This window comes from Sciurus vulgaris, assembly GCF_902686455.1.
Source record: "Sciurus vulgaris genome assembly, chromosome: 7".
In the NCBI taxonomy this organism is placed as follows: Eukaryota; Metazoa; Chordata; class Mammalia; order Rodentia; family Sciuridae; genus Sciurus; species Sciurus vulgaris.
The window spans coordinates 129,966,562-130,038,650 of record NC_136467.1 but is presented as its reverse complement, the minus strand read 5'-3'; the positions used below and the strand labels follow the sequence as shown (position 1 = coordinate 130,038,650).

General features: G+C 39.3%; 3 protein-coding genes and 2 pseudogenes across 7 annotated transcripts; 3 read left to right on the top strand and 2 right to left on the bottom strand.

Annotated features, from left to right (window-relative positions):
• Positions 1 to 13,294: 13,294 nt before the first annotated feature.
• On the top strand, positions 13,295 to 15,593 carry LOC306666834 (recombining binding protein suppressor of hairless-like; annotated as a pseudogene). The gene has a single exon. The product of its transcript is annotated as a recombining binding protein suppressor of hairless-like (transcript).
• A 27,194-nt stretch (positions 15,594 to 42,787) lies between these two features.
• On the bottom strand, positions 42,788 to 44,493 carry LOC306665684 (MAP/microtubule affinity-regulating kinase 3-like; annotated as a pseudogene). Its single transcript has one exon. The product of its transcript is annotated as an MAP/microtubule affinity-regulating kinase 3-like (transcript).
• A 3,594-nt stretch (positions 44,494 to 48,087) lies between these two features.
• Positions 48,088 to 49,651, top strand: LOC306665627 (transcription initiation factor IIE subunit beta). The gene is made up of 2 exons (XM_079147308.1): positions 48,088 to 48,529; positions 48,633 to 49,651. The coding sequence occupies exons 1-2, from the start codon at positions 48,272 to 48,274 to the stop codon at positions 49,248 to 49,250; spliced, it is 876 nt and encodes a 291-aa protein (XP_079003434.1). The 5' UTR covers positions 48,088 to 48,271; the 3' UTR covers positions 49,251 to 49,651.
• A 1,874-nt stretch (positions 49,652 to 51,525) lies between these two features.
• On the top strand, positions 51,526 to 59,425 carry ZSCAN9 (zinc finger and SCAN domain containing 9). Of its 3 annotated transcripts, none has more exons than XM_079148459.1 (6): positions 51,531 to 51,667; positions 52,987 to 53,066; positions 53,489 to 53,979; positions 54,152 to 54,296; positions 56,881 to 56,967; positions 58,268 to 59,425. In XM_079148459.1, the coding sequence occupies exons 3-6, from the start codon at positions 53,560 to 53,562 to the stop codon at positions 58,882 to 58,884; spliced, it is 1,269 nt and encodes a 422-aa protein (XP_079004585.1). In that variant the 5' UTR covers positions 51,531 to 51,667; positions 52,987 to 53,066; positions 53,489 to 53,559; the 3' UTR covers positions 58,885 to 59,425. The 3 variants fall into 3 exon arrangements, with proteins under 3 accessions (XP_079004583.1, XP_079004585.1, XP_079004584.1); XM_079148458.1 differs by having other exon boundaries at positions 53,486 to 53,979; XM_079148457.1 differs by lacking the exon at positions 52,987 to 53,066 and having other exon boundaries at positions 51,526 to 51,663; positions 53,486 to 53,979.
• Positions 59,426 to 62,040: 2,615 nt separating this feature from the next.
• On the bottom strand, positions 62,041 to 68,997 carry LOC306665785 (zinc finger protein with KRAB and SCAN domains 4-like; the record flags this gene model as incomplete). Its single annotated transcript, XM_079147399.1, has 5 exons — positions 68,126 to 68,997; positions 66,849 to 66,996; positions 65,064 to 65,146; positions 63,923 to 64,046; positions 62,041 to 62,924 (listed from the first exon to the last, which is right to left on the bottom strand). The coding sequence occupies exons 1-5, from the start codon at positions 68,543 to 68,545 to the stop codon at positions 62,041 to 62,043; spliced, it is 1,659 nt and encodes a 552-aa protein (XP_079003525.1). The 5' UTR covers positions 68,546 to 68,997.
• Positions 68,998 to 72,089: the final 3,092 nt, after the last annotated feature.

The window sequence follows — 72,089 nt, the reverse complement described above, 5'->3', positions numbered from 1 at the left end:
CAAAACTGAAATACAGAAGATAATTAGAAATTATTTTGAAAACTTATACTTAAAAAAATTAGAAAACTTTGAAGACATTGACAAATTTCTAAACACATATGACTTACACAAACTGAATCAGGAGGATATACATGATGTAAACAGATCAATCACAAGTAATGAAATAGAAAATGCCATCAAAATCTTACTGTTCTCTAGAGGAATAGAATCAACAGAAAATATGATTATAAAAGAGGATTTATTAGATTGTTTTACACAACCAGAAGCTGGATAGTCCAAAATGACTGACTGCAGCTGTGCAGTCCAAGATGCAGAATCCCCAGAACAAGAAAAATCAAAAACAGTACTACCCTAGTTCAACACCAAGTCTTGTGGAAACTACCTGGAGAATCACTGGCAGAGTCTGCTTTGGAAGAGTGAAGAAGCAAGAATCTGATATTCCCAGATGATCAAAGTAGTGATCAAAAACCTGTTAAAGAAGAGCCAAATTTGCATCTGCATCTGCTTTTTGGTTCTTCCAGCTTTTATTCCATCCTAGTGGGCAATGCCATCCATGCTTGGAGAGGGACTCCACTTCAGTTCCTATCCCACATTCCAATCATTCCTAGAGCCCTCATGGACCCAAAGGCCTCTTAATCATCAGCATCTCTTAATCCAATTAAGTTGACAATTCGATTAACCATTACACCTACCAGAAAAGTCCAGGACCAGATGGATTTTTCAGATGAGTTCTATGAGACCTTCAAATAAGAATGAACACCAATACTCCTCAAAGTATTCCATGAAATAGAAAAGGAGGGAACCCTTCCAAACTCATTCTATAAAGCTAGTATCACGTCAAGGAAAGAAAAAGCAGACATATCAAGGAAAGAAAACTTCAGACCAATATCCCTGATGAACATAGATGCAAAAATTCTCAATAAAATTCTGGAAAATTGCATTAAAAAACATTAAAAACATAGTATACCATTATCAAGTGGGGTTTATCCAGGGATGCAAGGTTGGTTCAATGTACAGAAATCAATAAACATAATTCATCATATCAATAGACTTAAAGACCAGAATCGCATGATCATCTCAATAGATGCGTAAAAGCATTTGACAGAATACAGCATGTTTTCATGTTCAAAACACTAGAAAAACTAGGGATAGTAAGAATATACCTCAACATTGTAAAAGCTATATATACTAAAGTCCAAGGCCAACATTATTCTAATTGGAGAAAAATTGAAAGTACTCCCTCTAAAAACTGGAACAAGACAGGATGCCCTCTTTCACCACTTCTATTCAACATAGTTCTCAAAACCCTAGCCAGAGCAATAAGACAGGAGAAAGAAAGGGATATGAATAGGAAAAGAAGAACTCAAACCATCACTATTTGCCAATGACATGATTCTATATTTAGAAGAGCCAAAAAATTCCACCAGAAAACTTCTAAAACTCATAAATGAATTCAGTAAAGTAGGAGGTTATAAAATCAACACACATGAATCAAACGTGTTCCTATGTATCAGTGAATCTACTGAAAGGGAAATTAGAAAAACTATCCCATTCATGATAGCTTCAAATAAAATAAAATACTTGGGAATCAGTCTAACAAGAAAGGTAAAACATCTCTACAATGAAAATTACAGAACACTAAAGAAAGCAATTGAAGAAGACCTAAGAAAATGGAAAGACCTCTCATGCTCCTGGATAGGCAGAATTAATATTGTCCAAATGGCCATACCACCAAAAGCATTATACAGATTTAATGAAATTCCTATTACAAACCCAATGATGTTCTTCACAGAACTAGAAAAAGCAATCATGAAATTCATTTGGAAAAATGAGAGACTCAGAATAGCCAAAGCAAACCTTAGCAAGAAGAGTGAAACAGGAGGCACAACAATCCCAGACCTTAAACTATACTATAGACCCTCATTAACGAAAATGTTATTGGCACCAAAACAGACACATAAACCAATGGTACAGAATAGAAGACACAAAGACAAATCCACATAAATACGGTTATCTCATACTAGACAAAGGTGCCAAAAACATACAATGGAAAAAAGATAACCTCTTCAACAAATGGTGCAGAAAAAACTGGAAATCCATATGTAAAAATAAAATTAAACCCCTAACTCTCACCATACACAAAATTCAACTCAATGTAGATCAAGGATTCAGGCACTAAACAGAGAGCCTGCACCTAAAAGAAGAAAAAGTATGTTCAAATCTCCACCATATTGGCTTAGGATCTATCTTCCTTAACAAGACTCCTAAAGTGCAAGAAGTAAAAACAAGAATCAATAAGTGGGATGGATTCAAACTAAAAGCTTCTTCACAGCAAAAAATAATAATAATAACATGAAGAGAGAGCCTACAGAGTGGGAGAAAATCTTTACCACATGCACATCAGATAGAACATTAATTTCCAGGATATATAAAGAACTCAAAAAACTTAACACCAAAAAGCAACCTAATAAATAAATGGGCAAGAGGACTGAGCAGACTCTTCACAGAAGAAGAAATAAAATCAATCAACAAATATATGAAAAAATGTTCAACATCTCTAGCGATTAGAGAAATGCAAACCAAAACTACACTGAGATTCCATCTCATTCCTGTCAGAATGGCAATTATCATGAATATGAACACTAAATGTTGCTGAGGATGTGGGGGGAAAGGCACACATATGTTGCTGGTAGGACTACAAATTGGTGCAACCACTCTGCCAAACAATATGGAGATTTCTCAGAAAACTTGGAATGAAACCACCATTTGACCCAGTTTCCCTATTCCTCTGTTATACCCCAATGATTTAAAATCGGCATCCTACTGTGAGGCAGCCACATTAATGTTTATAGCAGCTCAATTCACAACAGCTAGAATATGGAATAAATAAAATAAAATAGGTAAAATAGGTGCTCTTTAACAGATGAATGGATAAATAGAAATGTGATATATATTCCATCTTGTATTTTCTTTGGTAAAATAGATTATAAAATGTTTATTTCTAAATTGAGGTACCTTAATGAGTTATAAATTGATCATATTACTGCATCAGATATATGATTTACATATATTTTCTGCCATGCTGTGGTTTGTCTTTCAGTGTCTTTTGAAGACCATGTTTTTAATTTTTTTTTAATTTATTTGTTCTAATTAGTTATACATGTCAGTTGATTTTTTGTGCAGGGAGAGAGATATAAGTTTACTTTAATTTTGCTGCATAGTTTTTCCAGCACCATTTGTTGAAAGCCTATCTTTTCTCCAATGTATGTTTTGACACCTTTGTCTAATATGAGATAACTGTGTTGATATGAGTTTGTCTCTGTGTCCTCTATTCTGTACCATTGGTCTACTTATCTGTTTTGGTGTGTGTGTGTGTGTGTGTGTGTGTGTACAGTGGAATATTACTTAGCTTTAAAGAAGAATGAAATGATGGCATTTTTTGGTAAATGGATGGAACTGGAGAATATCATGCTAAGCAAAATAAGCCAATCCCAAAGAACCGAAGACTGAAAAAATATTTTCTCTCATATGTGGATGCTAATTCACAACAAGTCCAGGTGTGGGGTTAGGGAAGAATAGAGATATTTTGGGTTAGACAGAGGGGAGTGAAGGAGGGGAGAGGGTATGAGGGTAGGAATGATAATAGAATGAACTGGATATTATTATCCTATGCGTATATATATGATTATATGACCAGTCTAACTCTACATCATGTACAACCAGAAGAATGAGAAATTATATTCCATTTACGTATGATGTGTCAAAACGCATTCTACTGTCATGTATAACTAATTGCAATAAATTTTTTAAAGAGTTAATATTAGCTGCTTGAGAGACTGAGGCAGGAGAATGAGAAGTTTAGAGGCCATCCAGGGCAGATTAGTAAGACCAGATCTCACAATAAAAAATTAAAAGTTTCAGGAATATAGCTCAATGGCAGAGTGCCACTGAGTTCAATCTTAAGTACCAGCTTAAAACAAAAAAAAAGAAAAGAGTGAAACTTAGGCACCCATCCCTGTATGAGTGGTGCATACAAAAATAAAAATAAAACCTTCCTGGAAGAAGTAGTTTCCTGAGTGGCAGTGTGCCATGGCTGTCTGCACTATTTGTAAGGATAATCAGGACAGTTTGAATAGGGATTTGGCAGAAAGATAATAGCATATGTTTTAAATGATAACATAAGTAACAATATTTAAATGTAAATGATGTTTTGTCATTACTTACACAGAATCAAGAACTTGTCTTTAAAGGAAATTTTACAGTTTCCTTCTTGAAAGAGGCTTGAACTTTGATAATCGAGCTCTTTACATGGTTTACTTGCCTCACTTTTATTATTTTATTTCTTGAATGACCTTTCTACCATCTTTTAGTTTGAGGCCAAAGGAACAAAGATGCAAGAGCAGTGGTTTCCATTTAACCTCCTATTTTCTATTAACTACTGCAAAATTCTACTTTCGGGGTTAATGAGAAAAGGTATGCTACTTTTACAAAGACATAAATCAGAGAACATAGACCTGAAACATGAGGTAGGCAGGTAGGTTTGTGTGTGTGTGTGTGTGTGTGTGTGTGTGTGTGACGTGTGTGTATGTGTGTGTGTAGCATGAAACAACAATATGAAAGATACAGACATTTCCCTCAGATTAACAAATGGCATTCAAGCTGAAAGGCGCTGGTTTCCCTTGTAACAAATGTACTCTATGGAACTCTTAGTTTGCTATTCACATTTTCTTGCTTGAAGAGACCTAATATCCAGTTTTCTCTGAGGAGCTAAGCGACGTCTTTAAAATAGGTATCAGCAGCATTCCTATTGAGATAGGTGGGAATCTCCATGAAAACCAAAACCTCTAAGACTTAAAGGAGTGAAATCTCTTGAGGCTGGGGATATACAGCCAAGCTAGTTCTCAGTCTTACAGTGTTAACAGACATATCAGAAAATTAGGAATTAAAAAGTGAACCAGTTTTCAAGACTATACATTTTTAAATATGTTATAAATTAATAGCTGATGAAAGTTGTAAAGACAACTCAGTTTCCTGTGACCGTGTGTGGAGAGTGGTGACAGAGGATAAGAGAGCAGTGACTGAGGTTGGGGGTCTCTGATGACCTCATGGCTGTGACAGGCCTGGTGCCTGGGAATGTTTCTGTGCAAGGGCACAGGATGCTTATTTGTTGTGGCAATGCCCTGCATGAGGAGGCTCCGTGCAAGAGTCCTATCAGCTCTGACCTTGATCTCAGGCACATAGCTCCTGGGAATAGAGGAATTTTTATGCTAGACAATAACAATGTTTCACCAGTTCTGCTGCTCCAGAGCCCGCCCCCACTTAACAGTAACTTTAAACAACGGATTTTCTTGAGAGCTACACAAAGCTCCTAACATTGCACTTTGCAACTGTGGATTACAACTGCAGAAAACTTACACAAATGTATTCATTTCTGTAACTTTCCTGAATGCAAAGAATAATGCTTGCATAGTCTTTAACCTGATAATGAGACATATATAAATAAAGATTGCTGGTGTAACTCTTTAGATCTGTACCTCCATCAGAGAGCAGCACTCCACCTAATCCCAGCTGTTTACTCTTCAAAGCCTGTGTGAGTCTTTATTTTTATAATCCCCCATTGCCCCTCACCAGAACCCACAAGTTTGACTGCATTGGACACAGCATATGTGAACTGTAGAAATACCAAGAAACCAGACAAGAAAAGGTCACTAAAACAAACCCATTGAGACAGGACAGTAATCTCCCCATTCTAAAAATAATATTAAGGATTCTCCCAGATGATAAGGAGCAAATTTCAGCCAATGTGGGGTAAAATTATATGTAGAACAGACACAAAAGTAACTTACAGTTATATTTATTTTATTAGCATAGTAAAACACGTGGCAAGGTGGAGATTTAAGATGGCAATGAGACATGCATCTCATGGAGAGGTAAAATGAAAAGCACACATACAGCTAAAACTTAACAGGTATATGTGATGACATTAAGAGACTTGGATCCCTGCCTAGCCCATAGATGCCATAAAAACTGTCCATGGTTTAAGTAAGCCTGTGATATTTGTCCCCTACATGCTGCCTCCTTTATGCTTGAACATAATAGTCTTGCTACCCATCACTTGTGCTTGTTTGTATCTTATTCTATTGATAGAAAGCACAAGAACCCATGGATTTTATGATACTATGACAGAAACCAGGTTTATACTTAACCTTATTCCCATAAACATTATTTCTAATCAAAATACTATAAAAATTTACAAAACATTTGAGGACAACTAGAGTTTTCTTCCTTGGTATATTAAATTCCAATTAAAATATAAACATGATCATATACCCTAATATTAACCTCAGCATATAAAGCACTCCACTATTTTGTCTAGATCCTATACCAGTATTTATATTTAAGTCATATAAAATATGTTCTAAGTCAAAAAGCAAGATAAACTCAATCTTCTTTAGGCTGTTCCTCCACAAGGAAAATTGGAAAACTACATGCTTGAAATATAAAATGATTCACAACACTACTTGTTTGTGGTTAGGAAAGCAGCTGAGTTTGAGGGACTTTCAGCTGTAGTGTAGAAAAGCAGGAATTAGGATCATCGAAGTCTCTGTACCATATGTTTTCAACTCATACACAGGGTCTAGAATAATCCAGCTAAAGAAATGATACTTGTAATAGGAAAGATGGTGGAATGAATCTGACTTAACTTAAATATACCACAGTGAATCTCCGGATCATATGTGGAATAGTGAGAAGATAAATTGAAGAAATTAATAATTTAACATGTTTTAATCTAATACAATATTAAAGAAAAGCAATAAAGCAGTCTGTAAAAATAAACCTGATGTTTATGTCTTTATGGGTCCTCCCTATCCACAGAACCAAAAAGACTTCATAAAGTAAATTACAGCCACCCATTAGCATTAACCCCAGCACCTGCTTTTAAAAATATTAAGCATTCTGAATATTTATTAAGCATATCCTGTACATGATTACCTAAACCAATGATATATTCAAGGATAAATAGAAGATAAATTTGCAGTAAAGAACTTACAATCTAATAAAGAAGAAAAAGTTGTATAAGTAAGTAATTATAAGGTCCACACAAATAATGTTAAAGTGTATTAATTCTAACTGGAGGAGTCAGCAAAAGGAAATGTTACTAGAATTTAAGAGGCCAATTACTTTTGATACATACAAGTTTGAAAAAAAGGGAGGGAAGAAATTGCTGACACCTTGTATGTATTCAAATAACTCTTACTTAGTAACCTAATGATATGTTACAATGACCACTTCATTCACCTCATTATAAAAGCATTATGTCATCATAGGAATAAAGTTGAGTACAGTACATAGAGAAATCACATTTGCATAAATTTTATTACAGTATAACCTCATAATTGTTTTACTTTCTTATTGCTATTAATCTTTTATTGTGCCCAATTTATAAATTAAACTTTATTGTGGGTATGCATAGGAAAAAACATAGGACTCAGTATTACCCTTGATTTCAAGTATCCAGTGGGGGGTCTTGGGTATTCCCTGAACATAAGGAGTTCTATTGTATGTGCATAAATGCATGCATATATTACATATGTAATATATAAGTTTTATTTCTTCATCTTTTTTATTACTTAGTGAAATACAGTCTTTCAAAAATACTTGTTGGACCAACCAGAGTTTCTTCTCCTTCATTATTTGATATGTTTTTAGGGAATCCAAATAAAATATAATTAGGAAGGCATGTTAAGCCAATAAAAGGTATGAATGCTGTCATTTTTATTGAGATGTACTTCTAGTTATATCTGAAATGACATTCAGAAATAATCAAATATGTGAGGCAAAAATGGCTACCTTCCAGGAACATCCTGTGCAGGGAAAGAAAAGTGTTTGGGTTATTGAAGTTGAATTCTTTTGTCTAGTGAAAACAAATTATCTTTGTTTATTATTTGCTAAAAAAATATATATATAAATAAAATAAAATAAATATATAAATAAAATAAATAACCACAACAAAAAAACTGACTATATACGTGGATAGATCCCCTAATTCAAAATATATCCTTCAGATGTAGACAGTGGGCACTTAATCAAAAAGGCCACACTACACCCACAATAATGCACTGCTTAGGCCCCAAAGAAATGGAGCCTACCAGCCACAGACTACAATTACTTCTATTCCCAAATAACAGCAGAGGCTATACTAATTTATTTACTAAGTATTAGAAATGTGATTTTGTTGGTGGAATTTGTGATAGCCAAGCTATATAGTAATGAAAATACTTCCTTCCACTTTTACATGAACATCTAGAGTACGTAGTTCACCTTTCAGAATGGCACTATAGACTTATTCTGAACTTTTTGTGGTATAAAATTCTACTTGATGATGAACCTAAGGCTAACTGCATCCTTAGCAACATGAAATGAGGTATAAGAGGAGCAGCTAAGTAGACAGAAGATATCATATTTCTCAAACTCCCTACATGTGATATAAACTTTGTACATGCTTGCTACCAAAATGACATCCTTAGATTATTTTTAAAATTGTTTCTTAAGTATTATGTTGACATAATAAACAATAATTTCACAAGTTTCAAACCCACAGATGAGTCCAAGTTTTATCTAACTCATTAATGAAGCAGACAACAGAATGTAGGATACAAGAAAAATGCAGAATAAAATGATACAAGAAATTTAAATTTATATAATTAATAGGAGAAATGTTACAATAAAATTTCTAAATTATATTCCAAATTATTTAATAGTGTAATTGGTTAATTGTGTGGTAAAACCATAACCTTTGTGGTTATCTTCTTTCACTATTAGGTAGGCATTATAGTTTTGATTTTTTTAACTTTTAAAACTACTTAACTGAGTTGCAACTGACATACAAAAAGGCTGTATATATTTAATATACACAACTAAATGAGTTTAGAGATAACCATATGTATCACCACAATCAATACCATATACATATCTATGACCTATAAAAATTCCTCCTGACCTCTTTTAGATTTAGTTTTATTTTATCTTATGTATTTTAGAAGGATAAAAACACACTTCATATAAGGTCTGTCCTCTTAGCAAAACAGTGCAACAGTATTATTAACTATAGGTACTAAGGTATAAGTGGTTCTCTAGAACTTTTTCATTGTATAACTAAAACATTATGCCATTTGACAACACTTTTCCCTTTCACCCTCCCAGCCCCTGGAAACTGCCATTCAATACTCTGCTTCTATGAGTTTGACTATTTTAGACTCCACATATAAGTGGGATCATGTACTATTTCACTCTATGTTCTTTCTCTTAGCATATTGTCCTCCAGGTTCATTCATCTGGTCACAAATAGTAAAATTTTCTACTTTTTATGGCTTCATTATAGTCTAAATTCCTTTCATATATCTTGCTGGCCAATCATGTATCTTCTTTGGAGAAATGTCTGCTCAGGTTCCTTGCCCATTTTAAAAAGTGTATGTGTGTGTGTGTGTGTGTGTGTGTGTTTCTATTCAGTTGTTTGAGTTCCTGATATATTTTGGGTGCTAATCCTTTATCAGATATATGATTTACAAAGTGTAGGTCCCATTCCACAGGTAGATTTCTTCATTTCTTAGATTGCTTACTTGGTTGTGCAAAAGTTTTTTGGTTTGCCTTTATCTATTTGTGCTTCTGTTGTCTGAGCTTTTGGTGTAAAAAACAAGAAATTACTGGCAAAGACAATATCAGTCAAGGACATTTCCCCTGTTTCTCTGGGAGATTTACAGTTTCGGGTTTTGCATTTAATTCTTTGATCCGTTTTTACTTAATTTTTGTGTATGGTTTAAGATAAGAGTCCAATTAATTTTTTCGCATGTAGATATCCAGTTCCCAAAGAGGCCATTAATTGAAGATGCTATTCTTCCTACTCTGCATATTCTTGGCACCTATATAATAAACTTGCAGAGCTAGTTTTGGGTCATTGTTTCTCCATCAGAGTGTAGCATCCCAGCTGGCCCAGCTTTGCTTAAAAAATTGTTCAGATTTTAACAAGGATTTCACTGAATCTTTAGATTGCTTTGAGTATTATGGACATTTAAGAACATCAATTTTTATAATCAATGAACATGGGATATCTTTTCATTTGTACATTTACACAATGGAATATTACTCTGCCATAAAGAAGAATGGGATTATGGCATTTGCCTGTAAATGGATGGAGCTAGAGAATATGATGCTAAGTGAAATAAGCCAATTCCAAAAAACCAAGGCCAAATGTTCTAACATGCAGATGCGATCCCACAATGAGCAGGGGGAAGGGGAATAAAAGTTCACTGTAGTAGACAAAGGGGAATAAAGGAAGCAGATCTTCAGTGCTAGTTCAACCACCCCATGCAGATCTCCAGTGCTGGCCCTCACCACTTGAACCACATGCTCCTGCATGGACACTGTGCCCCTGCACAGACTGACCTTGCTGCGGTTCCCCATCTACCAATGCCTTGGGACACTTCTGCCAGCATCTTGAATTATTCCGCTGCCACTTCCACCATCTGGGACACCTGCTAGAGACTAGAATCTCACTTTCAAGGAACCTACAAGTTAGCCGCTGCTGTGGCCACCAACTTGAGACATGGCCACTTACATCCAGGGATATCAGCCAGGTCCTGACAGATCATCACCAAGGGTCCTTACAGGCTTGGTTGCATCCCTGCTAGGTGTGCTAATAGCCACTATCTTGCTGCAGAGGGAAGACAGAGGCTTGCAAGGGGTCAAGGTGGGAAATGTGTGTGAGGGCATCTTGATCCTGGCTCATCCAGTCAACCAGCCTGGCACCCACTGAGATCCTAGAGAAAACTCAGGAGAACTTGTTGGATCCAATATCAGCCTGATCCATGACTCTACTGGGCACCTGGTCCCACTGTTTGGCAATCAAAAGGCCCTCCAACTCCTCAATCCCTAGTCTCCCAACCATTCCCTACCCACCAACTTGTTAAGTGTTTGCAGCTATATTGCTGACCCACAACTTTCAACACCTGATCCTGATTTGCCCAATACAGAACAACTTTCTGAGATAGGTGCACAGGTCCTGGCACTCAGCTCTCAGGACCTCTGGGAAGAGAGGCTCCTGATTGGGAAATCGAAAGTGCAGGGGCAGGAGAGATATAATTTGGAGACTAAATTCTAGACCAGGAATTGTGGGATCCACAAGTGAGGAAAGGGGCTGTGACACAGGCTCCTGTGTCATATAAGTGGACCCCAAAGAAGAGTCCTGGGGAGCAGTCTTCCAGAGAGACTGGCGATTGCTAGTCCCTGCCTCCAGGAGTCCTACCTCGAAGTCAAATATTCCCACCTTAGTCATCATCCTGAGGGTGGAGTTACCAACAAACTCCAGAAACCCCACCTATCAATAGAGAAGGGAGGTGGAGAAGATATTGAACTTCAACAGAAACAATTGTTCAATATTCTTTCAAGACTTGTTTTTTTTTCTTTTCTGCATTTTTTTCTTTTTTTATTTCCTACTCTCACATTTCCATCATCTTTGATATCAAGTACCTTTCTTGCATCAGGCTACTTAAGACTGGGAGGTTTGCATAATAAAGTTTTGTTGTAGATTTATTTAAATTTTAAATTTTTGTATTTTTCTCCATTTTCCTCTTATTTGTTTCCTTGGTGTCTCTCTCTCCCTTTTCTCATATGAACAACTAACTTCTTTTGATTCCTTTTCATTCTTCCTATGATTTAATACCTCCATATTCTCATTTCTTACTTCATTAACATTTGTCTTAAACCCCTATCCCATCATCTTTGTCAATCATTAGAAATGGTAGACCTTATTGCAAACCTATTCTTTATGCTGTAGTTAATAATCAAACTCATTGTCTCTGTTTATTACAACAATACTGTCAATGTCTTAATGTGGGCTGTTTGGTTTAAGGCTGCATATGGTTTGTACTGGTTGATGTTAATATTGATCTCCCCCTTAAAGGTGAGGTATTGGAAACCTGCAGGTACACTGTAAACCTATAAGAGGAAAACTATAATACCTCAAATCCACACTCTAGAGGGGAAGACACATGAACAACATGAAAAAACAAGGAAAGAAATCACCCAAACAAACCAAGATGCTATAACAATAGAATCCATTGACAGCAAAGTAGAAGAAATATCAGAGAAGGAGATCAGAAATGTTAAAATGATCTGTGACATAAAGGATGATATAAGAGAGCAAATACAGACAGAAAAGATTACTTCAATAAAACAATAGAGATTCTGGGGAAAAAAAAGAAATTCTTGAAATAAAGAAATCAATAAACCAAATTAAAAACTCAAAAGAAATCATGACCAACAGACTACTTTTACTTGGAAGACAGAACCTCAGGCAATGAAAACAAAATATATAATCTTGAAAATAAATTTGACCACACAGTGAAGATGGTAAAAAAACCATGAACAGAACCTCCAAAAATTATGAGAAAACATGAAAAAACCAAATTGAAGATTTATCAGTATAGATGAAGGTGCAAAGATACAAACCTAAGGAATGCACAATCTTTTCAATGAAATAATATCAGAAAATTTCCCAAACCTGAAGAATGAAATGGAAAATCAAATACAAGAGGCTTACAGGACACAAAATGTACAAAATTACAACAGATCCATACCAAGGCACATTATAATGAAATTGCCCAACACACAAACTAAAGATAGAATTTTAAAGGCCATGAGAGAAAAGTATCAGATTATATACAGGGGAAACCAACACAGATACCAGCAGATTTCCCAGCCCAAATCCTAAAAGCTAGGGGGTCATGGAAAAACATATTTCAAGCTCTGAAAGAACATGGATGCCAACCAAGAATCTTATACCCAGCAAAACTAACCTTCAGATTTGATGATGAAATAAAATTCTTCCATGATAAACAACAGTTAAAAGAATTTATAAATAGAAAACCTGCACTAAAGAATATTCTCAGTAAATGACACCATCAGATTCTAGAGTGATAGAAGTATTTGATGGAGTAGAAACCATAAGGAGACAAGGGGGTTTTGGATGGCAAATTTAGAAGGGTACACAGCTTCAGTTGATCAGGCCTGTGATTCCAGGCAGAGGTCTTCACAATTAACTTCTTAAGAAGTTACAGTGAATACCCTGAAGCATTCAAACAGGAAGGGACTTCTGATCCAAGGGCCACCTCATGCCAGGCATTTTGCAATGCATGTTACATGTGTTACTTGTTATTCACTACCAACAGATGAATCATTGAAATTATGAGACTATCATTCAAATGGAAGCATTAAATTTCATCAGAATCAGTATGATCTCAAAAGGAAAGGAGAATGATAAAGATACACTGGCTGAGGTATTTTGAGGTGCACCAAAGTGTTCCAAGCTGTGACTTACCTTAACATGTTCTATAAGCACCATGGCATGGATTAAAAGGAAATTTGGTGAGGGACCTCCACCTAAACAACTTACTAGGGAAGCCATGCGAAATTATTCAAAAGAGAGAGAAGATCAAACAGTACTTATTCTTCATGCAAAAGTTGCACAAAAGTCATATGGAAACAAAAAAAGGGGTTTTTTTCTGCCCTCCTCCTTGTGTATATCTTATGGGCAGTGGATGGAAGAAAAAAAAAGAACAAATGGAATGCGATGGTTGTTCTGAACAAGAATCTCAACCATGTGCATTTATTGGAATAGGCAATAGTGACCAAGAAATGCAACAGCTGAACTTGGAAGGAAAGAACTATTGCACAGCAAAAACATTGTACATATCTGATTCAGATAAAATACTTCATGCTGTCTGTAAAGATGTTCTATGGCAACAGTGACGACATTGGTATGTTCCTCAGCAAACAGATAAAAGTCTTCTCCAAACCTTCCAAAAAGAAGCAGTCATTGAAGAATGCTGACTTATGCATTGCCTCAGGAACAAAGGTGGCTTTGTTTAATTGACTTTGATCCCAGACAGTACCAGATACTTGCATGTAGAAGGAGGTAATTCCCATGCCAGTTCACAGCAGTGGGGAGTATTTTACATTCACCTCTTGGATGATGATGAATCAGAAGGAGAAGAGTTCACAGTCCAAGATGGTTACATCCATTATGGACAAACAGTTAAACTTGTATGTTCAGTTACTGGCATGGCACTCCGGAGATTGATAATTAGGAAAGTTGATAAACAGACAGCATTACTGGATGCAGATGATCATATGTCACAACTCCATAAATGTGCATTTTACCTGAAGGATACAGAAAGAATGTACTTGTGCCTTTCTCAAGTAAGAATAATCCAATTTCAGGCCACTCCATGCCCAAAAGAACCAAATAAAAAGATAATAAATGATGGAACTTCCTGGACAATTAGCACAGATAAGGCAGAGTATACATTTTATGAGGGAATGGGCCCTGTCCTTGCCCCAGTCACCCCTGTGCCTGTGGTAGAAAGTCTTCAGTTGAATAGTGGCGTGGACATAGCGATGCTTGAACTCACAGGACGGAATTTCACTCCAAATTTATGAGTGTGGTTTGGGGATGTAGAAGCTGAAACTATGTACAGATATGGAGAGAGCATGCTCTGTGTTGTTCCAGAGATTTCTGCATTCTGAGAAGGTAGCAGATGGCTCTGGCAGCCAGTTCAGGTTCCAGTAACTTTGGTCCATAATGATGGAATCATTTATTCCACCAGACTTACCTTTACCTACACACCGGAACCAAGGCCACGGCCACACTGCAGTGCAGCTGGAGCAATCCTTCGAGCCAATTGAAGCCAAGTGCCCCCTAATGAATCAAACACAAACAGCAAGGGGAGTTACACAAATACCACCTCAAATTCAACCAGTGTAACATCGTCTACAGCAACAGTGGTGTCCTAACTACCATCTTTTTGCTAGGACTAGAACTGACCTGAGTGTGGCAAAAAGTTGCCAAAAAAAGAAAGGAAAGAAAAAAATGAAAAATCTCTTGTGGTTTCTTGGGAAAACTTTTTGTACCAGATGATACTATTAAAGACCCCATTACCTGCAAGTTCTGAGTTGAAAAGCAGAAGCCACAGTAAAACAGAAAAACATCAATATGTACAAACTGTTGGAAATCAAAATTTTCAGCTGTTTTTTGTTGTTTTATGTTGCTGTTGTTCGGTTGGTCAGTTTTGTTTGGTTTTAAATGAGCAAGAAAGATAATGTGAGTGGAATAAACATTAAGCAAACTAGAAGGCACAAATCTAACATAGTTTTTATGGACCAAGGAACTTGTATAAGCATTAGTAAAAGGTACATTTTCACCATACCTTTTTTAATGTTACAGTATATAGTACACCTTGTTAACAAATAGGTTGTTTTCCCCACCCCCTTTGAGCTTTTGCTCTAAAGTACATTCAGGTTCCAAGCCTCACCACTTGTTTAATTACCATACTCTTCCAGGTTATTTTGATCTAAGGCTGGAACTTTTTTCTTTTTTTAAGCTGAAATCTTATGACTTTTCATGAGTTGGAAATGTTTTGATTTCAGCAAGTCAAATCTTGTAAAGGCCTGCATATTTTTTTTAAGATGATATGAAGTCTATGCAAAAGCTTTAAAGAAAATGCCTCCACCTTGCCTGCAATACATGCAATGTATGTTAACTTTAAAAAAAAAAAAAAAAAAAAAAAAAAAAAAAAAAAAGAACTTTCTCAGCAAAATATTCCATAAGGAGCAAATGAAAAACAACAATAAAAGTCAGCAAAGGGAGGAAACTAAACTAAAGGAAAAGCCAATCAAAGAAGAAACCAAGTCAAATTAAAAACAAGAAATGAACCAAAATGACCAGGAATACAAATCATATCTCAATGATAACCCTGAACGTTATAATGGCCTAAACTTAACAATCAAAAGACAGACACTGGCAGACTCATAGGAAAAGACATTCCAGATTGAAGGTGAAAGAATGGGGAAAAACATATCATTCACATGTACTACATAAACAAGCAGGGGTTTCCATCGTCATATCAGACAAAGTGGACTTTAAGCCAAAATTAGAATTGATAAAGAAGGACATTTCATAATTCTTAAGGGAATCATCCATTATCGGGATGTAACAATTATAATTATTTATGCCCCCCAAATTGGACCATCTATGTACACCAAACAAACCCTTCTCAATTTCAAGAATTAAATACAACACAACACAATAATATTGGGTGATTTTAACACACCTCTCTCACAACTGGATAGATCTTCCAAACAAAACTGAACAAAGAAACTACAGAACTCATAACACAAACAATAATTTAGACTCAACAGACATATATAGAATATTTTATCCATCAATGGGTGAGTACACTGTTTTCTCAGCAGCCCATAGGTCCATCTCTAAAATAGACCATATGTTATGCCACGAAGCAACTCGTAGAAAATACAAAAAAAAAGAGAAATACTCCTTGCATTCCATCACATCATAATGTAATAAAATTAGAAATAAATAATAATAAAATAAAAAATAGATGCTACTCCAACACCTGGAGACTAAATGACATGCTATTAAATGACAAATGTGTAGCAGAAGACATCAGAGAGGAGATAAAAAAAATTAAAGGTAAACAAGATAAACATACAACATATCAAAATCTCTGGGACACTATGAAAGCAGCACTAAGAGGAAAATTCATTGCATATATCTCATTTATTAAAAGAATAAAAAGTCAACAAACAAATGACCTAACATTACATCTCAAAGCCCTAGAAAAAGAACAGATTCTTCTACTACCAAAAGTAGTAGAAGATAGGAAATAATTAAAATCAGAGCCGAAATCAATGAAATTGAAACAAAAGAAACAATTCAAAAATTGACAAAACAAAAAGTTGGTTCTTTGAAAAAGTAAACAAAATAGATAAACCCTTAGCCACACTAACAAAGAGAAGGAGAGAGAAAACTCAAATTACTAAAATTCATGATGAAACAAAAATCACAACAGACACCATTGAAATCTGTAACATAATTAGGAGCTACTTTGAAAATCTATACTCCAACAAATAGAAAACCGTGAAGACATTGTCAAATTTCTAGAGACATATTATCCACCCAAACTGAATCAGGAGGACATGCACAATTTAAGCAGATCAATTTCAAGCAATGAAATAGAAGAAGACAACAAAAACCTACCAACCAATAAAAGCCCACTACCAGATGGATTCTCAGCCAAGTTCTACAAGATATTCAAAGAAAAACTAATACCAATACTCCCCAAAGTATTCCAGGAAATAGAAAAGGAGGTAACCCTTCCAAACTCATTCTATAAAGTTAGTATCACCCTGATACCAAAAGAAAACAACGACACATCAAGGAAAGAAAACTTCAGACCAATATCCCTGATGAACAGAGATGCAAAAATTCTTATCAAAATTCTGGCAAATCAGATAAAATATTAAAAAGATAGTACACCATGAGCAAGTGGAGTTCATCCCAGAAATGCAGGGTTGGTTCAATATATGGAAGTCAATAAACATAATCGATCACATTAATAGACTTAAAGGTGATTGCTGAGCACGACCCACCCCCACACCAAGGTCGGACACCATTGCTGAGCCTGCCTGCCTGTCCCCCTACTGCTGAGGGACACTGCACTTGCCTCTGTCCTGACTCAGCACCCCTTCGCTGGAGCTCCCCAGCTTTCTTGGAGGCTGATGCAGGCATTTTGAATTATTCCTGGGGGTGTGGCCATCATCATCGGAAGAAGCGGCTCTCTTCCTGAGACACCTACAGAAGACTGAAGGCCCTTTGACAGGACTCAAGATTCAAGAAGAGGAGGTACTGAGAGACTCAAGACAAACTCAGAGCCACCAGATGAGTCTCTCCCACTGGGCAAGGCTCCCAGGCCCGGTTTGCAGGACCAGACTGCAGGCAGCTTCTCAGAGGATGGCCTCCAAGCAAGAGACTCACTCACCAGGCAAGGCTCACTGGCCAAGGAGGTTGGTCCCAACCCCAGGGAAAGTCTCAGAGGAGGGCTGCCCAATGAGAGACTTCCTCACAGGGCCAAGCTCCCCATCCCAGGTGGTAGTTCTGGACCAAAGGGAACTTCTCAGAGAAGTACTGCCCAGTGAGGCTTCCCCACTGGGTGAGACTTCCCCAGTGGGTGAGGTTTTCCCACCAAGGTGGTAGAACCAGAGACCCAGGTCCAGATCAGCCATGCCCCAGCCCACAGTCTAGTCCCCCTTTGACTGACCATCAGTCAACAAGTGGAGACGCCTCTGCCCATCAGCAGGGAATATACCCCACCTGAAGGCCACCACCCCTAGAGGGGCAGCTTCCTTGTGGAGCACTGCATTATCAAGTTCCTCCAACACTTCAGGCTACTGAAGGCTAGGAGGTGAATTATTGGAAATCTACAGAGACACCATAAGTCAATAGAGGAAATCTGCAATATCTCAGAGTTTCACTACTAGAGGGGTAGATACCTGAGCAATATGAGAAAACAAGGGAAGAAAATGTCCCAAACAAACCTAGAGGCTACATCAACAAAACCCAATGACAGCATGGCAGAAGAAATGTCAAAAAGGGAGTTCAGAATGTACCTAATTAAAATGATCAGAGAAGCAAACAATGAGATGAAAGAGCAAATGCAGGCTTTGAATAATTGCACCAATCAACAGTTAATAGAGCAAATGTGGGAAGCAAAAGAACATTTTAAAAAAGAGAGATACTGAAAAAAAAAAAACAAAAAACCAGAAATCCTTGAAATGAAGGAAACAATAAACCAAATTTAAAACTCCATAGAAAGCATATCCAATAGGATAGAACACCTGGAAGACAGAACCTCAGACATTGAACACAAAATATTTAATCTTGAAAAGAGTGTTGACCAAACAGAGAAGATGGTAAGAAATCATGAACATAATCTACAAGAATTATACAATATCATGAAAGGCCAAATTTAAGAATTATTGGGATTAAGGAAGGCACAGAGAAACAAGCCAAAGGAATGAACAATCTATTCAATGAAATAATATCAGAAAATTTCCCAAATCTGAAGAATGAAATGGAAAATCAGGTACAAGAGGCCTATAGGACTCCAAATATACAAAATTAAAACAGACCCACACAAAGGCACATTATAATGAAAATACCTAACATACAAAATAAAGACAGAATTTTAAAGGCTGTGAAAGAAAAAAATCAAAATAAATTCAAGGGGAAAACAATACGGATATCAGCAGATTTTTCAACCCAGACCCTAAAAGCTAGAATGGCCTGGAACAACATTTTCCAAGATCTGAAAGAAAACGGATGCCAACCAAGAATCTTATACCCAGAAAAACTTACCTTAAGATTTGACAATGAAATAAAATCCTTCCATGATAAACAAAAGCTAAAAGAATTACAAAAAGAAAGCCGACATTGCAGAACATTCTCAGCAAAATATTCCATGAGGAAGAGATGAAAAACAAAGAAGCAAATCAGCAAATGGAGGAAATAACCTAAAGGGATAGCCAAATAAAGGAGAAACCAAGTCATTTCAAAAAAACAAAAATTAGCCAAACAAAAATGAGCCAAATCATATCTCAATAATAACCTTGAATGCTAATGGCCTGAACTCATCAATCAAAAGACAAAGACTGGCAGATTGGATTAAAAAGAAAAATCCAACAATATGCTCCCTGCAAGAGACTCATTTCATAGAAAGAGATACCCACAGACTAAAGGTGAAAGGATGGGAAAAAACATACCAGGCACATGGACACAGCACAAAGCCAGAGTATCTATCCTCCCATCAGATAATGTGAACTTCAAGCCAAAACTAGTCAGAAGGGATAAAGAAGGACATTTCATACTGCTTAAGGGAAGCATAAATCAGCAAGATATAACAATCATAAATATCTATGTCCCCAAACAGTGGTTCATCCATGTACGTCAAACAAAACCTTCTCGATTCCAGGAATCAAATAGACCAAAACACAATAATACTAGGTTGTTGGGACTAATGACACGTTAACTAACTCAGGCTGACTCCTTACTCCCTGGCGAGTGAGCAAGATCAAGTCCTCAAAGGCGGTTTCAATAGTTAATGACGATGAATTGGACCACCATCAGGGATTGGTTAACAATAGTTCCGTGAACGTGATCAGCTCGTGCTTGCCATATAGTCTTATGGGACTTTTGCCTGCGTGAACACCCCATGCCTTGCTGACCTTTAAGCTGATTGGTTCCCGCCTAGTCCCCACCCTACATAAAAGCTGTGTGATTTCCTCAATAAACGAGTTCCTGCTGTGACGGGTCTCCCTGACGCGTCTGATTGTCCTCCGCACGGAGGGCTGGGAGCAGGCGGTCAGTCAGCCTTACCTATCCCGGTCTGACCTTATTGGGGAGTGTCCCCTTCCCTTGCCGCTGGTTGAGAAGAGCAAGGGAGCTTAAGACCCCAACATCTGGTGCCCAACGTGGGGCCCCTCAAGGCTGAACTGCAGCCAAAGCGAAGAGGCAGTTTCGAAACCGAAAGTACCGGCAGATCGGGCCAAGCGAGTTCCAAGGTAAGGCATCCCCGAAAGGATGGGGCAAACACACACCACACATGGTGACGCTGCGCTCTCAGCTCTTAGACTCATGCTGAAGAGTAGGGGCCTTGAGTGGTATGATACACAGGCGGAAAAAGCCTGGGACACCTTTACTCGGGTGGTCTCTTGGCTTCCCGCAGCTAATCTTTTTGACTGGTCCACATGGGATCGTGTAAAACAACTTGTTAAGAAGAGGGAAATCAATTTAGGGGAGGGTCCCCCATTGGGAGTCTGCCCTACATTATCCGCCCTTAAGGCCTGCTTCTCTCCAGGACCTCCCAAAGGGGGCTCCAAGTTTCTCCCCAAAGAGCCACCACCTAAAGAACCACTGGCTCCTCCCATTACATCTCCTCCCAGAAACTTGCCACATAGTAAACAATGTTGGGAGACCTTTAATGAGGAGCCCAATCCATCTCCATCCGCTCCTCCCGAGGTTGAGGAACCACGAGGGCAGCCAGCCTCTACATGTAGAGAGGGCCCACTACCGCCCCGGGGAGGCTCATTGCTGCCATCTTGTATTCTGGGGCCACATCAGACTCCAATGAAAGCCCTCGCCCTCCTCCTTCTGGATGGCGGGAAATCTTCCCTGCGGCCATTTTATGATACTGGGGGAGAACGCACTGACTCTTCCCTCCCCCCTCCCTGTATGGCCTTCCCGGTAAATGCTAATCCAGGGGGTAACCGGCCTGCTATATGGTACCCATGGGAGGCACAAGATTTAAAGGAACTAAAGAAAGCTGTTTCAGAGGATGGGCCCAATTCCCCTTGGGCTGAAACCATCCTCCAGGGCCTCGCCCACCAGCAGTGCACCACTCAGGATTGGAAAAACCTAACTAAAGTTGACCTTCTTGGTCCTTTATATCTAAAGTGGTGTGCCTTTTTTAATGAAGAATGTCATGCTCAGGCTGAACGGAACCAGGCCACTAACCCTCCCGTCCCGGTTACTTATGGGATGCTCTCAGGGTCCAGTGACCAATTCTCTATTGGCCTCTTACAGGCTGCCATCCCAGCCCCATATCAAGAACAAGTAAGAGTCCTAGGGTTGGCGGCATGGAAAAAGCTAGAGGAGGGCCCCTCAGAACCCCCCATCGCAGGAATTACCCAGAAGGCAACTGAGGACCTAGCAACCTTCATTGAAAGGATAGAAAGAAGCCTTCAGAGAAAATTTCCTCCAGGGCCCCTAAGAGATCAATTTGTTAAAATGTTAGTTTGGGAAGGAATGACTACTGATCACAAATTGGCCTGTGCAGGGATGAAAGATCGCTCCATGGGAAGGTGGATAGTGGCTACCAAAGATATTGGCACGCAAGCGCATCAGTCTCAATCTTTGGTTGCAGCCCTACAGGCCCAAACTGCCTCACTTGCTGAGGCTCTCACGGCAGCTTTGTCACCAGTCAGGGCTAAGGGCAAAGGAGTATGTTATGGCTGCGGGCAACCAGGCCACTTCAAGAAGGATTGCCCCACTGGTCGGGTGTATTCTGAGGCTCTGCCTGGACGCTCTAGGGGTTCAGCTCAAAGTCCGGCCAGTTCAGCTCAAAGGCTGGCCGCCCCCAAAATGCCTTGCCCAAGATGCAGAAAGGGATTCCATTGGCAGAAGGATTGCAAATCTAAATTCAACATTGAGGGGAAACCTTTAAACTAATCGGGGGCACCCTCCAGCCCCGTCACACAAAGGAGGTTTCTCCCCCAATAGCCCCCCTAAGGCACATTGGACTGTTCCCATTTTCCCCGGGTTAAGTAAGGTCTATGCTTGTCTACCAATTGGCTGACCTTATAATTAAAGGCAGGGATACTGCCCTTAGGCACTACGGAAAAGAGCCTGATGTTTTGACCGTGCCCTATCACCTGTCGGATTTTGAATGGGTTCAAAGGAATAACAATAGAGTATCCTGTGCATTGGAGGGTTTCTTAGGGAAGATTGATTGCCATTATGGGTCAACTAAATGGGTGTCCTCATTTTCAAAACTAAAATGGGCACCCCCTATACTTTTTTCCATTAAACCCCTCCCTAAAGCTGTAAATGTATTCACAGATGGAGGAAAAGAGGGATCTACTGTCGTAATTTACCCCCTCCTCTCCCAGATTAGTGAAACAGGAAGTAATTACCCATTTTGAACCAGTTATTGGGTCAGCACAATTTAAGGAGTTATATGCAATTGCTATGGCCCTAACTCAAGTACAAGAACCCATGAACCTTTTCTCAGACAGCTTATATGTGGTAAACCTGCTACCTACATTGGTCTCTTTACATATCAAGTTAGATAAAAATCCTATTACTCCCTTGATGATCCAGGTGCGGTCCTTGTTAAAGGAGCGTGCTGAACCCATATTCTTACAGCATCTAAGAGGACATCAAAATCTACCTGGCTCCCTTGCACAAGGCAATGCTGTGGCCGACCAGTTAGCCACATCAGGAACCTCAATAGCTACAGCCCAACCTCAACAGGACTTACAACTAGCCCAAGGCCTTCATGACCTGACCCATTTAAATTGGAGAGTGTTACATCATAAGTTTCCTTTGGTCCCTGTAAAGAACTTAAAAAAGATTGTAAGAACCTGCAAATCTTGCCTACCTTTCTTACAAGCTCCACCTCTCCAATCCCCTGGGGTAAACCCCAGAGGTCTAAAACCTAACATTATCTGGCAAACTGATGTAACTCATTATGTACCATTTGGAAAATTAAAATATATATTCATGTCTATTGATACTTACTCCCATGCCTGCTGGGCCACTGCTCACTCTGGTGAAAAGGCCAAGCACGCTGAAAGCCATTTCTTACAATGTTTTGCCATTTTAGGCTTGCCTCAACAAATCAAAATGGATAATGGACCCTGTTTTACAAGTAAATCATTACAAGAATTTTTCAACAATTGGCATATTAAACACACTACAGGAACCCCATATAATCCAAAAGGACAAGCCATAATTGAAAGACATAATAAAACTTTAAAAATCAACTAATATAAAACAAAAAGGGGAAAATAACCCCCATGATCAATTAAGGACAGCAATGCTTACATTAAATATTTTAAATTTCTCAAAAAATCAGCCTTTAAGTATTGGGAGATAATTGTTTCACAATTTTCTGCATCCAAACCTGAACTGATTACTAATCAGGAATAAGGGTTAAAATGCCCTAGGCATCAAGTTTCTGCTGGAGCATTTTGGCCCCTTTCAGATCCAAATCTCAGTCAAGGTTTACATTGAAATGTAAATAGAGAAAGCCTGAAGGCTCAGTAGGAGACCAGTCTCAAACCCAAAGGAACATTCATTAACATTGTAAACGATATGTATGCTAAGCCCATAGCTAATATCACTCTAAATGGTGAAAACCTGAAAGCATTCCCCCTAAAAACTGGAACAAGGCAGGGATGCCCTCTTTCACCGCTTCTATTCAACATTGAAAATCTAGCCAGAGCAATCAGACAAAGAAATTAAATTAACCAAAGAAATTAAAGAGATATGAATAGGAAAAGAAGAACTCAAACTATCCCTATTTCCTGATGACATGATTATATATATATTTAGAGGAACCAGAAAATTCCACCAGAAAACTGTTAGAACTCATAAGTGAAATCAGTAAAGTAGCAGGATATAAGATCAATACTCATAAGTCTAATGCATTTTTATACATAAGTGATGATGTAAGGCCCCCCAAAAGGAAACCCCAACTCTGTCCCATGGATGGACGGCAACCCCAATCAACCGCAGGAGGCGTCACTTGATGCAAACCGCAAGAGGTGTTTATTCCAGCGCGCTGGGACCCAACTCGAGGAGTGGAGTCCCTAGCAGAAAATCTTGCAGGTTTATAAAGGCAGAGACCACACATCGGGAGGGGTCGCACATGAAAGGGAAAAGGGGGACAAAGCTGCCGGGAAATTTCAAAGGGGGTCTGGGTTTGCTGATAACATACAACATGTTTCACAATGTTTTACAACAGGGCGTAGATTCTGGTCAATAGTTTCTGGTAATCATTCTGTTTGATCACTATCTGGCTATCTGGCTCAATTTACCCTTTTATTCTCTGTTTGGGGCTGTTTCTTGGAACAGCTTTAAGGGCTTTGTTCCCATTCCTGGGAGGGTGACCTTAGGGAGTTGAGATGACTGGGAGGGTGACCTTATAGAGTTAAGATAACTGGGAGGGTGACCTCAGACAGCTTAAAAAAATGTCCATTCTTTCAAAAGCAATCCTTATTATGAAGAGTGAAGCAGGGGGTATCACAATACCAGAACTTCAACTATACTACAAAGCAATAGTAACAAAAACGGCATGGTATTGGCACCAAAATAGACAGGTAGATCAATGGTACAAAAGAGAGGATATAGAAACAAATCCAAATAAATAGTTTTCTCATACTAGACAAAGGTGTCAAAAACATGCAATGGAGAAAAGATAGCCTCTTCAACAAATGGTGCTGGGAAAACTGGAAATCCATATGCAACCGAAAAAACTAAACCCCTATCTCTCACCCTGCACAAAAATCAACTCACAATGGATCAAGGACCTTGGAATCAGACCAGAGACCCTGCATCTTACAGAAGAAAAAGTAGGTCCAAATCTTCAACATGTTTGCTTAGAATCAGACTTCCTCAACAGGACTCCCATAGCATAAGAAGTAGAAGCAAGAATCAAGAACTGGGACAGATTCAAACTAAAAAGCTTTCTCTCAGCAAAGGAAACTATCAGCACTCCTACAGAGTGGGAAAAAAATCTTTGCCACACACACCTCAGATAGAGCACTAATTTCCAGAGTATATAAAGAACTCAAAAAACTCTACACCAAGAATACAAATAACCCAATCAATAAATGGGCTAGGGAAATCAATAGACACTTCACAGAAGAAGATCTACAAGCAATCAACAGATATATGAAGAAATGTTCAACATCTCTAGTAATAAGAGAAATGCAAATCAAAACTACCCTAAGATTTCATCTCACCCCAATTAGAATGGCGATTATCAAGAACACAAGCAACAATAGGTGTTGGCAAGGATGTGGGGAAAAAGGTACACTCATACATTGCTGGTGGGGCTGCAAATTAGTGCAGCCACTCTGGAAAGCATTATGGAGATTCCTCAGAAAGCTTGGAATGGAACCACCATTTGACCCAGCTATTCCACTCCTTGGCCTATACCCAAAGGACTTAAAATCGGCATACTACAGATATACAGCCATATCAATGTTCATAGCTGCTCAATTCACCATAGCCAGATTATGGAACCAACCTAGATGCCCTTCAGTTGATGAATGGATAAAGAAACTGTGGCATACATATACAATGGAATATTACTGTGCCATGAAGAATGATAAAATTATGGCATTTGCAGGCAAATGGATGAAATTGGAGAATATCATGCTAAGTGAGATAAGCCAATCTCAAAAAACTAAAGGCCGAATGATCTCGCTGATAAGTGGATGAGGACATATAATGGGGGGTAGGAGGGGTTAGCGTTAGGGTTAGAGTTAGGTTTAGGGTTAGGGATAAGGAGGGTGGTAAGAATGGAGGAAGGAAGGATGGTATAGAGGGAAAAGAGGGGTGGGAGGGGTGGGGGGAAGGGAAAAAATAACAGAATGAATCAAACAACATTGCCCTATGTAAATTTATGATTTTTAATTAAAAAAAAAGAAAAGAAAACTTGGAATAGAACCACCATTTGACCCAATTATCCCACTCCTTGGCCTATACCCAAAGGACTTAAAATCAGCACAATACAGTGATGCAGCCACATCAATATTCATAGCTGTTCAATTCACAATAGCCAGATTGTGGAACCAACCTGGATGCTCTTCAATTGATGAATGGATAAAGAAATTGTTATATATATATATATATATATATATACACACACACAATGGAATATTACTCTGCCATAAAGAATAATAAAACTATGATATTTTGCAGGTAAATGGATGCAGTTGGTCCGGCAGGGGTCCTGGCGGTTGGGTGTGTTTGGTGTGGTTGTGGGATCCTGGAGGCTGGGTGCAATCAGTCAGTCTGGGGTCCCAGTGATAGGGCGCAGTCAGTTGGTCTGGGGGTCCTGGCGGCAGGGAGCAGTCAATTAATGTGAGGGCCCCAGAGGCAGGGAGTGATTGGTTGGGCTGAGGGATCCTGGAGACGGGACTCGGTCAGTCCGACCAGGGGTCCTACAGGGCCTGGCTGTTTTCTCAAAATGGCGGCAGCCACGTGTAATCAAACCTGCAGGTACTGTGACAGTGAACTTCCAGGCAGCAGCAGGCAGCTGGTTCTCCACTGGCGGTCTGCGGTCAATCTGCTGGCAGCTGTCGGACGATCGGGAGGTGAACCTCGAGCAGTGGGTGATGGATAGGGGTAAGGCAGGCGATGGACAGGCGAGAGACAGGCAAATGGTGGATGATAGACGCCTGACAGTGAGCAATCTGCTCTCAAAAAAGTCGTCGATATGCTGGCAGATTGCAGGTCATCACAGCAGACAAATGGGGTAAAGAGCAGGGGATCGATAAGCAGCAAAAACTGCCTCACCAAGAAACAGATATCCTCTGCTTGAATCCGGCGTTGCGGAGCGACAAGGAACGCAGCCTCCCTCTAGACCACCATCTTGGATCTGTCTCCCAGGTAAATGGATGAAATTGGAGAATATCATGTTAAGTGAGATAAGCCAATCTCAAAAAACCACGGGACAAATGATCTTGCTGATAAGCAGATGATGATACATAATGGGAAGTGGGAGGGATGCAAGAATGGAGGAAGGACGGACTGTATAGAGGGAAAAGAGGGGTGAGTGGGGTGGGGGGAAGGAAAAAATAACAGAATGAATCAAACACCATTACCCTATGTAAATGTATGATTACACAAATCACAAATGGTATGCCTCTACTTCATGTACAAACAGAAACAAGTGGTACCCCATTTGTTTACAATAAAAAAAAAAATTTAAATAACCTTAAAGGTAAGAATTATGTGATTATCTCAATAGATGCAGGAAAGGTATTTGACAAAATACAGCACTGCTTCATGTTCAAAACACTAGAAAAATGGGTATAATAGTAACATATCTCAACATTGTAAAGGCTATCTATGCTATGCCCAAGGCCAACATCATTCTAAATGGAGAAATACTAAAAGCATTCCTTTTAGAACTGGAGTGAGACACCATTTCTATTCAACATAGTCCTTGAAACTCTAACCAGAGCAATTAGACAGACCAAAGAAATTAAAGGGATACAAATTGGAAAAGAATAACTCAAATTACCCCTATTTGCTGAAGGTGATTCTATATTTAGAGGTTCCAAAATATTCCACCAGAAAACTTCTAGAACTAGGAAATGAATTCAGCAAAGTTTCAGGATATAAAATCAACACTACTCATAAGTGATGAATCCCCTGAAAGAGAAATTAGGAAAACTACCCATTCACAATAGCCTCAAAAAATAAAATACTTGGGAGTCAATCAAAGAGATGAGAGACCTCTACAATGAAAACTATGGAAAACTAAAGAAAGAAATTAAAGAAGATCTTAGAAGATGGAAAGATCTTCCATGCTTGTGGAGAGGCAGAATTAATTTTATCAAAATGACCATACTACCAAAAGCTGTATGCAGATTCAGTGCAATTACAATTAAAACCCCCATGAAGTACCTCATAGAAACAGAGCATGCAATCATGGAATTCAATTGGAAAAATAAAAGATCCAGAATAGCCAAAGTAATCCTTAGCAAGGAGAGTGCAGCAGGAGGTATCACAATATCAGACCTCAAACTATACTACAAAGATATAGTAGCAAAAACAGCATGGTATTTTCATCAAAATTGAGAGGTGGGCCAATGTTACAGAAAAGAAGACACAGAGACAAACCCACATAAATACAGTTATCGCATACTAGACAAAGGCACCAAAAACATACATTGGGGAAAAGAGATTCTTTAACAAATGGTGCTGGGAAAACTGGAAATCCATATGCCACAAAATGAAATTAAATCTCTAATTCTCACCCTGCACAGAATTCAACTCAAAGTGGATCAAGGACCTAGGAATTAGACCTGAGACCCTGTGCCTAACAGAAGAAAAAGTAGGGCCAAAACTTCATCATGTCAGCTTAGGACCTGACTTTATTAACAAGACCCCTAAAGCATAGGAAATAAAATCAAGAATCAATAAATAGAATGGATTCAAACTAAAAAGTTTTTCAGCAAAGGAAACAATCAATAATGTGAAGAGGGAGCCTACAGATTGGAAGAAAATCTTTACCATGTGCACATCAGATAGAGCACTAATCTCCAGCATATACAAAGAACTCAAAACACTTAACACCAAAAAAAAAAAAAAAAAAAAAAAAAAAAAATCAATAAATGGGATAAGAAAATGAACAAACACTTCACAGAAGATATACAACCAATCAACAAGTATATGAAAAATTGTCTGTCATCTTTAGAAATTAGAGAAATGCATATCAAAACTACTCTAAGATTTTATCTCATTCCAGTAAGAATGGCAATTTTCAAGAATACAAGTAACAATGAATGTTGGCGAGGATGTGGGGAGAAAGGTAGACTCATATATTGCTGGTGGGATTGCAAATTAGTGCAACCATTATGGAATCAGTATGGAGATTCCTCAGAAAACTTGGAATGGAACCACCATTTGACCCAGCTATCCCACTCCTTGGTCTATACCCAAAGGAATTAAAATCAGCATTAAAATTAAAATTAAAATCAGTGATGCAGCCACTTCAACATTTATATCAGCTCAATTCACAACAGCTAAGCTATGGAACCAGCCTAGATGCCCTTCAAAGGTTGAATGGGTAAAGAAACTATGGTTATACACAATGAAATATTACTTGGCCTTAAAGGAGAATAAAATTATGGCATTTGCAGGTAAATGGATGGGGTTGGAGAATATCATGCTAAGTGAAATAAGCCAATCCCCCAAAATCAAAGGCCAAATAATTTCTCTGATATGTGGATGCTGATCCATACTGTGGGCATTGGGGGACAGAAGAATGAAGGAACTTTGGATTGGGCAGAGGGGAGTGAGGGAGGGGAAGGATTATGGGAGTGGGAAGATGGTGGAATGAGATTGGCATCATTACCCTAGGTACATGTATGATCACACGAATGGTATGACTCTACATCATGTACAACCAGTGAAATGGAAAGTTGTGCTCCATTCATGTATAACGAATTGAAATGCATTCTGCTGTCATGTATAACTAATAACAAATAAAAAATTTAAAAAATAAAAATAAATTAAAGACAATAGTTTTTTAATGAACTTAAGATGTACATTTTTGTCATCCCTACAGCTCTGGTGCCCGCCCCCCAAATTCTGAGGTATTTTTCCTTTGGAAGACTCATATCTACCCCTGACTACCAAAAATTGGACTGACCTCTGTTCCTTATTCTTCCTCAGTCCTCAAATTATTGTTTTGCCTAATAACCAAAGTTTCCCTATCCTGATAACAGCAAATACCAGACACAAGAGAGCCCTTCAGTTTATTCCCTTACTCATAGGGCTAGAGATATCCACCATTATTGGTAATAATAGAGCAGCCAGTAGGAACTTCTATTCACTACTATAAAAAGTTATCACGACAGGTCGTTGAAGATCTCCAAGAGGTTGCCGATTCAGCACTCACTTTACAAAATCAATTGGATTCCCTAGCAACTGTCATCCTGAAAATCATTGGAGCCTAGGTCTCCTTACTGCAGAATGAGGTGACTGACCTCTGCCTCTTCCTCAGGGAAGAATGTTGCTTCTATGTCAATCAGTCAGGACTGGTAAGGGATAAGTTTTAACAACTACAGAACTGATCAGAACAGTGGAGACAAGAACTAGATGCCTCATTGGGAGGCCTAAAATGATGAACTTCCTGGCTTCACCCTCTTTTAACCCCTCTAATACTCATTTTTCTTGTAATAACTTTTCTTCCCTGCTTTCTTTATTTTATACAGAAGCAACTTCTTGACAACATGGCCCATCTAGCCCAGGCCACCTCCCAAGAACATGCAAAAGTCATTCTCCTCCTTCACTCACAACATGACTCTCCCGAGCCCCAAAAGGAAAGAATTACCTATGATGATGTCAAAATTCCTTCCCTCTATACCTCACCTCAAGCCACAACTGCCAGAACTCTATAGGAGCCTACACCCCTCACCTCCTTATCCTCTTCCAGTTCTCTGACAAGGGATCCCTGACTCCACCCCTCTTCAGCAGAAAATAGCCAAGTATGATAACTTCACCTCAACGAATTAAACCCCTTTAAGAGTCTGAAATGAAGGAGGTGGAAACTTGCAACCCCTCACAGGAAAAAGGAAACTGAGGAATCTGACCTATCACAATCTCCTTTATCTGCCAAAATTCACCTGCCTGCCAAAAATAACATCAACTCCTCCTATGACCTGACCCTGTTAAACCCTATAAAACTCAGAACCTTCTTGTAACCAGCTCCCCATTTTCCCTCTAGAAAATGTGCCCATCTGCTGCTTAATAAAGACTCACTGATCCATTGAGGTTTATCTTTTTATTTTTGTATTCTCTTTCATTTGCTTTCATTTTCTAAATAGAATGGCAATATAATTTGAGAGACATTTTAGTAATATGAAGAGATTAAAATAGATAATATTTATAAGGCACAAGATACTGTATGAGGCAACTTACATTTCAATCTAAAATCAACTCTAGGTCACTGCCCTATTTTACAGTCTCACAAATATGTAAATAACCCAAGGCCATACTGATAGTAAACAGAACTATCAGAACTCAAGCTCAAGCTAACTACTGAGTCAGTGTTTCCCACCTCCAAAAGTCATGTTTCCTGTGGAGTGCTCAGGTTGTATGGTAAAGGATTATTATAACCACTTCTATATTTTTTGCCAAACTACTTTAAAATAATATTTTCCATAGATTTCACACCAAGTATCATCTTTTCTAAGTTATAACTGAAGTTTTAAGTTATGTAATTTGGTAACTAAATGCAATTAAATATCTATTTTTAAAATTTTTTGTTCTAATTAGTTATACATGAATGCACTTATGCATTTTGATAAATCATACATAAACAGAGTACAATTTCTCATTTTTTGGATTGTACACATTGTAAAATCACGTCAGTCATGCAGTCATATATGTACATGAGGCAATAATATCTGATTCACTCTACCATCCTTCCTACCCCCATATACTTTCCTCTCCTTTCACCCCTCTACCTAATCTAAAGTAACTCTATTCTTCTCTAGCACCACTCCCCTTATTGTGAATTAGCATCCACATATGAGAAAAAATATTTAGCCTTTGGTTTGAGGGTTTGGCTTATTTTGCTTAGCATGATATTCTCCAGTTCCATCCAACTACCTGCAAATGCCATAATTTCATTCTTCTTTAAAGTTGAGTAATATTCCACTGTGTATATATAACCACATTTTCTTCATCCATTTATCTGTTGAAGGACACCTAGGTTGGTTTCATAGTTTAGCCATTGTGAAGTTGAGCTACTATAAACATTGGTGTGGCTCTATCACTGTGGCATGCTGATTTTTAGGTCCTTTGAGTATATAGACCAAGGAGTGGAATAGCTGGGTCAAATGGTGGTTCCATTCCAAGTTTTCTGAGGACTCTCCATACTGATTTCCATAATGGTTGCACTAATTTGGAGTCTCCCCAGAAAAGTAAGATTGTACCTGTTTTATTCTTGATAATTGCCATTCTGATTGGAATGAGATGAAATCTTAGAGTAGTTTTGATTTGAATTTCTCTAATTGCTAGAGATGATAAACATTTTTTCATATACTTGTTGATCGATTGTATATCTTCTTCTGTGAACTGTCTGTTCAGTTCCTTATCCCATTTACTGATTGGGTTGTTTTGTTCTGTTTTGTTTTGTTTTGTTTCGTTGGTGTTAAGTTGAGTTCTTTATATATGCTGGAGAGATTAGTGCTCTATTCGATGTGCATATGGTAAAGATTTTCTCCCTATGTAGTCTCTCTCCTCACATTATTGATTGTTTCCTTTTCTTTTTAGTTTGAATCCATCCCATTTATTGATTCTTGATTTTACTTCCTGCATTTTAGGGGTCTTGTGAAGGAAGTCAGATCCTAAGCTGACATGGTGAAGATTTGGGCCTACTTTTTCTCATAGTAGGTGTATGGTCTCTGGTCTAGTGCCTAAGTTTTTGATCCGCTTTGAGTTGAGTTTTGTGCAGCGTGAAAGATAAATGTTTAATTTTATTTTTTTACATGTACATTTTAATTTTTCCCAGCACCATTTGTTGAATAGGCTATCTTTTCTCAGGTGAATATTTTTGGTACCTTTGTCTAGTATAAGACAACTATATTTATGTGGGCTCATCTCTGTGTCTTCTATTCTGTACCATTGGTCAACCTGTCAATTTTGTTGCCAATACCATGCTGTTTTTTTTACTACAGCTCTGTAATATAGTTTGAGGTCTGTTTTTTTTTTTTTTTTTTATTTTTATTGTAAACGAATGGGATACATGTTGTTTCAGTTTGTACATGGAGTAACAGCATATCATTTGCTTAATCATACATTTACATAGGGTAATGATGTTTGATTTATTCTGTTATTTTTTCCTTCCCCCCACCCCACCCACCCCTCTTTTCCCTCTATACAGTCCCTCCTTCCTCCATTCTTGCCCCCCTCCCACACCCCATTATGTGTCATCATTCGCTTATCAGTGAGATCATTCATCCTTTGGTTTTTTGAGATTGACTTATCTCACTTAGCATGATATTCTCCAATTTCATCCATATGCCTGCAAATGCCATAATTTTATTATTCTTTATGGCGGAGTAATATTCCATTGTATATATATATACCACAATTTCTTTATCCATTCATCAATTGAAGGACATCTAGTTTGGTTCCACAATCTGGATATTGTCAATTGAACAGCTTTGAACATTGATGTGGCTGTATCTCTGTAGAATGCTGATTTTAAGTCCTTTGGGTATAAGCCAAAGAGTGAGATAGCTGAGTCAAATGGTGGTTCAATTCCAAGTTTTCTAAGGAATCTCCACACTGCTTTCCAGAGCAGCTGCACTAATTTGCAGCCCCACCAGCAATGTATGTGTGTACCTTTTTCCTCACATCCTCTCCAACACTTATTGTTGCTTGTATTCTTGATAATCGCCATTCTAATTGGGGTGAGATGGAATCTTAGGGTAGTTTTGATTTGCATTTCTCTTATTACTAAAGATAGTGAACATATTTTCATGTTTGTTGATTGCTTGTAGATCTTCTTCTGTGAAGTGTCTGTTCATATCCCTAGCCCATTTCTTGATTGGGTTATTTGTATTCTTGGTGTAGAGTTTTTTGAGTTCTTTATATACTCTGGAAATTAGTGCTCTATCTGAAGTATGAGTGGCAAAGATTTTCTCCCACTCTGTAGGAGTGCTGATAGTTTCCTTTGCTGAGAGAAAGCTTTTTAGTTTGAATCTATCCCAGTTGTTGATTCTTGTTTTTATTTCTTGTGCTATGGGAGTCCTGTTAAGGAAGTCTGATCCTAAGCCAACAAATTGAAGATTTGGACTTACTTTTTCTTCTATAAGATGCAGGGTCTCTGGTCTGACTCCAAGCTCCTTGATCCATTGTGAGTTAGTTTTTGTGCAGAGTAAGAGATAGGGGTTTAGTTTCTTCGGTTGCATATGGATTTCCAGGTTTCCAGCAACATTTGTTGAAGAGGCTATCTTTTCTCCATTGCATATTTTTGGCACCTTTTTCTAGTATGAGAAAATTGTATTTATTTGGGTTTGTGTCCATGTCCTCTATTCTGTACCATTGATCTACCTGTCTATTTTGGTGCCGATACCATGCCGTTTTTGTTACTATTGCTTTGTAGTATATTTGAAGTTCTGGTATTGTGGTACCCCCGTTTCATTCTTCCTGCTAAGGATTGCTTTAGCTATTCTGGGTTTCTTATTCTTCCAGATGAATTTCATGATTGCTTGCTCTATTTCTGTGAAGTACATCATTGAGATTTTAACTGGAATTGCATTGAATCTGTATAGCACTTTTGGTAGTATGGCCATTTTGACAATATTAATTCTGCCTATCCAAGAACATGGGAGATCTTTCCATTTTCTAAGGTCTTCCTCAATTTCTGTCTTCAATGTTTTGTGGTTTCCATTGTAGAGATCTTTAACCTCTTTGGTTAAATTGATTCACAAGTTTGTTTTTTTTTTTTTTGAGGCTATTGCAAATGGAGTTGTTTTTCTCATTTCCTTTCAGCTGTTTCATCACTTGCATATAAAAATGCTTTAGATTTATGCGTATTGATTTTATAGCCTGCTATTTTGCTGAATTCATTGATGAGGTCTAGAAGTTTTCTGGAGGAGTTTTTTGGATCCTCTAAATATAGAATCATGTCATCAGCAAATAGTGACAGCTTAAGTTCCTCTTTTCCTATTTGTATCCCTTTAATTTCTTTAGTCTGCCTAATTGCTCTGGCTTGAGTTTCAAGGACAACGTTGAATAGAAGTGGTAAAAGGGGACATCCCTGTCTTGTTCCCATTTTTAAAGGGAATGCTTTCAGTGTTTCTCCATTAAGAATGATGTTGGCCATGGGCTTAGCATAAATAGCCTTTACAACGTTCAGGTATGTTCCTACTATCCCTATTTTTTCTAGTGTTTTGAGCATGAAGGGATGTTGTATTTTGTTGAACGCTTTTTCTGCATCAATTGATATAACCATATGATTCTTATCCTTACCTCTATTGACATGATGGATTACGTTTATTGATTTACAGATGTTAAACCATCCTTGCATTCCAGGGATGAACCCCACTTGATTGTGGTGCACAATTTTCTTAATATGTTTTTGGATACGGTTTGCCAATATTTTGTTAAGGATCTTTGCATCTATATTCATCAAGGATATTGGTCTAAAATTTTCTTTCCTTGATGTGTCTTTGCCTGGTTTGGGTATGAGGGTGATATTAGCTTCATAGAATGAGTTTGGTCGGGTACCCTCCTTTTCTATTTCCTGGAATACTTTGAGAAGTGTTGGAATGAGTTCTTCTTTGAAGGTCTTGTAGAACTTGCTGAGAATCCATCTGGTCCTGGGCTTTTCTCGGATGGTAGGTTTTTAATGGCTTCTTCTATTTCATTGCTTGATATCGATCTGTTTAAATTGTGTATGTCCTCCTAGTTCAGTGTGGGAGGAGCATATGTCTGTAGAAATTTGTCAATGTCTTCGGTAGTTTCTATTTTGTTGGAATACAGATTTTCAAAGTAGCTTCTTATTATGTTCTGTATCTCAGTGTTTTCTGTCATGATACTTCCTTTTTCATCACAAATTTTAGTAGTTTGAGTTTTCTCTCTCCTCTTTGTTAGTGTGGCTATGGGTTTATCTATTTTGTTTACTTTTTCAAAGAACCAACTTTTGTTTTGTCAATTTTTTGAATTGTTTCTTTTGTTTCAATTTCATTGATTTCAGCTCTGATTTTAATTATTTCCTGTCTTCTACTACTTTTGATGTTATTCTGTTCTTCTTTTTCTAGGGCTTTGAGCTGTAATGTTAGGTCATTTAGTTGTTGATTTTTCATTCTTTTCTGGAATGCATTCCATGCAATGAATTTTCCTCTTAGTATCGTTTACATAGTGTCGCAGAGATTTTGATATGTTGTATCATCATTCTCATTGACCTCTAAGAATTTTTTTATCTCCTCCCTGATGTTTTCTGTTATCCATGTTTCATTCAATAGCATATTATTTAGTCTCCAGGTGTTGGAGTAATTTCTGTTTTTGATTTTGTCATTGATTTCTACTCCCTGTCCATTATGATGTGATAGAATCCAAGGCAGTATCTCTATTTTTTTGCATTTCCTATGGGCTGCTTTGTGGTATAACATATGGTCTACTTTCAGGAAGGTTCCATGTGCTGCTGAGAAGAAAGTGAATCCACTCGTTGATGGATGGAATATTCTATATATGTCTCTTAAGTCTAGGTTATTGATTGTGTTAGTGAGTTCTATGGTTTCTTTGGTTGGTTTTTGTTTGGAAGATCTATCTAGTGATGACAGTGGTGTGTTAAAGTCACCCAGAATTATTGTGTTGTGGTCCATTTGATTCCTGAAATTGAGAAGGATTTGTTTGATCTACAGGGATGCACCATTGTTTGGGGCATAAATATTTACTATCGTTGTGTCTTCCTGACTTATGGTTTCCTTAAGCAGTATGAAATGTCCTTCTTTATCCCTTCTGACTAACTTTGGCTTAAAGTCCACTTTATCTGACATAAGGATAGAAACCCCCGCTTTTTTACTGAGTCCATGTGCATGGTAGGTTTTTTCCCATCCTTTCACCTTTAGTCTGTGGATGTCTTTTTCTATGAGATGAGTCTCTTGCAGGCAGCATATTGTTGGGTCTTTCTTTTTAATCCATTCTGCCAGTCTATGTCTTTTGATTGATGAGTTTAGGCCATTAATATTCAGGGTTATTATTGAGATATGATTTGTATTCCCTGTCATTTGGGCTTATTTTTGTTTTTTAAGTTGGCTTGGTTTCTCCTTTGAGTGGTTTTTCTCTAAGGTAGTTCCTCCCTTTGCTGACCTACATTGTTGTTTTTCATTTCCTCCTCATGGAATATTTTGTTGAGAACATTCTGTAGAGCAGGCTTTCTATTTGTAAATTCTTTTAACTTTTGTTTATCATGGAAGGATTTTATTTCATCTTCAAATCTGAAGGTTAGTTTTGCTGGGTATAGGATTCTTGGTTGGCAACCATGTTCTTTCAGAGCTTGAAATATGTTGTTCCAGGCTCTTCTAGCTTTTGAAGTCTGGGTTGAGAAGTCTGCTGCTATCCGTATTGGTTTCCCCCTAAATGTAATCTGATGCTTTTCTCTCGCAACCTTCAAAATCCTATCTTTATTTTGAATGTTAGTCATCTTCATTATAATGTGCCTTCGTATGGATCTGTTGTGATTTTGTACATTTGGTGTTCTGTAAGCCTCTTGTATTTGATTGAGCTTCAAGTCTCCAGCAGGCTTCTCAGGATGGGATTTGCCCCACCTAAAGATCAGAGCTATGGCTTCCAGGATTATCCAAGGTGGCCGCTCTGGCTTCCAAATGTGTTGGCAAATGGGGAGCTTCAGCTCAGGTTGTGGACGTGGTCAGCTGGAGGTCCTGGAGGCAGGGTGCAGTAGGTCAGGCAGGAGTCCTGGAGTTTGGGTGTGTTTGGTGGGTTTGTGGGATCCTGGAGGCTAGGTGCAGTCGGTCTGGGGTCCTGGTGATAGGGAGCAGTCAGTTGGTCTGGGGGTCCAGGTGGCAGAGGACAGTCAGTCGATGTGAGGGTCCCAGAGGCAGGGAGTGATCGGTTGAGCTGAGGGCTCCGTCAGTCTGGCCAGGGTTCCTATGGGGCCTGGCTGTTGTCTCAAAATGGCGGCAGCCACGTGTAATCAAACCCGCAGGTACTGTAACAGTGAACTTCCAGGCAACAACAGGCAGCTGGTGCTCCAGTCGGCAATCAGTTTGCTGACTGTTGTTGGATGATCGGGAGGTGTACCTCATGCGTCGGGTGATGGATACATGTAAGGCAGGCGATGGACAGGCGAGAGGCAGGCAAATGGCAGATGATAGATGCCTAACAGTGAGCAATCTGCACTCAAAAAAGGCGTTGATATGCTGGCAGACTGCAGGTGGTCACAGCAGACAAATGGGGTAAACAGCAGGGGATCAATAAGCAGGAAAAACTGCCTCACCAAGAAACAGATATCCTCTGCTTGAAACCAGAGTTACTGAGTGACAAGGAATGCAGCCTCCCTCTAGTCCACCATCTTGGATCTCCTCCGAGGTCTGGTGTTTTGATGCCTCCTGCTTCACTTTTCTTGCTAAGGTCGACTTTGGCTGTTCTGGGTCTCTTATTTTTCCAAATAAATTTCATGATTGCTTTTTCTAGTTCTAGAAGAATGTCATTGAGATTTTAATAGGAATTGCATTAAATTTGCATAATGCTTTCATAATGCTTTTGGTAATATGGCCATTTTGACAATATTAATTCTGCCTATCCAGGAGCATGGGAGGTCTTTCCATCTTTTAAGATCTTCTTCAATTTCTTCCTTTAGTTTTCTGTAGTTGTCATTGTAGAGTACTATCTCCACTTTTTTTGTATTTACTAAGAGTTGCTTTGTGTCATAAGATATGGTCTATTTCATACAAGGATTCATATGTTGCTGAGAAAAAAGTGTATTTGCTCATTGATGGATGAAGTATTCTATAAATGTCTGTTAAGTCTAATTTATTGATTGTATTATTTAGTTCTATAGTTTTTTATTTAGTTTTTGTTTGGAAGATCTGTCTAGTGGTGAGTGAAGTGTGTTAAAATTACCCAGTATTATTGTGTTGTGTCATATTTGACTCTTAAAATTGAGAAGGGTTTGTTTGATATATGTAGATGCTCCATTGTTTGGGGCATAAGTATTTATAATCATTATGTCTTACTGATGTATAATTCCCTTCAGTAGAATGAAATGTCTGTCCTTGTCTCTTCTGATTAACTTTGGCTTGGAGTCCATTTTATCTGATATGTGGATGGAAACTCCTGCTTGTTTACATGATCTATGTGAGTGATATGTTTTTTCCCATCCTTTTACCTTCAGTCTGTGGATGTCTTTGCCTATGAGGTGAGTCTCTTGGAGACAGCATATTGCTGGGTCTTTTTAATTCATTCTGACAGTCTATGTCTTTTGAGTGATGGATTTAGGCCATTAACTTTTAAGGTTAATATTGAAATACGATTTGTATTCCCAGTCATTTTGATTCATTTCTAGTTTTTATTTGATTCGGTTTCACTTTTTTTTTTTTTTTTTTCGGTGCTGGGGATTCAACCCAGGGCCTTGTGCTTGCAAGGCATCGGTTTCACTTTTGATTGACTATTCCTTTACTGTAGTTCCTCTCTTTGCTGCTTTTCACTTTTTTCACGTGATCCTCATGGATTATGTTGTCGAGAATTTTCTATAGTACAGGCTTTCTTATTGTGAATTCTTTTAACTTTTGTTTATCATGGAAGATTTCTATTTCATCTTCAAATATGAAACTTAAGTTTGCTGGATATAAAATTTTTGGTTGGCATCCATATTATTTCAGAGCTTGAAATATGTTGTTTCGTGACCTCCTAGCTTTGAGGGTCTGGGTTGAGAAATCAATTGAGATTCAAATTGTTTTCCACCTATACATATTTTTTTTTTTCTCTCACAGCCTTTAAGATTGTATCCTTATTATGTGTTTTAGTCATTCCCATTATAATGAAAAGATTGTGCATTCTTTTAGTTTGTATCTCTGCTCCTTCAGCTATCCTGATAACTCTTAAATTTGGTGTTTTCATGTTATCCCATAAATTCTGGAGGTTCTGTTCATGGATTCTTATCTTCTCTGCATGGTCAACTTCATTTTTAATACTAATATTTTGTCTTCATTGCCTGAGGTTCTGTTTAATCTGTTGGTGATGCTTTCCATTGAATTTATAGTTTGGTTTATTGATTCCTTCATTTTGAGGATTTCTGCTTGGTTTTTTTTCAGAATCTCTAACTCTTTATTGAAGTGATATTTCACATGCTGTATTTTCTCTTTGATTTTGATTTCACTCTTCACACCATCCTTTACTTTGCAGATCAGTTTAACCATGTGCATTCTAAACTCTTAGTCAGGCATTTCTTCTACTGAGTTGTCAGTGGATTCTCTTATTGGGGCATCTCGGTTTGTTTGGGGTACTTTGTTCCCTCTTTTTTCATGTTGCTTTTGTGTTTTCCCATCTATTTTATGAATTGGAGGCAATACAGATTGTACCCTGTAGACCTATATTGTCCCTGATGATTTCCAGTTCCCGACCTTTAAAAGGGAGACCTATATCAACAGTACCAAATACAAACAATATATAGCCTTAAATCTAATAGCTCCCACCAAGATGTCTACTTCTTTCTTGCTATAAACAGAAATGATGAGTTCAATCACTGTCTACAATATAAACAGAAAATTTGCTAAAAGGTGGCAAAGAGAGAACAGAAATAGTGTAAGATGTGATGTTCATGAGGAAGAAAAAGAGAAGCAAGAAGTAAAAATCCACAGGAAGAGTGGAAGCAGAACCAACAGAGATTGGCTGTTTGGTGGAGAAAAGGTAGAAAGGGAATCCAGGAAAACGGACAAGTGAGAGGAAGAATACATATAAAGAAAAAAATTAAAAATATAAGAATATACAACAGAACTGCAAAACACCATGTGTTTATTACTGTCCTGAACAGACTGATGCATAAAATATACCTTGCTCCAAATATGGTGGACAGAAATGTTAGAGAAGAAAAAAATAAAGTAAATCTCAATGGAAAGTTGAAAAACTGTCTCTGTCCACTTTCAAAAGTTTCTCAACCCTGTCTCTGACTTCTCACAAGATTGCCTGGCCCAGACTAGCCTTGGCAGACTTAGTCATTATCCCATCTATCTGGCCTTCAGATACCCCAGGTTTAGGCACTTTGCAGTCCCAAGGTCTCAATGTCTCTGGAATTTGGAGAGAGATCACCAGGGATGAGCAATCCAGAGAAATAGCAAGTAGATGGCAGCCACCAGCAGTCCCAGGAGGAAGACCCTAGGTGCAGCCAAACCCGCAGGCACCTCAACTCTGAACCTTCAGGTCCTGGCAGGGGCAGCTGTGCCCCAAGATGGTGGTGGCAGCAAACCTGCTGCCACCCCATCTCCCCAGGCCCTGGCCAGCATCCCAAGATGGATGTAGCTGTGTGCAACACAACCTGGAATCTCCCTGGCAGTGGACCTCTGGGTAGTGGTGGAATTGGTAGTGGTGGGGGTTGGTAGCAGCAGGCTGTGGTTCAGCAGCAGCTTCAGTGGGTCAATGGCATTAGCAGCAGGTGGGGGGGTCAGTGGCTACTGTGGCTGTGGCTGCAGCAGCAGCAGCACCCAGAGAGAAGACCTCCAGGTAACATCTGGGGGGCAGTAGCAGTGTTAGTGGCAGTGATGAAAACATCAGAAACACCAAAGAAAAGATCTCCAGTTGCCTGCGGCAGTGGTATCAAGGCCACCTGTACCCCTGAGAGAAGACCGCTGAATGATGGCAGCAGCCTCCTTCACAGCAGCCTCACAGATTGCTGCGCCCAGAGAGAGATCCGGGGGAAGGCAGCAATGTCTCTCAATGCCTATTTACTTTTTTTAATAGGCCTTCATTTTATTTATTTATATGTGGTGCTGAGACTCAAACCCAGTGTTTCACACATGCTAGGCAAGTGCTCTGCCACTGAGCCACAACCCCAACCCTCAATGCCTATTTATTTAACAAAATTATATTTCTCCCTACCACAAAACACAATTCACATTTCTATGACAATACTTCAACAAGTTTAAACACACAGCAGAAAACTGCCTAGGAAAGATAAAGAATTCCATTCAATAGAGATTTAATTATAAAAGCATTTAACTGCACAAGTAGCAATCATTACATGGTAGTTCAACACTACATTAATCATCTCTCCTAACAGGCTGTTAGGAGAGATGAATAACCTCTGAACTGAAAGTCATTTATGGAGCACCGAACTCTTCAGAAATTTGTCTCAAATGGGTATTGTTTTTTTTTCAGGGTCACACTACTTTAATGCAGAGCATTCATAGAAAAGGCCAGCTTCCACTCCCAGGCATGGTGTCCTTGTCCTCAGACTTTACTGTCATGACTCAGAAGATGGAGATGTCACAACCTTTCAGGAGCATCAACTAAATTATGGTTCTTGAACTGTCCTGGGACAGAGGCTTTGCTTTTCTTGGGAATGCTAGTGTGAAGGTGTTGGTGAAGCCTGCCCAGTTGCTATGGTGACATCCTGTTCAAAGGAGGTTCTGTACCAGCTACCAAGCATTCAGTTCTTGACCTTGAGGTTCAGACACCAGCTGCCCAGGTTAGAAAGTTATGGGTTCTGATAATCATAATCAGTTTGCTCATACTGTTCATACTTACATCCCTGTTTTGGTTACGACAGCCCGATTATGATTATCAGCTTGATCATACTGCTTAAACTTCTGACCTTGGTTTTGCTTGCAGCAACCCAAAGATGATTATCAACTTGTGCCCATAACTTTATAACCCCGAGCAGCTGGCATCTGAACATCAAGGTCAATAAGTAAATAGCACAGTGGCTGGCACAGAACCTCCTTTGGAACAGGTGGTCACTATAGCAATTGAGCAGTCTCCACTGGCGCCTTTGTGCTAGAGTTCCCAAGAGAGGCATAGCCTCTGCCCCAGGACCGTTTAACAACCATAATTCAGTCAATGCTCCAGACAATTGCCTAAATATTATTCTGTACATCCATCAGTGTTCAGGAAAACACTTTAAATTGCTACTTAATTTACACCATAATGACTGAGCTACAGATATAGCTCATTGGCAATTTTGGAAGCAATATTTTTGAAAGCTATGGATTTCTCTGATATCTGCTTGTACTGGACCCAGTTCAGAGACGTTCTCAGTAGCTTGCACACCTCCATCTTCCCACTGCTCCAGGCTTTCTGAGTGCCTGTCACCAGGGATGCAGAAGAGCAGGTAGCATTCCCTCTGCTTGCAGTTGCAGTTATTGGCATCCCAACACTGTGGATTTCCCACCTCATGTCACTGGGATCCATGGAACTAGTGATTTTCATGCTCCAGTTGAGTGTAGGGTGAGAGGTTTTGCTTCTTTTTTCTCATCCTTTTGATCAGCAGAGACATTGTAACTTGAGCTCCCATTCCTCTCATACTCAGTTGGGAACTTTCTTGTAAGTTTTGAAGTTAATTTACTAAAAAGATTAGTAGAGCCCCTGCTTCGAGTCTGGGATAGTGGCTTAGCTTAGTGGGCCAGGCTGGGCAAGGTAGGAGGTCATTATATATTGCAGTTTGCCATTTCAGGGGTTGGCAGTGACTCTTAGGAAGCTGATTTGGTTGGGGATTGTGGCACTGCCAATACTGTCAGTTGAAGCACCTGGAGTTGTCTGATCAGGAATGGTGCTGTTTTCCTTGCCATTCTGGATCACTGAATGTCTGTCTGCTGTGGTTCTCTCACTGTGTATTTAAGTATTCTGTCATGTCATTCCCCCAGATACTGTGCTACAGTGGGACTTTTCTTGGATTCAGGAATATTAGCCTTGTTGAGATTATTTATGTTCCCAAGCATGGGACTGGCTGGAGCAATTCCCGTTCCTCCCACCAGCACTGCCACCTGATTTCCTGGAGGGAATTCCATCTTTTTTGAGGTCACTGAACGCAGTGCTGTTCTGACTCCTTTTCAGATATGCCACAACTGAAGCATAGTCACTGTACCATCTCTGCTTCTGGCTTGAAGAAACATTTCTCTGCCCTTTGTGGTAAGGAGACGGGCCACTGCTATTGCTGAGGTCCCTGCTTGGCTGCACCATAGCAAGCAAAAGAATTCTGCTAGAACTGGAGATGTCTAGCTCTGGTTCAACAAAGGGTTTCAATTCATCTTTCTTGTGCCCTGCATTGATCCACCTGTTCTTCATGATTTGCTCTAGAGTGCCTCACTTAATTGGGTTTAGCACTAGGAAGCATTAGAGAAGGTTTTCACAGTTTGTGGACATAGAGAAAGGGGTTCTGCATTTCACTTGTAGCACACTCTCTCTAAGTTCCTTTAGATTTTGCCCACTGAAGGGAAGCAACCTGCAGACTAGGGTGAACAGGATAATGCTGACACTACACATGTCGACTTCCAGCCCATTGTACTTCTTGCCCTGGAAGAGCTCTGGGGCTGCATAAGGAGGACTACCACAAAACATGACTAGTTTACCAACAAAAGTAAACTCATTACTAAAAGCAAAATCTGCTATTTTAATGTTCACATCCACATCTAACAACAGATTTTCAGCCTTGGGGTCTCTGTGAACAATCTGCTTTTGGTGGCAATACTATACTGCAGACACGAACTGTTTAAATTTAGCTCTTGCTTCTTTTTCTGTCATTCTTCCACTGCAACCAAATAGTCAAATATTTCATCTCCACTTGTGTATTCCATGATTAAGTAGAGTGGTTTGTTTTGTTTCAATGACTTCAAGCAACTTCACTATGTTTGGATGATTTAAATGTTCATTATTCTTACTTCTCTGAAGAGTTTTTGTAGACTTGTTGGATTCAACTGAGTTTTGTCAATTATTTTTATCGTGACCTCTCTGCCTGTAAGGCTTCATGTCAGTGTCACTTTTGCAAAGCTTCCTTTGTCAATCGTTTTCAACAGTCTATAGTTTCTGATGCAAGGCTGCTCATCTGCACAGGAAGCTACAGAGTTTGAACACCATGCTTCAGAGCCCAGTGCTGAAGGTGACTTCTTGTCACCCGTCCCCCTGTGAAGTGTTCATAGTATGTGCAAGGTTCTTTATCATTGAATACCTTCAATGTCTTTTGATGGTTTAACAGAAGAAAAAATAAACTCTAAAATCTACTCAACTAGCAAAGCTAGTTGCCTCTGGTTACCACTGGCAGGCTTAGGATACATAAGGGCTAAGCAAGGGAAAAGGAAATGAGGAAAGAGTTGGAGATAGAAGGTGAAAAGAATGCTATCTAAAATAGCCTCAAATGCCTTCCACAACAAAAGATGCTTGCCCAGTTTAAAATTGTCCTTCTGGGCAAGTCAAAGAGCAAAAGGCAAATGAGGAGTAGTTCTAGGTCCACTCATTGCTAGGATTCTCATTCTAGAATCTACTATGCAGTCAATGCAGTCATAAAGGTATTAACTACATAAAGAATGGTTATATTCACTAAGTGGATCAAGGACCTAGGCAGTTACTCTAGTCCATGGTACTTGATAGTTTGGGGGTCAAGACCTGATGAAAACTTGATATTTTTTCCAGAAATATGCAGCTGAACACAAGCACACTTCACAAATCAATTTGGATGGTGAAGTTAATTGGTGGCAGTACTAGGGTTGTAACTGTGGTCCACTTTACCTTTTGAATATAACCCTTGTTGCTTATTTTTAAAGGGACATGTTTTTCTTTCCTCTTCTCCTTCTCCCCCTCCCTAACCTGGGGCCAGGGAGCAAGATTACCTTGAGTTATCTGTTCTCCACAGGAAAGAGATGTCACCAGAAGAATTAGGAAGTGACTATCTCCCAAATAAACAAGTGAATTTCAACACAACATCAGGGACACACCTGGAATACAGCCTTTGAATCACCTCTTTAAAAGTCCCCTGTGCCTGCTGATGGGAAGAATCACAGCCTTTGGAACAGGAGTACCCTGTTTCTCCTTTGCTAGCAAAGCAATAAACCTTCGTTTTCCTTTTTCTCAAAACTATGTCTTTGTTATTGGATTGGCATTGGGGACAAGGACCAAGCTTTCAGCAACACTTTGAAGAAAGTTTTATTCTCACCATTATGGAAAAAGGTCAACGTAATCAACTTGCCACTGATATTATCCTATATCTAGGTTTTAGGATTGGTTGCAGCTTCTACAGATTGGACTTCCAACAGTGGTGATGACTACATTAGTCTTTGCAAAAGAAAGTCCTTTGTTTTGGTTTGTTTTTGTTGTTTTTTCAGCCTATGTAAGAAAAAAACCATGCAACCATAGTCACTGTGTTCAAAGGATACTTAAAGTGAACAAGAGAGAGCTGTTAATCTCCACAAGCAGATCATTCTACCCAGTTACCAGGAAACCCTAACACACGGTGGGTTAGTGAAAGAGTTATATGTGACACCAATATTTGGACATTTGGAACACAAATAAAATGGAATAGAATAATATATTCAAAGAGTCTAAGTTCAAGAGAAGTTGAGCATTTCTCCCATTACTTAATTGGTTAGGAAAGTTTGTAAGGAGGGCTTTAAAAGTGAATATAGCATTTTGGAGAAAGCAGTGGGGATTTTGAGCAAATTTTCTTCACGTTGGTGCTGTTAATGATTATACATATATGTATGTATGAATATGTGTGTGTATATATATATATTTGCGTGTGTATATAAGTACACACATATAGATTAGATATAGATATAGACATAGATATAGATATAGATATAGATAGACAGAAACAGAGACAGGGACAGACTGACTTTCATTATGTTGCCTGGGCTGGTCTCAAATTCCTGAGCTCAAGGGATCCTTCTGCCTCAGCCTCTCCCATGCTAGGACTACAAACATGAGCCAATCCACCTGGCCTCACACTTATTGGATATTTGGAAGAAACTGAAGTAAAACATGAAACCTGGGTTTATTTAATGCCTTCAGAAGAAAATAAAGAAATTAACAGAGCTACAGTTTTAGAGTTAAAACACATCTTGGAATCTCCAAAAACACACAATATACTTTTTTACTGTTAAAATAAGAAGTTTCCTCACAATACCAGACCTTCAACTACACTACAAAGCAATAGTAACAAAAACGGCATGGTATTGGCACCAAAATAGACAGGTAGATCAATGGTACAGAATAGAGGATACGGACACAAACTCAAATAAATACAATTTTCTCATACTAAAAAAAGGTGCCAAAAATATGCAATGGAGAAAAGATAGCCTCTTCAACAAATGGTGCTGGGAAAACTGGACATCCATATGCAACAGAATGAAACTAAACCCCTATCTCTCACCCTGCACAAAAATCAACTCACAATGGATCAAGGACCTTGGAATCAGACCAGAGAACCCTGCATCTTATAGAAGAAAAAGTAGGTCCAAATCTTCAACTTGTTGGCTTAGGATCAGCTTCCTCAACAGGACTCCCATAGCACAAGAAATAAAAGCAAGAATCAATAACTGGGACAGAATCAAACTAAAAAGCTTTCTCTCAGCAAAGGAAACTATCAGCAAAGAGAGAGCCTACAGAGTGGGAGAAAATCTTTGCCACTCATACTTCAGATAGAGCACTAATTTCCAGAGTATATAAAGAACTCAAAAAACTCTACACCAAGAATACAAATAACCCAATCAACAAATGGGCTAAGGAAATCAACAGACACTTCACAGAAGATCTACAAGCAATCAACAAACATATGAAAAAATGTTCACTATCTTTAGTAATAAGAGAAATGCAAATCAAAACTACCCTAAGATTCCATCTCACCCCAATTAGAATGGCGATTATTAAGAATACAAGCAACAATAGGTGTTGGCGAGGATGTGGGGAAAAAGGTACACTCATACATTGCTGGTGGGGTTGTAAATTAGTGCAGCCACTCTGGAAAGCAGTGTGGAGATTCCTTAGAAAACTTGGAATGGAGCCACCATTTGACCCAGCTATTCCACTCCTCAGCCTATACCCAAAGGACTTAAAATCAGCATACTACAGATATACAGCCACATCAATGTTCATAGCTGCTCAATTCACCATAGCCAGATTGTGGAACCAACCTAGATGCCCCTCAATTGATGAATGGATAAAGAAACTGTGGTATATATATATATACCATGGAATATTACTCAGCCATAAAGAATAATAAAATTATGGCATTTGCAGGCAAATGGATGCAGTTGGAGAATATCGTGCTAAGTGAGATAAGCCAATCTCAAAAAACCAAAGAACCAATGATCTCACTGATAAGTGGATGATGACACATATAAGGGGTGGGAAGGGGGCAAGAATGGAGGAAGGAGGTACTCTATAGAGGGATAAGAGGGGTGGGAGGGGCCGCCGCCGCCGCCGCCAGAGGCGAGACCCCGACCTGGTGGGTCAGCGCCGGGCGTGCCTGCGGGCAGGCGGGGGCGCTGACGAGGAGCAGGAAGCGGCGGCCGCGCTGGCGTGGGCGGCTGGCCGAGGCGGAGGCGCAGGGAGGCAGTAGCGGCGGGTCGCGTGGGGCAGTCTTCCTCGCTCAGCATTATGGATCCAAGCTTATTGAGAGAAAGGGAGCTATTCAAAAAACGAGCTCTTTCCACTCCTGTGGTGGAAAAACGTTCAGTGTCATCTGAATCGACATCATCATCATCGAAGAAGAAGAAAGCAAAGGTAGAACATGGAGGATCATCGGGCTCTAAACAAAATTCTGATCATAGCAATGGATCGTTTAACTTGAAAGCTCTCTCAGGAAGCTCTGGATATAAGTTTGGTGTTCTTGCTAAGATTGTGAATTACATGAAAAGACAGGATCTCACTGAGTTGCTTAGGGCCTTGTTAAGTTGCTGAGGCTGGCTTTGAACTTATGATCCTCCTGCCTCAGATTCCTGATTCACTGCGATTACAGACACGGCATCAGCGAGGAGATACACATCCTCTAACATTAGAAGAAATTTTGGATGAAACACAGCATTTAGATATTGGACTCAAGCAGAAACAGTGGCTAATGACTGAGGCATTAGTCAACAATCCCAAAATTAAAGTAATAGATGGGAAGTATGCCTTCAAGCCCAAGTACAACTTGAAAGATAAAAAAGCCCTACTTAGGCTCTTAGATCAGCATGACCAGCGAGGATTAGGAGGAATTCTTTTAGAAGACATTGAAGAAGGACTGCCCAATTCCCAGAAAGCTGTCAAGGCTTTAGGGGACCAGATACTGTTTGTAAATCGTCCTGATAAGAAGAAAATACTTTTTTTCAATGATAAGAGCTGTCAGTTTTCTGTGGATGAAGAATTCCAGAAACTGTGGAGGAGTGTCACTGTGGATTCAATGGATGAGGAGAAAATTGAAGAATATTTGAAGCGACAGGGTATTTCTTCTATGCAGGAATCTGGACCAAAGAAAGTGGCTCCTATTCAGAGAAGGAAAAAGCCTGCTTCACAGAAAAAGCGACGTTTTAAGACTCACAACGAACACTTGGCTGGAGTGCTGAAGGATTACTCTGACATTACTCCTGGCAAATAGGGAACACTTGTGTCTTGAACAAAGAGTTACAAACACACAATCAAGATTTTTCTTGTTGATGCTCGGAATCTGAAGACTGACTGTCTTCCCATTCTGCTTCTTAGGACTGAGGCAAGGAGCAGTTCAGTTTACAGAACAAGTGCAAATTACCAAACTCAAAGCTTATTTTAATCAAATAGGCTAATGAGAAATGTGATATTCCCTGTTAACCTTCTGTTCCTTCTTGGGAGAAAGGCGCTTAGCATAATATGCAGGTGTCTTTGCTATTTGTCTCTACTTCTAGATGGTTCCTGGTTCCGTTTTCCTCTTTTATTACCTTAGAGCAAGTTGGCAGATAGTCTTGAATGCAATATTTGTTTATTCCAAAAGAACATATTTATAATAAAATCATTGTAGAAGGAAAAAAAAAAAAAAAGGGTGGGAGGGGTGGGGGGAGGAAAAAAATAACGGAATGAATCAAAAACTATTACCCTATGTAGATGTATGATTACACAAATGGTATGCCTCTACTTCATGTACAGAGAAACGAGATGTATCCCATTTGTTTACAATGAAAATGAATTAAAAAAAATAAGTTTCCATTAAAATAAAACAGAACTTATGCAATAACACCATTTTGTTTTGGCATAACAAAACTGATGGGTCACTAACAGTATATATGATTATGCTCTTTTGTGCCAATAATGCTTATTTAATTGGTTTTGGATTGATTTAGGTTTGAATTTTTTTTGTTTTGTTTTGTTTTCTGGGTTTTGATTTTGTTTATTTGGTACCAAGGATTGAACTCAGGGGCACTCAACCACTGAACCACATCCCCAGCCCTATTTTGTATTTATTTAGAGACAGGGTCCTTGCTGTTACTGAGGCTGGCTTTGAACTTGTGATCCTCCTGCCTCAGCCTCCTGAGCTACTGGGATTACAGGTATGCACCACATTATTTCTTTAATAGCATCAAAAAAAAAAAAAAAAAAAAAAAAAAGGGAGAGGGGAGGAAGAGAGAAAGTCTGAGACAAACATCACTACCCTATGTACACGTATGATTACACAAATGGTGTGACTCTACTTCGTGTCCTACCAGAGAAACAACATTTGTACCCCATTTGTGTACAATGAATCAAAATAAATAAATAAATAAAATTTTAAAAATAATCTTATTACCTGGCTAACAAAATAAATAATAAATAAATAAAAGAATGCATAGGCTCCTTGAGCCCTAGGAGGCACTTGCCTGTAATCCCAGTGATTAGGGAACCTAAGGCAGGAGGATAGCAAATTTGAGAAAAGCAACTAATTTAGCGAGATCCTGTCTCAAAAAATGAAAAAGGCTTGGACCCTATTCATGTGATTTATGGACTCTTACGCAGCCACCAAATTAAACCCACAAGACAAAAAAAGATATCTGAAGATACAGTTCATGAATACCTGAAGTGAAAACGTTAAAATAATTGGGGAGATAAAGCTAAAAGTAAATTAGCTTAATGACGTGTGTGTGCGCGTGTGTGTGTGAGCACAGAAGAGAAATATCACGACATTACATATAAATTCCAAGTTAACAGAAAAAGTAGCTACCTCAGCGCAACTAAGGAGTTACAGAGAAGGGTTCACCTTTTACTGTACTAATTTTGGCGTTTCTGAGTTTTTATACTTATTTTTAAAAATTGTTTGTATACATATTTTTAGTTGTTGATGGACCTTTATTTCATTCATTTATATGTAGTGCTGAGAATCAAACCCAGTGCCTCACAGATGCTACTCAAGCACTCTACCATTGAGCCACAATCCCAGCCCCTACATTCTGAGGTTTTTAAAAACAATAATAATGTATTAATTTTTTAAATCAGCATTTTCAATAATCTATGGTCTGTGCTTCATCCTTTTCAATTTAAAACCTGTGTGAGGCACACACACACAGAAATTCTGATTATGTGCTTCAGTGCTTAAAAAGGACTGGATGTCAGAGGGGGTCGGGGAAAGGGATGGGGGATGGGAATGGGAAAGACAGCAGAATGACTGGGACATAACATTCCTATGTTCATGTATGAATACACCATCAGTGGAACTCCACATCGTGCACAAGCACAAGAATGGGAAATTATACTCTCTATATATGTGTACACACACATATATATAATGTCAAAATACATTCTACTGTCATGTATAACTAAAAATAATAAATAAATATTTTTGAAAAATGGATGACAGGGAATAGGAGTCGATTCTAGGGTGAGGCGGGTGCAGGAGGTAGGACACCGAGATTCAAGAATCCTAGACCCGCCCGGAAGCGCCTGGGCTCTGTCGGTCGCCAGGACTGGCAGGTCAGCGTCTCCCCCGCCGGTCCATTGTTCCTGCTGCGGTCCGGTCCGGGTCAAGCCAGAGGAGCAGCCCCATACCGTCAGCTCTAGTTTCGGACCTGGTGAGTCGGCCTCTGGGACTGGGTTGGGGAGGGTGGAGCTGAGAAAGGGGCGCGGGGTTGGAGTAGGCCGAGGGAACCAAGGTCTGTGCGGCGTCAGGCTGGTCGCCCGCGAGGGGGCTGTGGGGACGGGGAGGCTGAAGGGTTACCACGGTGAATAATGATCACAGCCTGAGGACTCGGGAAAGGGAACGCCTGATCCACCGGGAAGAGGAAACTAAGGGATAAATTGGGGGTGGGGGGAGACTGCAGCCTTTGTCAGGAGAGTCGATATACTCTGTGATCTCTTGGTTCTAAAGGCAGATTAAAAGACATTGAATGTCCGGGTTTTCAAGAGCACTATGTGATCGTTCTCGATTCCCTTTCCCTTAGTTTGATTCTCAAACCTTATGGTGCATACAAATCACTGAGGAGTGTATTAAAGATACATATTCCGGGGCTCCCTAGTATTCCTTCCCACCTCCCAACCTGAATTCTGAATCCCTGTTTGTCAGAGGGTCTGCCAAGCTGGAATCCAACTGCTTGGTAATATTTCCATACATTTTGGAGACACACAGGCCTCCTGGGTCTTGGGCACTGCCTGGGCCAACAGAAAACTCACTTGAGCTCCTGTGAATTCCTAAGACTGTGCTTGAGTATTTGACCTTGGGTAACCTCCTGAACTTTACCTGCCTTACATATCTTTTTTTTTTTTTTTTTTTTTTTTGGTATGGGGGTATTGAACCCAGAGGTCTTTAACTATTGAGCCACATCCCCAGCCCTTTTTAATATTTTATTCAGAAACAGGATCTCGCTGAGTTGCTTAGGGGCTCCCTATGTTGCTGAGGCTGACAGCCTCAGACTCCTGAGCTGCTGGGATTATGGGCCTGCACCACCTCTCCCAGCTACATTTCTTATCTGGTGAAATGATTATAACAAAACCTCAGAGGATAATCGTGAGTATTAAATATGGTCTTGTGTCTGAAAGCATATTGAAGATTTGTATGCATATTGACTGCTACTTTTAGGAAGCAGCAGGGTTGTGTGGAAAGCTCACAGGACTTGGAACCTACCTAAGTTTTCCTTTCTGTAAACTTGGGGAATATAATACCAATCTTTAAATGGTCGTTTTAAAGAATAATTTAAGAAAATTCAAGAGAAAGTTTCAATAGATGTTGAATTTGCTCATTTTGAGAACAGTATTTCTATTCATTTGTTTTCTGATTTGCTTTTTTTATACAGTGAGTTTAAACTTTTTTTTTTTTTTTGCGGTGCTGGGGATCGAACTCAGGGCTTTGTGCTTGCAAGGCAAGCACTATACCAACTGAGCTATCTCCCCAGCCCAAGTTTAAACTTTTTATCCAGACATTCTGCGTGATCTGTGTGTTCCCTAATCCAGGGGATATTTCCTCCATGAACTCTGTTAGGTAAGGGGATTTTTTTTCTTTTTTTCCTCCAGTACTAGGAATATAAAACTGGGCCTCACGTGTGCTTGACAAGTGCCCTACCACTGAGCTATATCCCCATCCCCCTCCAAGAGCTCTATATTATTACTACTTCTTTTTTATATACAGAAGCTAAAATTAAAAGAACATAAAAAATTGGCACAAGATCACACAATTAGTAAATGTTAAAACCAGAATCAAACCTAGGTCAGAGTACCTTGAAAGTCAATGTTCTTTGTTCATTATGACCTTTTATTTTTCCATTATTTCCATCCTTTGTTCACCGGTCACTCACTTTACTTTTTCAGGAAAAATTTTTAGGCTCTATGATGATTATATTATCAGTTTCTATCAAGATTTATTGCCATTTTTCTCTATAAACAATTATTTTTACTGCTTAGGAGGAAGCCTCCAAAGGTGTGTCTTGAAGCATAACTCCAGCTGGAGGGTACTTTAAAAGCTATTCAAGGTCAAGATGACTACAGATTCAAAGGAGGTTTTATCCCTGGATGTTCAGGCTCCTGAAATGTGGGAAGAAATTCTGACAATGAAAGTGGAAGCAGAAAGTCATTTCCAGAGTCAGGAATCCAGACTGAAACACAGTAACCCACTGGCAAGGGAAATCTTCAGAAGACACTTTCGGCAGCTCTGCTACCAAGAGACCCCTGGACCACGGGAGGCTCTAACTCGACTTCAGGAACTTTGCTACCAGTGGTTGAGGCCACATGCAAGCACAAAGGAGCAGATTTTGGATCTGCTGGTGCTGGAGCAGTTCCTGTCCATCCTACCCAAGGAGCTCCAGGGCTGGGTGAGGGAACGTTGTCCAGAGACTGGAGAAGAGGCGGTGATTTTGTTGGAGGACCTGGAGAGAGAGCTCGATGAACCACAACATGAGGTAGGAAGAGAGATTTGTGAAGAAAGTATCTACCAAGGACCCTTGTATCCACTGCTTTGTAGCTCCTTGATTTTGGTAATAAAATAAGATTTTCCTTCCTTCTTCCTTTTTTCTGGGAAGTATTTCTTCAGTTAATTTCTTTAGAAATCAGATCTTGTCTCTCTGTCCCCAGATGGTAACTCACCAACACATACAAGTGCTCTCTAAAGAAATAGTGCCTGTAGCAGAACAGATGTTACTGAGCCTTCAGTCCCAGCCTGCAGAGCCCCATCTCACATGTGACCCTGCTCAGGAGTCTCATGCTAATGGAAAGACAGGTGAGAGACAGGATATATCTAATGCTGAACACATCTCACCTAGTCAAGCAAACCAATAAACCCGAGCTGGGGAAATGGGGGATCCAAAGACACTTTACCAGAGAGTAGCAATGCCTAATGTGCTCATCTTTGACCCGTCCCTGTGTAAACAGTCTTCTCCCTGAGTAACCATCCTGAAGCTCTCTGGACTTCTGGCACATGGTTCATTAGGAAAACTTTCAGAATTCACTGTGGCGCATAACTGTAGATAATAGGTTTCAAGGTTTGACAGACATAGCTTCATCATGGCTTCATCCTATGGAAGCTGCTTCTACTGGGCAGGTTAGTTAACCACTTGGCCCCAGTTCACTTATCTACAAAATGGGGGTAATAATAGTATTTTCTTAGTCTATTCCAGCTTTCATAACAGAATGTCACAGATGGGTGACTTAAACAACAGAAATTTATTTTTCAAAAAAAATGAAAAAAAAAAAAGAAATTTATTTTCTCACAATCCAAAGACTGGAGATCCAAGATCAGTATGTATAAGGTTTGGGTTTTGGACATCTCTCTTCCTGGCTTATAGACAACCATCACACTAGGTCCTCATATAACCTTTCCTCTGCATGTATGCAAAGAGATCTGGTGTCCCTTCTCATGAGGACATTAGTCCTATGAGAATAGGACTCCATCCTATAACTTCATTTAATCTTAATCATCCCTTAATGGCCTTATCTCCAAATAGTCATATTGAGGGTTAAACCTAAACATATGAATTGTGAGAGAATACAAGATAGTCCCTAACAAGTGTGTAATTCAGAATATTATAAACATCAAATAAAGACAGTCTATAAAAATCACTTAGCATGCATTATGGTACATACATGGCAGCTATTCTTATAAGAACTTACCCACCAGTGGCACCTTTGCCACTTTGAGTTCATGCCTGACCATAGAAAGTTATGAAGTATGCTTAGTAGGTAGAAGACTGTATGAGAAGATCCAGTGGAATCAGACTTTGTGATTTCTTTGTATAAAATCTTAGTGGTAGTAGTGACCACTTGGGATTGAGTCGGCTGCCTTCCCATTCTAACTCTCCCTGTAGGAACTGACTCCAGCTTTCCTCTAGTTGCCTACACATAACATAATAGCCTCTTACTGACTTTTTGATGACCTTCTGACAATCAATCTACCACATGATTCTTGTTCTTTTCACTGTCACATTATTCCCATCTAATATCAAAGCTACTTCCCTTGCCTGTCTCTAACCAATATTTCATCTACCCTAGCAATCATATAGATACTATAGATTTCTATTTTATTGAAAACATCTCTTGGCTTAAATTAAAATGGACTTGTTGAGAAAATTCCATGTACACTGCAGACCTTCCATTGGCTCCCATAACACCTTTTTTTTGGCTTAAATTAAAATGGACTTGTTGAGAAAATTCCATGTACACTGCAGACCTTCCATTGGCTCCCATAACCTTTTTTTTTTTTTTTTTTTTTTTTTTTTTTGGTGGTGCTGGGGATTGAACCCAGAGCCTTGTGCATGCGAGGCAAGCACTCTACCAACTGAGCTATATCCCCAGCCCCCATAATCTCTTTAAATTATAATTCCTTCTGGTTTCATTTTTCTCCTTTATGAGCATCTTTTCTGTCAGTTCTTTTGTTTCTTTCCTCTTCTTCTCCCTATTAACTTGGACTTTTAATTTTCTAGCCATCATTTCCTTTCTTCTACCTTCTGAACTGCTTCTAGAATCTTACTAAGAACTCCCACCACCTACCAGGAAGCAAACTTCAGTAAATTCATCCACCTATCCATCCATTTATTGAGGCATTCATCTATTGAACAACTATTAAGTGTTGACTCTGGCTATATGAGTATCCAAACAACTTCTATAAATTAAAGAGTTCTCCCTATCTGATATCAGTGCCAGTGTTGTCCTAATTCATTTCATTGAGTTTCTTTTTAGTTCATTCTGATTACAAAAAAATCCAAATATAGAGGCTTAGATAATGAAAAACATGGAAGTTCTCCAAATCCTTGCACCTAGGAGTAACTAGTCTTGACGATTTGCTGTGTATTTTTCACACTTTTTTCCATATATAATATGTCTAGTTATATATCTGTCTTCTCTTCCCCATCAGCAGTTCACCAGTTTTTTTAATACATTTTTTACCGCCAGTTCTTTAAACAGGTGTAATATAGCAGCTCAGAGCCTGAGGCAGGAGGATTGCAAGTTCAAAGCCAGCCTCAACTTAGCAAGGACCTAAGCAACTTAGCGAGACCCTGTCTGGAAACAAAAAATAAAAAGGGCCAGGGATGTGGCTTCATGATTAAGCACCCCTGGATTCAATCTCTGATACCAAAAATAAATAAATAAATAAAAATGAAGAGGCAAGATAATAACATCAAGGAGTTTTGTTTTATATATGGAAGTGCTTAGTAAGTCATAAAGGTTGTGTAAGTAGTAATTATTAAAATGTGGAAAGTGTCTTGTTTTTTATATCCTCCCTAGTTCCTTGAACATTTCAGATATAATTATGAAGTCTGAATGAAAGGGAAGTACTAATCCCACTTGGGTCCATCTGTTCTCTACAGACAAATTTCTGTTTTCCAAACCTGTTGCAATTCCCCAGCCAAAAGGAGGAGAAGAACCATGGCCTAACAACAGAGGAGTCCTAAAAGGTACCTATTCAGTTGTGTGAAGGAAATACAGTTAGATGTGGAAGAAAGAACCAGATACTTTGGTCAAAAGAGGAGGTCAGAGGCTGTTTTCCTTGGGTTTCATCTGGGTTGCAAGTTGGAAGTCCAAGATCACACAGAAGCTACTTACCAGTATTTAGACAATTTGGTTTCTCACCATTTTTACCTTCCTTTAAGCAGAGAGGTCATGATTCGGTTGTCTGGACACTATCCAATATGGAACAGTCCTGTGGTGCAGCCTTTGCCTTATTTGCCAGCCTTGGGCCAGTTGATTGAGGTCATAACAGTATAATTGGTTTCAATCCTTTCCCTTCCTTCATTTATTCATTCAATAAACATTTTTGAGGAACTACTATGTGCCAGGCATGATTCTCAGGTAATAAAATATATCTTGCTCTCATGGAGATTAGATTGTAGTAATGGAGAGACAATAATCAACATAAAAATAAGGTGATCTAGTATGTTAGAAGGTGACAAGTGCTGTGGAATAAAATAGAACAAGTAAGGAAGATTACTACCAGTGGAACTGGGCACAATGGCATGTACCTATAGGCCCTACTACCACTAAAGTAGGAGGGTTACTTTAGTTCAGGAGTTTGAGACCAGGTTGGGCAATATAGCAAAATATCCATCTCAAATTTAAAAAAAAAGGGGGGGGGGCAATGGATGAGGCAAATGGATTGCAGTATTAATTAGAAGAATTAAGTTAGACCTCAATGAGAAAGTGAGAGTGGAACAAACACTTGAAGGAAGTGAGAGAATAAACCTTGCTCTTATCTGAGGTGAGACCATTCCAGAAAGGGAGAAGTGCTAGAGCAGAGGCCTTGTGGGAATACAACTTGGATGGTTGTGGATTTGAAAGTCATGAAGTACTACCTGAAGGACCTAGAATGATAAAGCTTGATATTTGTTCCATAAATGAATGAATGAATACATGAAGTGACTTTCCTTGGAAGGTGTCTCTTTGAAGCTCTGTACCTCGAAAGAAGTAAAGAGTTCTAAGAGTAAACTCCAGAGAAGCCACCCTGATCTTTACCCTCCCATGTACATGAAGAAGCATAAACATTTTCCCCAGGCCAAGTCCACATGGGGACAGCCTGAGTCACATTTTACTCAGTCCCTCACTAGGGCAAACTTTCCTCGTTACATATGAAAAGATATTTATACACAACCCCTTCAGCTTCTAAACTCCTCTTTGTTGTATTATCTGTGGACATAATGATCCTATCATAGATGCTGAGAACAAGTAATATTTACCTAGACTTTTTTTTTTTTTTAACAGATGAAATGACCAAGATTGAGGACAGAGAGTTGGTGCTAGGGAAAGACTGTCCTATGGTAGTGGAATCACATGGGAAAATGTTTCATGGTCAGACCAGGGAGGTATCACATGAGGAACCTCAACATGAAGAAGCTGGTGAACTTAAGGATGGGATAGAGAGGCGGTGGGGAAATACCTTAGGAGATGGGCAACACAAATGTGATGCATGTGGGAAGAGATTTGCTCAGAGTTCAGGTCTCATTCGACATCAAAGAATTCACACTGGTGAAAGACCCTATGAATGTAATGAGTGTGGGAAGACCTTCAGTCGAAGTTCTGGGCTTTTTAATCACCGAGGAATTCATAATATACAGAAGCGGTACCACTGCAAAGAATGTGGGAAGGCTTTCAGCCAGAGTGCCGGTCTTATCCAGCATCAGAGAATCCACAAGGGCGAAAAGCCCTATCACTGCAGCCAATGTAGTAAGAGCTACAGTCGGCGTTCATTTCTTATTGAGCATCAGAGAAGCCACACAGGGGAGCGACCTCACCATTGCTTAAAATGTGGGAAAAGCTTTAACCGCCATTGTAACCTTATTCGCCATTTGAAGATCCATACAGAGGTTGATCTGGTATAGCCCTGCTTTCCCAAGTTTTCCAGATCACTGGCCAAGTTTTGTGAGGAAGATAAAACTAGAAAATGCCTCTTTCTTCCTGTCTCCACTAAATATGTTTGGAACAAATACTAACCAATGTCCCAGGCACTTCCCAAGAAGAAAGTTTGGGTTTTTGAAGTTGCTGCTTTTCATTCCGTTCATTTGCACCTTTCCTGTTCTTTCTACCCCATCCCTTTTTTAAAATTCTCTTGAAGATGGCTGTTAAACTCTCCTAGTAATGTAATAAATTGCTTATGTCAGCAAACATAAAACATCTGGTATTTGTGTTTAATTCCTAAAAGTAACAGTTCTGCTGATTTTTTTTTTTTTTTTTTAATAAATGGGTCTTTGGTGTTCCCTGAGACCTATGCCTACATTTTAAGCACATTTCCACCATACTACTTCCTTCTGACTCTGACTTAGGATAGTGACCATCATTGGCTCTGTGCTTCAATGTTTGCAGAGTGCATCCCTTTACTTAACCACAGTTGTTCCTTACAACAAACACACAGGGAAATAAGTTTTTTCATTTTCCATGAGGTATCCATTTACAGATGAGGTATCTCAGATTCGGAAAGTCCCAAGCATCAGAGCTAAACCAACTTTTTACTAATCTTTTCATCTTGGAATAATTTTACTTATTAAAAAAAGTTGCCAAGATTAGAGTTTTCCTATAATACCCTTTACTAAGTTCTAATATGTGCATTTAATATCATGTCTTTTTTAATAAATCTAGGATTTTAACCACAAATTCCAATCTCCTTAAAATTCTGATCTCCTTATTTAAGCTTAGTCACCTGAAGCTCCCTTAGTGCCTTTCTATCACAACTTCAGTGTTATAAAAAATCACTTGTCTTCTGATTACAAGGCCACAAAGACTTGAGTAGAAGGCCCCCTCAAGGAATTGAACACTGTCTTGATAAGATGCTACACAAGCTTATGCTGGAAATCTCCTAATTCTCTCTTCTGTTTGCTTGTTTTACGTCTATAGAAAAACAATTCCTCCATGTATAGAGCTTTAAAAAAAAAATTAGAATTCTGTAGCCTTATGAGTTCTCTCTTCCAAATCTCTCAAAGAAAGCTCTTTTCCAATGCAATTTACTCATGGGGAGGAAAAATGTTAAATTTATACCTTTTCCTCACTTCCTCTGTATACTTTGGGACTAAGCTTAAAATACAAATGTTGATTCAGGTTGAGAGTATTAAGCAGATCTGGTGACTGAGTGTTCTCCTGTTGTGTGGGATTTTTGGTTTTTTTTGTTTTGTTTTGTTTTGTTTTGTTCATTGGTTGGTTGATTGGCTGGTTGGTGTGGTCTGGTTTTTTGTTCATATTTTTGTTTGTTTTCAGTTCGGAGTATTGGGGATTGAACCCAGGGGCACTCTACCACACCCTTGCAACTACATCCCCAGTCCTTTGTTTTCTTTTTTGAGACAGGGTCTCACTAAATCGCTAAAGGCCAGCCTCCAACTTGCAATCCTCCTGCCTCAGCCTCCCAGGTTGCTAGGATTATAGGTGTGCACCACCACATCCAGCCTGAGAGCCCCTTTTGTCCAAACCTCTACCTCTTTTTTTGTTTCTTCATAAGTGGCATAGGAAGTTGGTTTTCCATCACAGGGAAAATAAATAACCTGAAACATAGCATACCAGCTTCACAAAATACCAGCTTGAACTAAGACATCCATTTTCCTCTTTCTACAATTCCTTTGGATGTCAAGTGCATAGAATTAGATTAATTATAATCCTTGATATCATTTGAAACAGACTCATATCACTGGTATATATAAATGGCATGCTTTTGATTATTACTTTGGTAATTTAGCTATTTTTAATAATTAAATTAGCATTCACTCGCTTGCCATACCAAACAAAAGGTTTAGACCTTAAAAACTGCCTATACAACTAGGGTGTGGCTCAGTGGTACAGTGTTTGCCTGGTATGCACAAGGGACTGGGTTCAATCCCTAGCACCACAAAAACAAACAAAAATAACTTTTTAAAATTGCATTCTACTGTCATGTATAACTAATTAAACAAATTTAAAAATTGCATTTGTATTTTTAAAAAAGTATATATCCAACTATGTTACCCCTATCTTAGCTACCTGACCTCTTCCAATTAAAGAAACATCAACCACCTTGAATCCCAATTTTTTTCATTTCTTGCTTTCTTTTTTATGTATATAGTTCTATTGCATATGTACATATATATATATATATGAAGTGTCATTCTTATTTTTCTTATTTATTATTTATTTTGCAGTGCTAGAAATTGAACCCCAAGGTCTCAAGCATGGGTAAGTGCCCTACCACTGAGCTACATTCCGACAGGTGATTTGGTTGGAAAATAAGGGATATCACAAAAGTCTCATTTCTTATGTTTAACTCAGAGCTGAGTCTTGACTTCACATGTTAATACTTTGGATACTGTAGAGTCCTTTACTTCAGAAGCTCAAGATTTTCAATGCTTCTCCCTGCACTTGGGTTTCTGTTCATAATACCTGCCACTAATCCAATTTTCCTATTCCCAACCCACAGGGAAGTTTTGAAGTCATGAATAATAATTATAAATATTTGATGTGATTGCTCTGACCTGGAGGAAGTTTAAGCTTAGCTGGTATAAGCCAGCTGTTGACTGTAAGTAGGGGGAGAAGGATATAGATGGTATCATAGAATTGGTTAGGCCCAAAATATGTAAAATGTGAGAAAGAAGATGTTCAACATTACAGAATTTACATCAAAATTCATAATTATTTTACCTGATTTAATAAATTAATTTTTATTTACCTGAATAAAAGAGTAGCAAACTTGATGTGCAATAATACAGTTCTATGGATGAAGAAGTTTCCCAATATCTTAATAATTAAGTTGTTTAAGGCATTCTTAACATTAGTACTATCCTCATGAAGAAATATGGATTCCCCCACCCCAATTCTGGCAAAACTATATACTTGGCACAAATATATAGTACTGACCCAGAATCGAGAATCTCAGAGAATCAGACACAAACACAAATAGCATTAGTTACGAATCTCTCAGAAATCTAGACACAGATTTTCAGAACTATGCAGATCGTTTCACAGGTATATCTAGTAAATGTTTACTAGCACCTTATGCAAGGCACAATGAGAGGTAAAAGACCTCATGAACCTGACCTACTCATGAAGACTGAATGTTTTTTCCCTACATGGCTTCTCTGATGTTGAACAAGGTATGAAGTTCGGGTGAAGCCTTTTCCACATGCATCACATTGATAGGGTTTCTCACCAGTATGGATTTTTTGATGTTCAATAAGGCTTCTATTCTGAGTAAAACTTCTTTCACACTCATTACATTTATAAGACATGGGAGTTCCAACATTTTCCCACTGGCTTTTCATCCTACCACAACCTTCCCAGGCCTCTCCATGTTCAGGCTCCTGAACATTTTTATCACCATGGATCCTCTGATGTCTTAGGAGATGTGAATTACGCCTAAAGGCTTTGCCACACATGTTGCACTGGTATGGCTTCTCCCCGGTGTGAATTTTGTGATGTTCAAGGAGGCTGCAGCTCTGGCTGAAGGTTTTCCCACAGTCATCACACTCATAGGGCTTCTCCCCAGTGTGGGTTCTCTGGTGTTTGATAAGGTTTGAACTGTGACTGAAGACCTTGCCACATTCTTCACACTCATATGGCTTCTCACCAGTGTGAACTCTCTGATGAATGACAAGGGCAGAGCTCCCAATGAAGGTCTTCCCACAGTCTTCGCACTCATAGGGTTTCTCTCCAGTGTGGATTCTCCTGTGCTTGATCAGGCCTGAACTCTGAGCAAAACTTTTTCCACATTCATGGCAAATGTGTCGCCTACTCCCTGTAGCATTTTTCTGCTTTCTCTGCAATCTGCCCTCATTCTGTTCACCAGCTTCTGCACCTGCAGGCATCTGAGCAATGTCTTCACCAAGGTCATATGATTTCTGTCCAGGCTCTTCTTCTAGATGTTCTTCGGCTGGAGGCAAATTCTGAACCTTAGCCTGTATTTCACCACCTGAAACAAGAAACCAATAACTATTAATTATGCTCTGTATGGAAGTAAAGCTCTGTGATGAAAAGCAATGAGGTAAGAATTAGAGTTATGTGCATGCCAAGGATGAGAATGTAAGTTCAAAAATAAGGGTGAGAAGAAAGATACACTACAGGAGTGCTGGGGAGGAAAGAGAACTGAGAATGGAAATGGGGCCATTGAAAGAAGGGGACAACTGGAAATGAAAGAAGAGGAAGAAAAGTATCAAAAACCAAGGACTATACTGGGGATTTATGGAGTGAAGGCTCTAAATTCTAACAATACTAAGGTAAAGTCATATACCCAGGATTAGATACTGATAGAGCTAAGCAGAAGGCAACAGTAAACAGACCAAGTAAAATGATTTCTGAAACATCCTGTAACAAACAGCAAAAGTAGGAACTTAGAAATTGATCACTGATCAATGATACAAGTTGTCATTTCTGCTCTTAGTCCAGGCAGAAGCAGGGTCCTCAAACAGATTAGGTATTGGTGCTGGGAGTTCTGAGTTGGAGCACCCACTGTGTCATCAGTGAGCTGTGTGACCTGCAACAAGTCAGGTAACCCTCTGTGTATCTATTCCTCACCTCTAAGGTCAGAGTCTATAATCAATGTCTAAGGTCACTTTTAACTCTCACATTCTTTGACTCCATGGCCTATTTCCTAAAGAGGCCCTTTAGCATTCCTCCTCTGTCAGGGCTAGAAATTCAAAGGAAATCAACATATATTATGCACCTACTTGAGCCAGAACTGTACCTAAGGTTGTATGTACTTCCTCTCATTTAAACTGATCAGAATACTGAAAAGATAGAGAAGAAAACAAGGATCAGAAGGTTTAAGGAGTTAAGTTACATATCTGGTCATCTACAGGGGTTCAGAAATGGTGGTTCTGAAGCCAAACATGTTCCAAACACATTCTAACAATCCAATAGGTTCTAATAAATAAAAGGAAAATAAAAAATCTTAGTGCCTATCAGTCTTACCCAGGGAGACCAGGTTTCCACAGTTTTCCTGCCTTTCAACTCTGTAGAGGTTCATTTGAGATAAATCCAGCTGTGTCCAACCAGCAGGGAGGGTCAGGGCCACATCTTCCATTTTCAGCATCCCCTAAAACAGTAAGTAATCTCACTTAGTACTTCTTGCCCATAATCACTTCCAAAGCATGATACACGCAAAGAATGGACTTAACTCTTTAAAGGATTCCTTAAAAGGGGCCTACTTAAACCTTTTTCAATAAAATCTTTATTAAAAAATAACTGTCAAAAAAGGCAAGAAATATTAATTTGGTATAAGTACTTTCATATAATATCCAGAAAGTGAAAAGGCTTGGAAAACAAGGGGTAATGAAGCAAAAGGAGTAGAACTGCATTCAAACTCCCCAAAAGGTTTGTGGTATGCTTTGGGTAAAGGGGCAGGTGAGGGCTCATTTACATTAATGGTTTTTAAAATACAATAAAATCTAGATCTGAGGAGAGAAAAAAAATAAGGAAACTATTCAAACACTGAGAACTTCAAGCAGGGCATTAAAGCCTGAGTAAGAAACGAAAATCCAGGTTTAGTAAATCTTGCTGGAAGTGGTTTCACACGCTGTAATCTCAGCTTCTCCAGGGAAGCTGAGGCAGGAGGATCACAAGTTCAGAGCCAGCCTCAGCAACTTCATGAGACCCTATCTCAAAATACAAAATAAAAAGGTTTGGGGACATAGGTGTGGTAGAGTACCCTGGGCTCAATCCTCAGTATCACATTAAAAATAAATTAAATAACTAAACAAGGTTGGGGATGTAGTTCAGTGGTAGAACACTTGCCTAGTATGTGCAAGGCCCTGGATTTAATCCCCCACACTACAAAAACACCCTACAAAACAAACCACCATCACAATAAAATATTTTGTTGTTGAAGGAAAAAATCCCATTGATGAAGGGGCTAACCAAAGAAAAGGGACAGGAAAACAGAAAAAGCTTCTTAAGTGGGCACCAAATAGTAAGCAATGATGAAATGAGAAAACTCAAATCCCATGTGGATTTAGAATGGCATAGGGTCAAACTGGGGAAAGAGGAACCTAACACGAAGCCCACCAGTAGTGAAGTGTGTGGGGCATTGGGAAGGGGGGTGCTTTTAGCTCACCTGGGACTGTGGAGTGGATCTGGCAGCTACTGGGGTGTCTTCTCTGAAGATGGTTCCCTGGGCAAGTCCAGGAACCTGAAGAACTAAGAAGGAAAGAAGCTCTGGATAAGACATACCCTGGCATTTAGCCTTCTTGCCTTATGGAATCTAAGATCAAACACTGGGTTAGGAAATTCTTGCTGAGAAGTTTATACAGTGTGTTCATTTCCAAAGTGTAAAGGTCGAAGGAGTTCTGGTATCCCTCTGCAGATACACAAAAACCCGGGGCAGAATCCTTGGTAGGAATAGTGAAGTGAACACAGTATAAAACCAAAACGAAGCTTTTTGTTAACCTTACAGTCTTGAATTCTGAATGGAACAGAAAAGGGGTTTTTTGTTTGTTTTTTGTTTTGGTTAAAAAGTCTTTAATGTGGTTATCATAATACTTTCTTCTTAGGTTTCTCTTAATTTCTGAAAAAATAAGAGGTGCCACATAAGGCTGATCCCATAAAGAAGAGAGAGAAGTACAGGAGAATCTCACTCTCCCTATAAGAAATGAACTTGCAAGGGGCAAAAAAGGAGTTGGTTTAGGTCAAGACTTCTGCTGGGAAACAAAGACTGTATGTTAAATGACAAGTCTTGTATTGTACATTCTGGGAACCTGCTTGAATGTTCACAGCAGATAAGGAACACCTAAGAACACAAAGTAGCTGTTTAATAAATGATTTTCATCCTGTTTTCATTACAAAACATATAGTTTAGAAGATTTATTATTCTCTTTAATTTGCTACAGTTCTACCATTTCTGGAATATTCTGGTTGGCTTTATAAATTCTACCTTATTTTCATCATAGCACTCATGAATATCTTAAATTGTACTATTGATTTATCTGATATCTTCCCCACTAGAATGTGAGCTCCACCAGAGCAAGAATTTGGTCTTTCTGATGGCTCTCTTCCCAGTGCTAACAACACTGACTACTATAGCGAGGTCTCCATAAATATGTTAAATGAATGGAGATCACTAAATTATTAAAAAAATAAATTCTTTCTTGGTGCCAATTTTAATGAAGTCTTAATTAATACTTCCAGGTTTGGTTAGGAAAACTTTCTACTATTGTTTAAAATTCCTGCTTTAGTTTCATTCTTAGAGTTGATCAGTGATTGGCATATAAAGTAACCATCAACAGTCAGGCATGGTGGCACACACCTATAGTTCTAGTAACTCAGGACAATGAAGCAGGAAGATCACAAGTTCGAGGCCAGCCTTCACAATTCAACAAGACCTTCAGCAACTGAGTGAGACCCTGTGTCAAAAAATAAAAAGGGCTGGGCACAGTGGTGCAGGCCTGTAATCCCAGAGGCTGAGGCAGAAAGACCACAAGTTCAAAGCCAGCCTCAGCAAAAGTGAGATGCTCCCCATTCAGTGAGACTCGTCTCTAAATAAAATACAAAATAGGGCTGGGGATGTGGCTCAGTGGTTGAGTGCCCCTGAATTCAATCCCTGGTACCCAAAATAAATAAAAGAAAAAAGAAAAAGGACTAGGGATATAGCCTAGTGGTAAAGCACCCCTGGGTTCAATCCTCAATACCAAAACAAAATTAAAAAATAAAAAAATAAAGGTCAGTAGGTAAAAGGAACTGAATGAAGTCTTTAGAATTCATTCAGCCCACGGCCAGGAATGTAGCTCTATGGCTCAGTGTTCATCAAGCATACATCTGGCATGCACAAGGCCCTGGGTTTAATCCCCACACTGCAAAGAAAAAAAAAAGATTCATACAGCCCAGTCCAGAAAATAATACTCACCTCTGTCATGTAAGGGCTGGGATGCCAGAGATTCATGCTTGAGCAGAGTCATCATTGGCTGAAATTGGCTATTTTGTGACCCCTGAACTGCTGTCAACAGTGCCACCTTGCAACAGAGTAGTTCTTGCCCCTGGTGACCACCTGGGACCTGAAAGTCATTAATTTATTCATCAAACATTTCTATCATGCTTTCTACATGTGATTTCTACTTTCTAGGCACTGTTGCTAAGAGCTTTATGAATATTAACCCACTTAATAAAGACAACCCTAAAAGCTGGAATTTTGCAACTAGGAAATTGAGGTCCAGTTTAAGTAGCTTGCCCAAGACACCCAGCTTATAAATAGCAACGCTAATATAGGAGCTCAGGGAGAACAAATCCAGAGCCCATAATTTTAACCATTACTCTGTGCTCCCCCATTATATGCAATTTTGCTTTTATGAAACTCTTTGGAATCTGGTGCTAAATTCTCAAAGAATACTAATATTTTTTCTTACCTGAAAAAATATGGATAATAATATCTAGTTTATGAGGCTTAGGAGACTAGTAAATAAGATCATAGTATGCAAAATCACTCAACACAGAGTTTGGCACATGGTATGTTCTTGTTAAATGCAGATTTTCTTCCAGACATTTATACTTCAATTAGTTTTCAAGTTTCTTTCTCATGTGCACTCAGAATTTCCTACATTCTTTATAAAGAATGTAAGAGACTCCAGATGATTTTTCATTTTTACAGAGCTCAGTGGAATACATCCAAGCAAAGGACCTGAGTCTCCTGATAACTGAAGGCTCTGAGGCAACTTGCACAAGGACACTGGAAAAGATAAAGAGGAAACATCATAAAACAGACCAGAAGATGGAGGTAAAAGTTCACCCATTTTCTAACAGAAGCTCAAACCCAGTGGTCTGTGAACTTGTATAAGAAAAAAACTGGTCTTATTTTTACTAGTCTCTAAGAAAAATTTGATATTTAAACAAACCAATGTGACATAAGCAGTTCCAGGACTTTATCGTCAAAATAGGTCTTATTTAGCACATTAAGTTTAAAAAGCACATATATAGGTTTACCACACATCTAATCGTTTGCTGTGTATCGATTTGTTTGAGTTTTGTAATCCTTTATATTTTCCTTTATGTCTTTAAATATTCTAAGGGGTCCAGAATATGGATAGAGCAGTTCGCAGTACAAAAAATTATCTTAAAGCAATGCCCCTCACTCTGACGTTCAGGAAGGCACAGACAACAGCTCTCAGATACTAAACCTACTCTTTCTACCTGCGGTGTGGGCTCATCCAGCTGCTTTTCCAAATACTCCAACAGCACCACCACCTCCTCCCCGCTCTCCGGATGCTGCTCCCGCACCCAGTTTTGCAGGTCCCCGGGCAGGATGGTCAGGAACTGCTCCAGCACCAGCAGCTCCAGGATCTGCTCCTTGCTATGCATCTCCGGCCTGAGCCACTGTCGGCAGAGGTCCCGGAGCCGGCTCAGAGCCTCTCTCGGCCCTGCAACCTCCCGGTAACGGAAAGCACGAAAGCGCTGGCGCGAGCATTCCTTGCCCCGGGCGGGGCTACCGGGTGCTCTCTCCTCAGTAGCCCAGGCGAATTCCTCCTTCTCCACCTTCACAGTCAGAATCCCCCTCTGGTCTTCTGCAGAGTGGGCGTCCAGGGCAGCTTTTTCTCTCTCTTCTCTAGCCATTCTGAGCGGAGGCAGTACTCGAATCACACTCTAGCACCAGTTGTATATTCTTAAGAGAATTCTTATAATATGGGAATTATTTGCCAGTAAAACTGGAAGTGGTTCCTCCTCTCATACCAGGGGCCCAGGACACCCGAGGCGCAACTGCACAGATCTCTCCTATAGTCGGTGCCTTTGCAGCATCCTCTTCTACACCCCACTCTAATCCCACAATAAATATCCTCAAAGGATGTCCTTGGGGTAAAAGTGAACACTGTGGAGACACAGGAGAGAAGTTGAGGCTGGGGCACAGGAAACCTAGTTGAGAATCAGTCACTTCCTGGGCTCTCTAGGAAGTTCCTCTCGGTGGTTGTCTCCGAATTAACCCATTAGTGATCCTGTCTACTCTCACTCAAGGGAGGTTTGTTAAGGAAAGAATGACATACCCCGAATCGGAAGAAATTAGACCAAATCTTTAAATTCTGGAAGGTTTCTTTCTGATGTAAAACTTGCCTAAGAACCTTGCATAAAGTGGACATTAAAATTCAGGTAGAAAGCATTGTTCCCTAGAATCTTCAGAACTCTGCTAGGAGTTTTTGTTTCTCTTAGAAACATCAGAGAGGCAGAACACATCATCAGGCACTTATCTCCAGAGAGTAATGGCTGCCTCTGGTCCTTGCCCCCCCCCCCCCCCCCAGCACCTCCCTTAATCTGCCACTTTTCTCCCCTTCAAGGCAAAAACAGTAACTTGAGGGAACGCCCTCCCACCCTGACCTCATCCCCTCACAAATCCTTAACTCATTCTGGGCAGTGAACTGCCAATGTAGCCACTGAGATAACTCCAGCAAAAGTAACCAGAAACTCCCTCCCCCAGCTCCAGGTTTCCACTTTCAGTTTTCCCTGGCCTATTCTCAGGCAACCAGGCTTACGCTGCTCTCCACTTCCAGAAACTCTCCAGTCCCTTGTTTCAGGTACCTACTTTCCGCCTGCTTTCTTCCTTCCTGTTTCTTTCCAAACCCTTTCATGGTCTAGCACAGTGAGGAGATATACAGACTCTCAAAGCAAGCCAACTGAGTAATCCTGACTTTACCACTTACCAGCTAGGTACTATTGGTAACTTATTTAACTTCCCTGTATCTATGTGAGGCAGCTTTTTGTTGCTTTGGCAAATATGCCAGAAAAACAACTTAAAAGAAGATTGATTTTTTTGGCTCATGATTTCAGAAGTTTCAGTTCATGGTTGGCTGGCTCCAAGGCAAAAACACCTTGGAAGAAGGGTGTAGCAGAGGAAAGTTTCTCAGCCTGTGGTAGCCAGGAAGCAAAGAAAGAGAAGATCCAGGGACAATACATAATCCCCAACGGCATGCACCCAGTGACCTACTTTCTCCAACCATGCCCTACTTGCCTATAATTTCCACCCTACATCACCCCCAGTGATAGGGAACAGAGAAAACTGAGTGATAGGAACACAAGGTTAAGGGAATAAATCCATAAACTGGTGCACACATAAATCCAGTGTGTTGACCCACACATGCTCTTTTTCTAAAAAGCAATTTACCTAAAAGCTCTGCCTTCAACAGGATGTTACATTCCTCAGCAAACTACCTGTTATCTTCATGAGAAATGCAGACTGCAAAATGCTGATAAGAACATAAGTTACCCTGGGGGTGGGGGGGACTTTTGTGACCCTAACACAGACCAGATCCCAGAACTCAGGGAGACAAGGATAATTCCCCCTTACCATAAAATCTGTAAAAACATGTTCCAATTAGGACTGGTCAGCATAGGCCAAAGTGACCTACAGTGGTCATGCCTGTGGGGACTTAAAAGTCTGGTGTCATCCTGCTATCAGTCAAAAGTCAAGAGGTAGACCTGGATGAGACATCTGGGAACTTACCTGGAACCCCTCTAATAAAACTGGAGGGCAGGAGAGGCACATTGTCCCTCTCCTCTCTGAGAAGATCCTCTCTGTCCCTTGAAAGTGTCCCCTTTTCCCCTTTCCCATTCTTTCTAATAAATTCATACCTGTTACTCTGAGCAACATGTCTGAAATCTTTCTGACTTGATCGCAAGTTTAGGGTTTTAAGGGAAGCCTTCATGCTGCCTCAGTTTCCCAGAAGGTCTCATCCTATAATACCAGTAGTCCATTAAATTATTCACCAATCAAATGGATTCATCCACTTATGAAGTTAGAGCCCTCCCGCTTCACCATTTCCCAAAAGCTCCACCTCTAAATATTGCTGCACTGGGGACAAAGACTTCAACATGTAAGACTTTGGGGTACATTCCAGAACCAAATCATAGCACTATGCCTGGCTTTTCTGATCTATAAATGAGGACAGCAATAGCAGATGGGGATGTTGTGGATCCTACATATAAGCTAATACTGTGAACATTATTGTGTAAAGTACATAGACCAATGTAATAAGTTAGGCCAACCCTGACAGGAGGAAACCCTGGAGATTCTGAATCAACTAGGACTGACAGGGGACAGAAAGATGTGAGTAGTGAAATATGAGGTTAAGATGTTACAAACTGTCTCAAATTGACACAAAGCAGAATATTGCTTTTGTTGTTTCTGCATGCAAAGTTCACTAAACATATGTGTAAAAGCAATCTGAAGTAATTTGGTAAGAAATTGAACTCCAGTTTGTCCTCAGAATTCTTTAATTTGCTTTTTAGGAATTTTTTAGTAAGTACAGATTGGGACAAACTGATATAAAGTGCCTCCTGATGTGATACAGTAAGGAATAGTTAATGTCACATGTTATGTGCAAACAGGATTGCCCTAAATCTCAGCATGAAGAAAAATCAGATAAATTCAACTTACAGGACGTTTTACAAAACAATCACCCTGCACTCTTCAAAACTGTGTGTGTGTGTGTGTGAACACATATATAATTTTTCTAACCTAAGTATGTAAAGTGGAAGGCTGGGTGTGATAGCACACAGCTGTAAACCCAGTGTCTCAGAAGGCTGAGGCAGGAGGATCATGAGTTCAAAGTCAGCCTCAATATCTTGGTGTGGCCTTAAGCCTCTCAGCAAGACCCTGTCTTTAAATAAAATATAAAAAAGGGCTGAGGATGTGGTTTAGTGATTAAGCCCCCCTGGTTTCAATCCTTGGTGACCTGCCCCCCGAAAGTGGAGGGGGCTATCTTAGTTCCTTTGAGCTGCTATAACAAAATACCAATATGGCTTATAAACTGTAGAAATGTATTTCTCTGGAGGTTGAGAAGGTACGGGCAGATTTAGTGTCCAGGGAGGGCTTGCTTTCTGGTTCATAGATGGCACCATCTAGCTAGGTCCCCACCTAGTGGAAAGGGCAAAGTCCTCTGAGACCTCTTTCATAAGCACACTAATCCCATTCATAAGGGCTTGGTTCTCATGACCTAATCAAATCCTAAAGGACTCACCTCCTAACACTATCACATTGGTGATTAGGTTTCAACATATAAAGTTTGGCTGGAGGTCTGCAGATGGAAATAGACACAAACATGCATATCAGAGTAGTGACAGAGGCAGAGAAGCTCTTATAAATTAAAGAGACTAAGATGTGACAACTAAA

Coding starts and splice junctions, on each gene's coding strand:
- ZSCAN9 (XM_079148457.1), top strand. CDS start 53,560: ATGACTACAGATTCAAAGGAGGTTTTATCCCTGGATGTTCAGGCTCCT. Junction 53,980..54,151: donor TCGATGAACCACAACATGAG/GTAGGAAGAGAG, acceptor CTCTGTCCCCAG/ATGGTAACTCACCAACACAT. Junction 56,968..58,267: donor CAACAGAGGAGTCCTAAAAG/GTACCTATTCAG, acceptor TTTTTTTAACAG/ATGAAATGACCAAGATTGAG.
- LOC306665627 (XM_079147308.1), top strand. CDS start 48,272: ATGGATCCAAGCTTATTGAGAGAAAGGGAGCTATTCAAAAAACGAGCT. Junction 48,530..48,632: donor AGATTGTGAATTACATGAAA/AGACAGGATCTC, acceptor CTGCGATTACAG/ACACGGCATCAGCGAGGAGA.